At 41.1% G+C, this 72,089-nt stretch overlaps 1 protein-coding gene across 1 annotated transcript; it reads left to right on the plus strand.

The window, feature by feature from the left end:
* Positions 20,368 to 53,706, plus strand: TMEM170B (transmembrane protein 170B). Its single transcript, XM_018039302.1, has 3 exons — positions 20,368 to 20,560; positions 38,698 to 38,868; positions 52,064 to 53,706. Exons 1-3 carry the CDS (start codon positions 20,464 to 20,466, stop codon positions 52,192 to 52,194), a joined length of 399 nt encoding a protein of 132 aa, XP_017894791.1. The 5' UTR covers positions 20,368 to 20,463; the 3' UTR covers positions 52,195 to 53,706.

Here is a 72,089-nt window from a genome sequence, read left to right on the forward strand (position 1 = left end):
AGTGAACCTTACTAGCGTTGGAAGTCATAGGAAAGAGAACTGGGAGAGCATGATGGAAAAAAAAGAGAAGAATTTTAAACATGAAGAACATAGGGAAATGCTGAGAAGAGGGGTAACAGGACAAAAATTGCTTTGGGGGGATTAGCTGAGCATGGAGAAGGCAATGGCAACCCACTCCAGTACTCTTGCCTGGACAATCCTATGGACGGAGGAGCCTGCTAGGCTGCAGTCCATGGGGTCGCTAAGAGTCGGACACAACTGAGAATCTTCACTTTCACTTTGCAATTTCATGCATTGGAGAAGGAAATGGCAACCCACTCTAGTGTTCCTGCCTGGAGAACCCCAGGGACGGGGAAGCCTGGTGGGCTGCCGTCTATGGGGTCGCACAGAGTCAGTGCAACCGAAGCGACTGAAGCGACGTAGCAGCAGCAGCAGCAGCTGAGCAAGGTCATGAAAGGTGCTTGGGAAGGGTGAAGATTGGAGTCTGTCATGGTAACTAGGGCATTGCCATAGTGATCCTTCCACGAGGCGATGATGGCCGTGTTAAGGAGGACCAATGAGCGCTTTCCAAGAAAGAAAACTATCTGATCTTGAGCAACCTGAGTCAGAGGTGATAGTAGAAATTCTTGGTGAATGGAGTTGAGAGATATGAGGCTGGAGCTTAGGGAAGCAGACAGCTCGGAGAAGACTGACACAGATTTAGTAGTCAGTGACACAGAGGCAACAGCTGAAGCCAAGAGAACGAGGGAGGCTTCATCAAAGAAGGGATGTGAAGGAGAGAGCAGAGAAACAAAAGTTGGCAGGCACCCACACGGAGGGCCCAGGACAAGTAAAATGAGCCAATGAAGAGGAAACACATGATCTGAAGTGGAGGTGAGACTAAAAGATGGTGTTATCAGAGAACTGAAGCAGCAGGGTGCTTAAGGAGGAGGACTCTGTCACTGGTGCTGGCAGGGGGGTGAAGGAGCGAGAAGATGAGGACCTTAGGAGAAGAGTTAATAACCAATAGCCATCTGGGACTGGAGACCAGATCACGTAGACAAGGGAGGGAAGGAGCTGAGACAGTGAGCCAGAGGACAGGGCGGAATTATAAAGCAGCTGGGAGGACAGGCTCTGGGAGCAACTCCACCTGAATCCTGGCTCCACCCAGACCAGGCAACTTAACACAGAGACGCTGCCCTAAGTCTCCATGCACGGGATTGAACGGCGTCCTGCCAAATTCACATCCCTCCCAGAACCTCCGAATGTGACCTTATTTAGAGACAGGGTTCTCACAGATATAAACTGGTAAAGATGAGGTTATTCTACAGCAGGTGGGCCCTTAATCCAATATGACTGCTGGCCTCATAAGAAGAGGAAAGGACAGACAGAGACACACACACAGGGAAGACAACCCCTTGAGAATGAAGGCAGAGACTGGAGTTAACCTGTAGCTGCAAGCCAAGGAAAGCTGAGGACGGCTGACAACCCTGGAAGTTAGGAGAACGGCCCAGGACAGATTCTCTCCCAGGAACCTGAGAGGACACAGTCCTGCTGACTCCTTGATTTTGAACTTCTAGCCTCCTGAACTGTGAGAAAATACATTTCTGTTGCTTTAAGCCACCCATTTTGTGGTATTTTGTTATGGCAGCTCCAGTAAACCAATATTCTTGGTAACCGGAAGGTTGGAAATATAGTATTAAAAATGCTTAGCTCAGTGTCTGTCCCCTTGCAAGAGCTCAGTTACATGTTGTCATATATTTTTCTTTAAACAATTTGGTGTGGAAGAAAGGAAAAAGTGGTCCTAGATAAGCCATACATGTGGTAAAGTAAATGTTGTTATTGTTTCTTTTTAAACAGCACTTAGGCTTGCATATTGAAACAGAAAATAAAGAAAGTCTCCAGAGAGAGGGATAGACTAAAGAATCTGGAGATAATACAATCTTTGTCAAAGACCAAATCCAGCGCAAATGAGAGATTTCAAGAGATGAGACTATAAAGTAATAGACAACATACTTTAATGACTTACTACCACTTACAGTCCCAGGACGATATTATCCTTCAGAGACGATGTTCTGGAGGGTAGACTGCTATTCTGATGGCATTGCCATTACCACAAATACCTTTTAACTTTCTTCCAAACCACATAGTTTCAAACCAAACAGACAAAGTTTTCACCAATTATAACACACCTCATTCTTTATCAAAATACATATCTTCCCAGGCTGTTTACTCAACTGACGTGACACCAAGCAACTTCTATTTCCAAGTGCCAAGTCCACCCTGGAATTATAAACATTAGCACCACTGAGGGTTGAGGGCATTTTAAAAAAGTGTACCAAATATTTATCAAAGTAGTCTTAAATACCAAAATTTGGAAGAAAACATTATGATTTCAAATAAAATATCAAACTTGTTGGCATCAAACCCTGATGACTTCAAACTAGACACGTGTTTTGACAAAAGTTTTTTAAAACAAATATATATCAATTTTCCCCCAGATATGTTAACACTTAAGGCCTAACTGGCTACTCATGGAAGCAATGATGGAATTTTTACTGGTAAATTTCCAACTGAAATCCACTCAGCTATTTCTAAGTAAGCCATTTAAGTACATGGCTTTATTTTTTTCCTCCTTATATCTCATACCTCAGGATACACAAGAAAGAAACGGCTTTGTTTTCCAAAGGCTTACAAAGAACAGGAAGGAATAAACAATGATTTTAAAATGCTTAATAAACTATTCACATCATGTTCAGATTTTCAGAGAGGAAGGACAAGCAAAGGGGGAAAGGGTCATCTTTAATTTGTTCCCATTTTAACTTTCCCGGAGTTTCCATCCAAACAAACAAACAAAAAAGACCATTAACAAAAAAGTCACTTTGCTTAAAACGAGATCTTTTAAAATGGGCTTTTTAGTACATAAGAATCACGAATTTTTTTGCTGTTTAACCTTCACCATGGAGTAAATTAAAGTCTTTATCCATCCTTCTATTGCATTCTATACACCATATTTCACAGCGAAACACTAACCTGCACTTTATTTGAGCTTGGAAATCCAGGATAAATAGAAGGAGGTTGCAATAAAAGAGGAGGCTCCCCCAGAGCCCAGATTCTGAGAAGCAAAAAATGTGCCCTGCCTGGCTGCAGAACGGAAGTTGCATTTGGTTGTGCAACTCATTGGTTACACAGAACTCTTGGCCTGATTCTGAGAGATGACATCTGTTCAACCATTGCCCAACTCACTCCTTTCTCAATCAGGATGTGTTAGCTTGATTTGAAGACACAGTCTCCCATTCCTTTGATCATCAGGAGAGATGGGGGAACTGAGAGAGGAAGTAGAGTGCCCTACATAATACGACCTTCTCTCAAACTTGCAACTGGGTCACATGGCTGTGATTTATCCTGTCCTATTCTTATAAAACCATCAGCATTTATGGAATATATATATGTATGGTGTATATATATATATATATATATGTCTGTAACTGAGTACACACTTGCATTGTATGCACATATAAAAGGGCATACATATATGTAATATATTTCCTAAGTACACTAAAATATGCAACATATAAAATATATATAATATACTATTCTTATAATACATAAGACATATATTATATACATGTTACACAGAATACATACTAAAATTGTACATTATATACATTGTACATTATACACATGTATAACAGATAGTGTGTATTATATTATGTATCATATTATATACGCATACATAATACAGTCACATATATCCGCTCAGTTCACTCATTCAGTCACGTCTATTTGTGACCCCGTGGACTGCGGCATGCCAGGCGTCCCTGTCCATCACCAACCCCCACAGCTTATTCAAACTCACGTCCATTGCATCAGTGATGCCACCAAACCATCTCATCCTCTGTCATCCCCTTCTCCTCCTGCCCTCAATCTTTCCCAGCATCAGGGTCTTTTCCAATGAGTCAGTTCTTCACATCAGGTGGCCAAAGTACTGGAGTTTCAGCTTCAGCACCAGTCCTTCCAATGAACACCCAGGACTGATCTTTAGGATGGACTGGTTGGATCTCCTTGCAGTCCAAGGGACTCTCAAGAGTCTTCTTCAACACCACAGTTCAAAAGCATCAATTCTTCGGTGCTCAGCTTTCTTCGTATTTCAACTCTCACATCCATACATGACCACTGGAAAAACCATAGCCTTGACTAGATGGACCTTTGTTGGCAAAATAATGTCTCTGCTTTTTAATATGCTGTCTAGGTTGGTCATAGCTTTTCTTCCAAGGAGAAAGCATCTTTTAATTTCATGGCTACAGTCACTGTCTACAGTGATTTTGGAGCCCCCCCCCCCAAAATAAAGTCTCTTACTGTTTCCATTGTTTCCCCATTGATTTGCCATGAAATGATGGGACCGGATGCCATGATCTTAGTTTTCTGAATGTTGCCTTTAAGCCAACTTTTTCACTCTCCTCTTTCACTTTCATCAAGAGGCTCTTTAGTTCTTCTTCGCTTTCTGCCATAAGGGTGGTGTCATCTGCATATCTGAGGTGATTGATATTTCTCCCAGCAATCTTGATTTCAGTTTGTGTTTCATCCAGCCTGAAACACATCATTTTGCAAGATGTACTCTGCATATAAGTTAAATAAGCAGGGTGACAATATACAGCCTTGACGTACTCCTTTCCTGATTTGAAACCAGCCTGCTGTCCCGTGTCCGGTTCTAACTGCTGCTGCCTGACCTGCATCCGGGTTTCTCACGTCTGTGTACATAACTATGTAATGCTGGTGTATACTCAGTCACAGGTTGTTACCTGTCTTCTTACTGTTTCTAATGTGTGTTTCATTCTCTTAAACCAGTGCTAAAGTCTTCAATGGTAGGGACACTATTGAGATATCATGGAAGATTTATACTGCGGGTTGGCATTGGGTAGATTTCTTTAAGAGCAGTTTAGTGAGGAGCAAGCTGTGCAGACCTTTGGGGTGGGGTGTTTCAGGCAGAGAGGTCAGTGACTACAAGGACCTTGAGATGGAGTGTGTTCGAGAGTGGAAGGAAGAGCAAGGAAGGTCAGGGTTGCTAAAATGCAGCAGACAAAGAGCAGAAGGCAAAGAGTTCAGAGAGAAAGAAAAAGGGTGACTAGCTGACATATGGTCTTCCAGGCCTTAGTAATGCTGAACTGGACTCTAAAAAGCTGATGAAACATAGAGCTTGAAGTTGAGAAATAAGAGCTTGGAGAATATCTGTCAATACAACAGAACGAGAGGACACAAGAACTGGCAGACCTTGGAAAGAAGAGAAATCCAGAGTGAAGGTACAGCAGAAGTGGCCTGAAACATAACGAACCCTTCTGCAGACACAGTGAAGGGAAGAATAATGTCCTTTAATTAATCAGTGAGCACAATGAGAGTGAAATGAACAGCCCAAAAGGACCAAAAAAGAAATGACAGCTAAGGAAGACAGACAAATAAGATCTCTTCTAAGAAGAGACCAAAACAAATGGAAGAGGAGAAATATTCAAAAAAGATCATTTGAAACTGCACTTCAGAGGAATAAGCAAAGACTTAAACCTATAATATGTCTTAGGAAAACACTGATTCAAAATGATTAACTCTGAGATTGCTGTTGTTCAGTCACTAAGTGGTGTCTGACTCTGTGACCCCACAAACTGCAGCACTCCAGGCTTCCCTCACTCATATCCATGAGTCAGTGATGCCATTCAACCATCTCATCCTCTGTCACCCCCTTCTCCTCCTGCCTTCAATCTTTCCCAGCATCAGAGTCTTTTCCAATGAGTCAGCTTAGCATCAAATGGCCAATGTATTGGAACTTCAGTTTCAACATCAGCCCTTCCAATGAATATTCAGGGTTGATTTCCTTTAGGATTGACTGGTTTGATCGCCTCACTGTCCAAGGGACTCTCAAGAGTCTTCTCCAGTACCACAACTCAAAAGAATCAGTTCTTCAGTGCTCAGCCTTCTTTATGGTCCAACTCTCACATCTGTACATGACTACTGGAAAACTGTAGCTTTGACTGTACAGGGCTTTGTCAGCAAAGTGATGTCTCTGCTTTTGAATACACTGTTTGTCATAGCTTTTCTTCCAAGGAGCAAGCATCTTAATGTCATGGTTGAAGTCACTATTCAAAGTGATTTTGGAGCCCCCCAAAATAAAATGTGTCACTGTTTCCACTTTTCCTCCATCTATTTGCCATGAAGTAATGGGGCTGGATGCCATGATCTTAGTTTTTTGAATGTTGAGTTTTAAGCCAGCCTTTTCACTCTCCTCTTTCACTCTCATCAAGAGACTCTCTAGTTGCCCTTCACTTTCTGCCATTAAAGTGTTACCATCTGTGTCTCTGAGGTTGTTGACATTTCTCCTGGCAATCTTGATTCCAGCTTGTGAGTTCTCCAGCCCAGCGTTTTGCATGATGCCCTCTGCATATAAACGAAATAAGCAGGGTGACAGTATATGTACTCCTTTGACAACTGACGTACTCCTTTCCCAATTTTGAACCAGCCTGTTGTTCCAAGCCTGGTTCTAACTGTTGCTTCTTGTCTGAGACGTCTGGGATGCTTCCTGGTAAAATTACTGGACTTCCCAGATAAGAAAATAATTCTGTGGGCACCCAAGCAAAAATATCAGGTACCTATGAAAACAAGAAAGTTAGCTTCTCTTAGCCACAGTCCATTCCAGGACAATAGATAAAAAAACTGAAACTCCTCAGTGAAGAAAATGTGGCGCACTGATTTTGTAAAAAAATTGTATTTTAAGATGCACTCAAATTGAACTTTTTGATACATTTTATGCATTTTAATGTATTTTATGCATTAATTCATGTGAGCACCATCACAATGAAAATACAGAATAATTCTATCACCTCCCCAAATTCCCTGTGTTATCCCCTTTTACTCAAAGCTATCCTTCACCCCAGTTGCTGAGAACAAATCAGTTTTCTGTCACTATAGTTTGGTCTTCAGTTTCCTGGGGCTCCCCTTTTTGGGCTTCTGACCAAAACATGGGGCTCTGGAACCAGAAAATAAGCAATCTTTTGAGACTGGCTTTCCCCGCCCCCCTCACATAATGCCTTTAAGCTTCATTCAAGTTGTGTGAGTGTACCAGTAGTTTTGTTATTACTTTGTATTACTGAGTAGTATTTGATTGTATAGTTTGCACATATTGTGCGGTGCAACTCACTCATCCATTCACCTATTGAAGGACATTTGTATGAGGTTGTTGATATTTCTCCTGGCGATCTTGTGTGCTTATGGATAGATATGCTGTAAACTTTCTGCTATTGAACCCATCCAATAAGTTCTTAATTTTGGTTATTATATTTTTTGGATATGTATTTTTTGAACTTTATTTTGTATTGGACTGTAGCCTATAAATAAATAATGTTGTGATAGTTTCCAGTGAACAGCAAAGGGACTCAGCTACACATATACATGTATTCATTCTCCCTCAAATACCCCTCCCTTCCAATCTGCCACATAACACTGAACAGAATTCTATGTGCTATACACTAGGTCTCTGTTGGTTATCCATTTTAAATATGGCAGTGTGTACATGTCCATCCCAAACTCCCTAACTATCTTTTTTCCCCATCCTTCCCCTGGCCACAATATGCTCAGTTCTCTAAGTCTGTGGGTCTCTTTCTGTTTTGTAAGTTCATTTGTATCATCTCTTTATGATTGTATCATCTCTTTATGATTGTATCATCATCTCAGTATGACGATAGGTCCATCCACGTTGCTCCAAATGGAATTATTTCATTCTTTTTAATGGCTGAGTAATGTTGCATCATATATATATATACGCACCATATCTTCTTTATCCATTCCTCTGTCGAGGGACATTTAGGTTGCGTCTATGCTTTGGCTACTATAAGCAGTGCTGCCGTGAACACTGGGGTGTATGTATCCTTTCAGATCATGTTTTTCTCTGAGGATATGTATTTTCAATAGATTTTATCTTTTTGGAGCAGTTTTAAGTTCATGGCAAAATTAAGCACTGAGTATGGAGTTCCTATATGTTTCTTTCCCCCCAACACCATAGACTTCCCCACTATCAACATCTCATACCAGAGTGGAATCTTTGTTGCAACCAATGAATGTTAAAGTGTTCTTCAGTTTAGAAATTTCCACTTCACTCTTTTTTATAGTTTCCATTTCTTTGTTGAGATTGTCTTTAATTCCTTACTTAAGCATTTTTGTAAGAGTTGCTTTAAAACCTTTGTCAGATAATTACAACATATGTGTCATCTTGGAGTTGACAGCTGTTGATTGTCTTCTTTCCTGTGAAAACTGAAATTTTCCTGGCTTTTGATATGTCCAGGAATATCAGATTATTTCCTGGGCATTTAAAATATTGCAAAACTGCATTTTGTTTAAAATTTTATGGATAATAATGACTTTTTAAAAAATTTTTACTTTTACTTTATTTTACTTTACAATACTATATTGGTTTTGCCATACATTGACATGAATCCACCACGGGTGTACATGAGTTCCCAAACATGAACCCCCTTCCCACCTTCCACCCCATATCATCTCTCTGGATCATCCCCGTGCACCAGCCCCAAGCATCCTGTATCCTGCATCAAACACAGACTGGTGATTAGTTTCTTACATGATAGTATACATGTTTCAATGCCATTCTCCCAAATGATCCCACCCTCTCCCTCTCCCTCAGAGTCCAAAGTCTGCGTGAGCAATCCCTGTGGTCTAGTTCAGGGCACAAAGTTCAGATCATTCTTCTGAGGGTTGTAGTTCAAGTCCTTCATAGTGGTTCTTGGAGCTTTCCAACACGCACACCACCTAGGTGTCACTCTGGCATCTGGATGGTGGTCAACTTTAGTTAGCAAGGGCTGCTATGATAAGTGTCATAGATTGGGTAACTTAAACAACAATGTTTGTTGGTGTTTTGGAGACCATGAAGTCCAAGTTCAAGGTGGAAGCAAGATTCCATGTTTGCTGAAGGGCTTCTTCATGGTTTGTAGATGGCCACCTTCCAGTCATAGCCTCACACGCCTGAAGGAAATCATTTGCCTTGTGCCTCTTCTTATAAGGGCACTAATTCCATTCATGCAGTCTCCACCCTCACAACCTAATTACCTCCCAAAGGCCCAATCTCTAGATACCATCCCATTGGGGTTTAGAGGGTAAAGAGTAGAAAACATATCATAACCTGATGGAGAAGAGGAGGAAGAATTTGATGGAGAAAGTCAAGGTATATAATATTAGGGTTGCTTAGAGTGGATCAATAGATATATTGTAAACAGATGAACTGTTTAGCAATGTTGGTGATAGAGATTACCATGAAAAATAAAAACAGAACCAACTGTTTCAAATTATATGGGACACCTAAAAAAAGCAAAGGAAACAAACCATGCCAATTACTATTTTAAAAGAAGCAACAAAAATATAAATAATAATACAACTTTGATACAACTGCTACCATATACCTATTAAATCAACAAACAGAAATTGTCTAAATTCTCCTATTAAAATAAGAATCTCAAATTGGATCAAATAGTTAAATTCAGCAAGAGAATCCCTAAAACAAAATGATTCATAAAGGTCGAAAAGAAAGAACCAAGATATACTTAAAGGGGCTTTCCAGGTGACACAGTGGTAAAGAATCCACCTGCCAAGACAGAAGACACAGGAGACGTGGGTTTGATCCCTGGGTCGGGAAGATTCCCTGGAGGAGGAAATGGCAGCCCACTCTAGTATTCTTGCCTGGAAAATCCCATGGACAGAGGAGCCTGGTGGGCTATATAGCCCACGGGGTCACAAAGTAGGACATGACTCAGCATGCACGCAAGATATACTTGGCAAATACAAACAACAAAGAAGTTAACATTTCTACTAAAGTCATGACCTTTACATTCAGCTCAGTTCAGTTCCGTCACTCAGCTGTGTCCGACTCTTTGCAACCCCATGGACTGCAGCATGCCAGGCTTCCCTGTCCATCACTTAATAATACATATTAAGACATTTTAAATTAAAAAGTAGAATCATAATTAAAATCCAGCATACTTCAATATCTATTCATCAAAAAAATAGAATCAAAGCTCATAAAGCCCAAACTGGAAAAAAAAAGGAGAGAAATAGGCACAAATATATCACTAGTAGGAGATAGATCTCACTCCACCTGTGCTAAACTGTGTTATGTGTTCAAATCATCTGTTGCCTCCACCCACCTCTCCTTTGTCATTGTTTTCTTTAGGCAGAATACCTCTTATCCTGTTCACTTTCATTTTGACCACACAACCCACTCTGTCCAAAAGAGTGTGAGTATATGTGATATGGGCTTCCCTTGTCGCTTAGACGGTAAAGAATCTGCCTGCAATGCGGTGGACCCAGGTTTGATCCCTAGGTTGGGAAGACCCCTTGGAGAATGGCAACCCACTCCAGTATTCTTGCCTGGAGAATGCCATGGACAGAGGAGCCTGGCAAGCTACAGTCTATGGGGTTGCAAAGAGTCAGACACAACTGAGGGACTAACACACACACACACACACACACACACACACACACACACACCCATGACAGGGACCATCTGAGCATAAACTTTAAATGCACTTGCACGGTTTGACCCTGCAACTCTTGTTCTACCAGGACCAGGGGGAGGGTGGGGTGGGTAAAGCAGGATAATGCAAGCGCAGAGTCATATTCTATTTTTATTAAAAAATTTTTATATTTGTTCATCATGGATTTTTGTATTAATTTTAATTTTTTAAAACATTGCATTAGAAAATTCATTTATCCTGATCACTGAGGTTTTTTTTTTTTTTAAGTCCTCTTAAATTTTGTACACAAGGCAAGTTTCCTGCTGGTGGCCCTGCTTCCTGCCCTGAACCATGATGACAGTATGAACCCAGAGAGTAGCTACTCGTTCAGCCCTGTATCTGGAGTGAGAAGACTGTGGAGCTGGGCCGGGCTGAACCAGGCAGATCCCAGGGGAACCACAGTAGGGATGCAGTGCTCATGCAATACCAGCAAGAAAGAAGATTTGTTTTTTAAACCAACGAGATTTGAAGTTTCTTTGTTATGCAGCATGGTCTAGTGAAACCTAATGTATAGACTATGGCTGATCTAGTTCCACAGGACTGGAAAAAGTCAGCTTTCATCCCAATCCCAAAGAAAGGCAATGCCAAAGAATGCTCAAACTACCACAGAATTATATTCATCTCACACATTAGCAAAGTTATGCTCAAAATTCTCCAAGGCAGGCTTTAACAATATGTGAACCATGAACTTCCAGATGTTCAAGCTGGATTTAGAAAAGACAGAGGAACCAAAGATCAAATTGCCAACATCCACTGGATCATCGAAAAAGCAAGCTGCTGATGCTGCTAAGTTGCTTCAGTTGTGTCCAACTCTGTGCGACCTCAGAGATGGCAGCCCATCAGGCTCCCCTGTCCCTGGGATTCTCCAGGCAAGAATACTGGAGTGGGTTGTCATTTCCTTCTCCAGTGTTCCAGAAAAACATCTACATTTGTTTTATCAACTATGCCAAAGCTTTTGACTGTGTGGATCACAACAAACTGTGAAAAATTTTTTCAAGAGATGGGACTACTAGACCACCTGACCTGCCTCCTGAGAAATCTGTATGCAGGTCAGGAAGCAACAGTTAAAACTGGACATGGAACAACAGACTGGTTCCAAATTGGAAAAGGAGTATGTAAAGGCTTTGTATCGTCACTCTGCTTACTTAACTTATATGCAGAGTACATCATGCGAAATGCCAGGCTGGATGAAGCACAAGCTGGGATCAAGATTGCTGGGAGAAACATCAATAATCTCAGATAAGCAGATGACACCACTCTTATGGCAGAAAGTGAAGAAGAACTAAAGAGCCTCTTAACGAAAATGAAAGAGGAGAGTAAAAAACTGGGCTTAAAACTCAATATTCAGAAATCTAAGATCATGGCATCTGGTCCTATCACTTCATGGGAAATAGATGGGGAAACAGTGGAAACAGTGAGAGACTTTATTTTGGGGGGCTCCAAAAATCACTGCAGATGGTGACCGCAGCCATGAAATTAAAAGACACTTGCTCCTTGGAAGGAAAACTATGACCAACATAGACAGCATGCTAGAAAGCAGAGACATTACTTTGCCAACAAAGGTATATCTAGTCAAAGCTATGGTTTTTCCAGCGGTCACGTATGGATGTGACAGTTGGACTATAAAGAAAGCTGAGTGCTGAAGAATTGATGCGTTTGAACTGCGGCGGTAGAGAAAACTCTTGAGAGTCCCTTGGACTGCAAGGAGATCCAACCAGTCTATCCTAAAGGAGATCAGTCCTGAATATTCATTGGAAGGACTCATGCTGAAGCTGAAATTCCAATACTTTGGCTACTTGGTGTGAAGAACTGACTCGTTTGAAAAGACCCTGATTCTGGGAAAGAGTGAAGGCAGGAGGAGAAGGGGACGACAGAGGATGAGATGGTTGGATGGCATCACCAACTCAATGGGCATGGGTTTGTGCAAGCTTCAGGAGTTGGTGATGCACAGGGAAGCCTGGCATGCTGCAGTCCACGGGGTCGCAAATAGACATGACTGAGTGACTGGACTGAACTGAGCTGATCTAGTGGACAAAATGTCAGATTATAGATGACCTTTAGTAATGTAATAAATATGTTAGATCTTACTCATGCAGACCACACTATTCCCTAAAAACAGAGAAAAGTGAAAAAAGTAAAAGTGTTAGTCCTTCAGTTGTGTCTGACTCTTTGTGATTCCATGGACTGCAACCTGCCAGGCTCCTCTGCCCACGGAATTCTCAAGGTAAGAATACCGGAGTGGATAGCTAATCCCTTCTTTAGGGGATCTTCCCCATCCAGGGATCAAATCCAGTTCTTCTGCATTGCAGATTCTTTACTGCCTGAGCCACCAGGGAAGCCCCAAAACAGAGAATACACCTTCTTGTACTGCGTACTAACTTACCAAAATTAACCATATACTAGGCTACAAAGAAAACATCAGTATATCCTTCAAAGTGGAAATGGTATAGATAACAGTCTTTGACTACACTGTAATTAAACTATGAAATGCTAACAAATATAGAACTACCTCCCTTTGAAAGTTGAAAGTTATAAAAAGAATCTCTCTTTTACATGACTTCAAAATAGAAATCAAAGGTAAACTGGCAGGATTTCTAGAAGATAACAATAGAAAATGTTAATAGAACATTATGCATCAAAAGCTACAGGGTACAACCTAAGCAGTGCTCACGGCAAATTCAAAGTTACATACTTACATTAAGAAACAAGAAGAGGGTTTCCCAGGTGCCTCAGTGGTAAAGAAGCTGCCTGTCAATGCAGAAGAAGCAAGAAGAAATACAAGTGAATGAACCAAGGCGCTAGCATAAAATTTACAGAAAATAACAAAACAACGCAAGGAAAAGCAGAATAACGGATAATGATAAAAGAAAAAAGTGAATTAATATAAAGAAACACAGGGGACGGATAAATACATCGAATAGCTTGTTAATTGGGAAAAATAAAGAATGATTAGCAAATACAATTAAGATAAGACAAGTGAATTCACAAAATAAGCAATGTGTTGGAGAAGTGAAAAGATTTACAAAAGAGGTATTGATTAACACTGCAAATTATTTTTTAAGATTGTATCAGATGAAAACAAGCCAAGTAAAAGAATTACAGAAAGAAATCAGGGAGAGAAAAAAATGTCTAAATGGACCAATTGCCATAGAAAAAAACACACTGCATAGAAGAAAATGGACAAAGAGCTGCTTTCCTAAAGCACTGACAGCAGCTTTACAGTTGAATTTCACCAAAAAGCTGAAGGAAAAGAAAAATCCAAATAAGACAGCTCCTAAATATTTTTATAAAGCCAACACAACATTAATTAGCAAAAAATAAATAAAACCCACAAAACTAAGTTAAGCACAGCTCTAAAGGGAAAAGCACAAATCAATTTCACTCACAATATTGATGACATAATTCTAGTAAAAGATTAAGACATGGAATTAAGTAGCATATTAAAAAAATGAGAGATCATAACTAAGTGCCATTAACTCCAGAAAGTCAAAGAAAATGTGTTAGGAAATATTTGAATATAATCCTCATGTATTCAGAATCAAAGGAATCACATGCATATCCATAGATGCTAAAAAAGACATATTACACATCTTTTTCAAAATCAAATTTCTTAGTAAAAGAAAACATTAAGATCTCTCGATATCCCCTAAATTTGTTTATAAATGTAACATTATTTAAATGAAAACAGAACCAGTAATATTTTTAGAACTAGGAAGCTGATTTTAAAGTTCTTCTGGAATAACACACATTCAGGATTAATCAGGAAAAAAACTGAAAATGAGTAAAAAACAAAGACCTATCTTAGCAGAACCTGAAGCATACTGTAGAGAAAGAAAATAAAAATAGTGTGGTGCTGACACATGAACAGATAGATGGAACAAAAATGAAAGTCTAGAAATAAATCCAAGTATATATAGAAATTTTGTACATGATAAAGCTAGTATTTTAGGTCAGTGGGAAAAGGATGGATTTTTCAATAAATGTTTTGGGACAACTCAGTTGCCATCTGGAAAAACAAAATTAGATCTGTACTAACACAATTCCAAGTGAGCCAAAGGTGTAAACAAAGACACCCATAAAGTTTAAAAGATATGAGACTTAACAAAATAAAATAAAATCTGAGACAGGGAAAAGACATTTTAAAGCAGAAAACTCAGATACCATAAAAGAAAAAGCTGACAACATAGTATATCAGAAATTTCTACAAGACCAAAGAGTTAAAGCTAAAAGGTTACTCACAAATGGAAACAGATTCATACAATACATATCACATATCCTACTTAAGGTGTGAAACGTGTAGCAAGATGAGATTAGGTTGCCTCTGTAATGTGACTCTATGATGTAGTACCTTACAATAGGAAAGAGAGATAATAAAGGGGAGAAAAAGATGTCCTCAGTAGTTAATATTTTTCTCAAAGGATCAATATCATTTTATATTCTAATTGATTTTAAAAGCTTTCTTCTGGGCCCTCTCCAGACAATTAATAACATGCTAAGACTTATGGGTGTTCCCTTACTGGTGGGTAAGAAACAAACCAGGAACTCTTTGTGAATTGCTATCTATTTCACATTCAAGGCCACAGGGCTAAAGGAGACCTCCAGGATTTACTTGGGGGTGTTCCCTGATTTCTGGCAGGAATGTAACTGAGCCATTCCTTGATTGGTACATTAATTCAATATCAAAAATCTGCAAGAAATCATACAACTTCCACCTGCATTAATTCAGTTTGGGTTTCATAACCCTAGCCATTGGAAAATTGTCAATTCACTTAAAAATATAGGCTTTCAACATAGTGAGTACCATTAGCTTTATCAAGGCAAACACAAGTTAAATGCGAGGTATTAACCTAGAGAACTGTGACCTTATGATCTTCAAATCTTACAGATAACTCTTAGCATAGAATGTTATTTCAGATAAGAGATGCCAAAGAAATGCTGATTGAATTGAACTGAAAAGCAGGGGAAAAGTTGTCTGGCTATCAAAGTACATTAACGCCTTGGGGCTTCCTTGCTGTGTCTTACTTTCTCATTTCCAGAAATCAACACTTAGGTTCCATTTTTAAAAATTACAAGAAACAAGAAAAATGCTAACTTTTCTATGAAGCTTATCCAGTTGTTCATTCAACAAATATTTGATGAATACCTTTTGTTAGACACTGTCCCATGTTCTGAATATTTTAAATGCATGCTACCATGTTTTAAACAATAGTGTGTAATGATAAGAACCTCAGTGGTTCCATGAAAGCTAAACATTCCTGATGTGAGTTTGACGAGCTGCTGTTTAGAAAGTTTACCATTAACCTGACATGGAAGGTAGTCACATTCTCCAATATCACTAATTATATAATGTCAACTCTCTTATTGGTAACCATTAGGTAACTTGCATCTTCTCACCCAGAACCTTAACAGAATGCAGTTGACAGTGAGTTAAGGAATTCAGAAACTGGACTGCAAAGCGGTGTCACCTCGGTCAAGTCAACTCTGCAAAATAAGTTTCCCCTATCTGCAAAATAAAGTGAATTTTAAAAAATGGTAAAGCCTCTTTTGTCTGATATTTTAAAATCTTACACTAAGATCTAATTAATTCTAAGTCCTCAGAAGAAAATCACTCCACATTATGAGTTTTGGCTCAGTTCCTATTCAGTTCAGTCACTCAGCAGTGTCCGACTCTTTGCGACCCCATGAATCCCAGTACGCCAGGCCTCCCTGTCCATCACCAACTCCCGGAGTTCACTCAGACTCACGTCCATTGAGTCAATGATGCCATCCAGCCATCCTTGGTCGTCCCCTTCTCCTCCTGCCCCCAATCCCTCCCAGCATCAGAGTCTTTTCCAAAGCGTCAACTCTTCACATGAGGTGGCCAAAGTATTGGAGTTTCAGCTTTAACATCATTCCTTCCAAAGAACACCCAGGGCTGATCTCCTTTAGAATGGACTGGTTGGATCTCCTTGCAGTCCAAGGAACTCTCAAGAGTCTTCTCCAAAACCACAATTCAAAAGCATCAATTCTTCGGTGCTCAGCCTTCTTCACAGTCCAACACTCACATCCATGCATGACCACTGGAAAAACCATAGCCTTGACAAGACGGACCTTTGTTGGCAAAGTAATGTTGCTGCTTTTGAATATGCTATCTAGGTTGGTCATAACTTTCCTTCCAAGAGGTAAGTGTCTTTTAATTTCATGGCTGCAATCACCATCTGCAGTGATTTTGGAGTCCAAAAAATAAAGTCTGACACTGTTTCCAATGTTTCCCCATCCATTTCCCATGAAGTGATGGGACCAGATGCCATGATCTTCATTTTCTGAATGTTGAGCTTTAAGCCAACTTTTTCACTCTCCACTTTCACTTTCACCAAGAGGCTTTTTGGTTCTTCTTCACTTTCTGCCATAAGGCTGGTGTCATCTGCATATCTGAGGTTATTGATATTTCTCCTGGCAATCTGGATTCCAGCTTGTGCTTCTTCCAGCCCAGCGTTCTCATGATGTACTCTGCATATAAGTTAAATAAGCAGGGTGACAATATACAGCCTTGACGCACTCCTTTTCCTATTTGGAACCAGTCTGTTGTTCCATGTCCAGTCCTTTTTTTTTTTAAAGGTGTTTTTTTTTGTTGTTGTTTTTGTTTGTTTTTTTTTTTTTTTGATGTGGACCATTTTTAAAAGTCTTTATTGAATCTGTTACAAGATTGCTTCTGTTTTGTGTTTTAGTTTTTTGGCCCTGAGGCATGTAGGATCTTAACTCCCTGCCAGGGGTTGAACCCTCACCCCCTGCCTTGGAAGGTAAAGTCTTAACCACTGGACTGCCAGAGAAGTCCCCCATGTCCAGTTCTAACTGTTGCTTCCTGACCTGCATATAGGTTTCTCAAGAGGCAGGTCAGGTGGTCTGGTATTCCCATCTCTTTCAGAATTTTCCACAGTTTATTGTGATCCAAATAGTCAAAGGCTTTGGCACAGTCAATAAAGCAGAAATAGATGTTTCTCTGGAACTCTGTTGCTTTTTCCATGATCCAGCAGATGTTGGCAATTTGATCTCTGGTTCCTCTGCCTTTTCTAAAACCAGCTTGAACATCAGGAAGTTCATGGTTCACGTATTGCTGAAGTCTGGCTTGGAGAATTTTAAGCATTATTTTACTAGCATGTGAGATGAGTGCAACTGTGCAGTAGTTTGAGCATTCTTTGGCATTGCCTTTCTTTGGGATTGGAATGAAAACCGATCTTTTCCAGTCCTGTGGCCACTGCTGAGTTTTCCAAATTTGCTGGCATATTGAGTGAAGCACTTTCACAGCATCATCTTTCAGGATTTGAAATAGCTCCACTGGAATTCCATCACCTCCACTAGCTTTGTTCGTAGTGATGCTTTCTAAGGCCGACTTGACTTCACATTCCAGGATGTCTGGCTCTAGGTGAGTGATCACACCATGGTGATTATCTTGGTTGTGAAGATCCTTTTTGTACAGTTCTTCTGTGTATTCTTGCCACCTCTTCTTAATATCTTCTGCTTCTGTTAGGTCCATACCATTTCTGTCCTTTTTTGTGCCCATCTTTGCATGAAATGTTCCCTTGGTATCTCTAATTTTCTTGAAGAAATCTCTAGTCTTTCCCATTCTGTTGTTTTCCTCTATTTCTTTGCATTGATTGCTGAGGAAGGCTTTCTTATCTGTCCTTGCTATTCTTTGGAACTCTGCATTCAGATGCTTATATCTTTCCTTTTGTCCTTGGCTTTTCACTCCTCTTCTTTTCACAGCTATTTGTACGGCCTCCCCCCGACAGCCATTTTGCTTTTTTGGATTTCTTTTCCATGGGGATGGTCTTGATCCCTGTCTCCTGTACAATGGATGCCTGAAAGGAGATAAGGGAAGAGATCACGAATGAAGCACTCTAATCTCCAGGAAAAACTAGCAGAACAGGTCTTCAGATAGTTAGAGCCTTTCAGAAGACTTTATGAGCCCAGTTTCTTGTACATCTTCACCTATCTAGAAAAGCACTAAAATCGTTAATGGAGATATCTGCTCCTTGTGACTAGCAGTAACTGTCTGCCAAAATGTGTGCTTAAGTGCAAGCATCCTCTTCATGGAAATCACATACAGTGACCTTCCCCCACCTCTTCAGAGCAGTTCCTCACAGTTATCTGAGAAGCTGTCTCCCGGGCTATAGTCTTCATTCTGCCCCAGATGAAACTTAACTCACCATTCTTGGGCTGTACATTTTTTTTTTTCACATAAACACAAATACATAACTATACATACATATATATATATTTTTAAAGCAGTCACCAAAGAACACTCTTTTACAGGTGATTCACCCTTTCTGCGTTTTGCTCAGCAAAGAGCTTTGGTGTCCTTGGCAGATTTTCTTTCGCAAAAGGACGTGGAGCGGTGGCTGCCTAGTGCATATGTTTTTATTACCCAAACTTAATAGTTTTCAAAATAAATGGTTTCAAACTTGAAGGAGTTTAGTTTGTTGTAGCTGAACTTTAGACAGTTCCTCCGCCTCCCATGGACATGAAGATAGGCAGCTAACCATAGGAAGTGAGATCTAGTTTAAGTCCTGGATGGGGAAGGGGGTGGAAATAATAGAGACGTTTATAATTTACATACAAAGAATACTGTTACGGAAAAAACAGAGCTAGCCCGCTTCTTGAGGTGTGGGAAACCTGCCCAGCCCCGGGCACCGTCGGTGATTTCAGATGGGAGGAACCACGCGAGGCCCAGGGTCTTCCTGTAGGAAGAATCCACTGGATGAATCGTTAAGTGGGTCTGTTTCAATGGCCTTCAAATATATTCTGCAGGTCATCTGATGCTCTCAAAAAAAAAAAAAAAACTCGCAAACTGACATATTTCAAATCTTTTGAGGTATTTACAGTTAAAAAAAAGTTGTACTCAAACCTTTTTATTCAAAGCATTTCATTCGAAACCAAAGACGTGAACTGTTACTGAATCCACCTGTGGCAGCTGGACACTGAGCTTCCCGCAGCGTTGAATCCCTTCCGCAGCCCCAGGCCTAGCGCTCCGGGTACCACGGGGCGGGGGAGTCTCCCAGGGCGCGCGCCCGCGGCCGGAGGGCGGGGCGGGAGGCGGAGGGAGGGAGGGAGGGCGTAGAGGCGGTTCCCTCGGAGCGTCCAATCAGCAGCGAGGGCCGGCGGTGGCGCTAGTGACGTAGGCCGCGCTTCCCCCCGCCCCACTGCGGGGCCGGCTCGGCCCCGCTAGCCACGCGAGCTCGCGCGCGCGAGACGTTGCAGGGGGCGGGGTGGGGAGGAGGAGGAGGAGGGCTTCGGGGCCGGCCGGCTGTCGGAGGGCGGCGGGTCGCGGGAGTGAGCATGCGCGGTGGCTGCGGCGAGGGCGGGGCGGGCGGGCGGCGAGGGTGCCCGTGTGCGCGCGCACGAGCGGCCCGCCGGCGGCCGCGGGTGGAGGGGGCGGGTCCTCGAGTGTCGGCGGCAGGAGGGTGGGCAGGCGGCCGGCAGGAGGGGCCGCGGCCGCCGGCGCCGCCGGCTCGTCCGCGTCGCGGTTCTCGTCGTCCTCGCGCGGTGATGCCTGGGCCCCGTCGGGGGCTGCACCTGCCGGCTGCCCGTCACCCCGGCCCTCGCGGCGTGACCTCGGCCTCCTCACGCGCGCTGCGCGGCCCCTGACAGGCCGCGGCCTCCACAGCGCCCCGAGTCCTCCTCGCTCGCGGGCCGCGCGGGGAGAGCGCCCGGCCCCCGCCCCTCGCCGGCCGGCCGTCCTCAATGTCTCCCCGGCGGGGAGGGGGCTGCCTGGGAGACGCGCTGATCGGTCCCCCGGCGGAGGCCCGGCGGCGGCAGCAGCGACCAGCCCAGCGCCCCGAAGCCTCCCCCGGCGGCGGCGGCGTTGGCGGCGGCCTGGAGGAGCCGCGCACCCGCCGCCGCCCCCGGAGCCCGAGGAGAGGGCGGCGGGCGACCCCCGGGGAAGATGAAGGCGGAGGGGGGCGACTCCTCCATGATCAACCTGTCGGTGCAGCAGGTCCTGAGCCTCTGGGCCCACGGGACGGTGCTGAGGAACCTCACGGGTAATTGATGCGCCCTGTGGGGAGCGGGACGCGGCGCCGCCCCTCGCCTTCGGGATCCCCGCGCCGCCCTGGCTCCGGAGCTCGCGGCCCCCGGTCCCGGCGTGGAGGATGGGAATGGGACCCGGTCTGTGCCCGTTCTGGGGGCGCCGACTCCGGCCCCACTAGCGCCCCCCGCCCCGGGGCTCCAGAGTGGCTGCAGACAGTCCACGACCCCCGCCTCGCTCCCTCCCGCCCTGCCTCTGTAGTACGCGCGGCACTGCTTTAGCGCCGAGTCTTAGTACACTTAGCCTTTATTTATGCCCCCCCTCACCTGCATACAGACACACGCGCGCGCGCACACACACACACTTCCCCACCTGCATACACACACGCACACACACGCGCTTCTTGCTCTTGCGATCTTTTTCTGATTTAGCTCTTTCTAGCAAATCTCAAGTCGAATGCAGGACTTAAATTACCAGCTCGCATTGATCAGTTTGGTTCAGTTGTTAATTTTTTTTGGCGATATAAATGACTCCTTAAGTAGATTATATTAGGTCACCAAGGTCTAGCTTGTTCTAAGCACTTTTTGCTTTTACCGTATATCTTCTATCTCCTTTTGTCTCTTCCCCTCTGCCCATACTGCCCCTGTGACATTTGATAATTTTGTGTATTTCCCTTCACAAGTCAAGGCTATCAGGAGGGAATTGAACTTAAAATGTTATAATAATTAACATCAATTTCTGGTTGTAAAAGTGAGCCATAATACTCAGACTTTAAAAATCGAATTTGTAGGTCTGCTTTGTGAAGAAACTTCTGGCTTGGTTACTATAGAAATGCTTGTCTTATACCCTGAATTTAAAACATACCCTCTAAAGACAAGTGTTTACAGGAAAGTGATTTCAGTTGCGGTTTGATGACCCCTCAGTGCCTGCTTCTCAGTGAAAAATCTTACAGACATACTCAGGATTGAATTCTTGTATAAGACAGCTAATTTTGATAGAGCATTAGTATTTCAAAATGCATTATGTTAAACTGGTTAAGAGGATGACTTTTATAAATATAACCTGTCTTGATAGGATACATGATATTATAAAATCTGGAATATATGGAATTCAGATATTCATAGAGAAAAATTGAGGGCTGACTTTAAAGGCATTGTGTGTCGCAGGTCAGGAACATGTTTTTAGTCCTGGAAAACCTAAATTGACAGAAAACCATTTTATAATTCAGTTGAATTTTGAGATAGACCGCTTTATCTTACTTAGGGCTTTCCTTGTATTTATCCACTGTTAATATTTCAAATGTTGTAAAATGAAAAACAAGGATTTGAGTATATGTATTTATATCTGTTAATGACTGTCTTAGCTCATCAGGGGATATTTAGAGAAAAGTAACTTTGGGAACCATAGAGTAAATGTAACTTAACCTCCTGGCCAGAGTTAACAATATTTTGAAATACTTACTTTTAAGATTCTGAATCATTATAGTGGCTTACAGTTCCCATAGGTCAACCATTAGGTTAACAATAGTAGTCTCAACCCATGGTTAGCTCTAATTATCTCCTTATGTAATCTTAGTAATCATCAGTTTCTCATTGGACTTTGCCATTTTATAAAGGATATGGGATATGCTGAATATCCAAAACCAGGACTCAGGTGGGACTGAGGAGCATGGGAACCTCTTCTAGGAAATAAATACAATCTCGAGTATGCAAAATTCTGTGAAAATGGAGAAAACAGATTAGAAATAGGCTTCACCACCAGGTGAATGTACCACATGCTAGGAACGGCATCACTGCTAAAAAACGGACTCTGCAGGTGGTGACATTCTGATGTGGCTCCTTGTGGCCTTCTCCATGCTGGTGACCTTCCTGATCCCATATGCAGCTTGATCTTTAGTTAAGAGATGTTACCTGCAGTGCCATTTAGAACTCAGTCTATTGAAAAGAAGTAGTCAAACCCGACTTGTGAAACAAGATAACTCCTGTTTCTTCAATGCGTGCTATGTATCAGGCACTTTACAAATAATTACTTCTAATCATCAGAATACAGTAGATTTACAAAGAAGCTCAGGGTGGTAAATTAAGTTGACCCACATCATATAGCTCTAAATGGTTAAGCGGGTCTGAAGCCCTGGTCTCTGCCTGCAGAACCACTCCTTCTCCCTTTCCAAGCTGCTTTAGCTACTTCTCTGTCCTCAAACAAGGTGAATTACTCGCTTCATCCTGGTACTTCTGCTCCTTGTACATGCTTTTGTTGTTATGGTTTTCAGTTACATTTTCTGTTTTATTCGTGTCTTCGAGACTGAGCTTTCTGAAGGTTGGGTCCTTGCCGTAATTACGGAATTCTGGAATCCTAGCGTGTTATATCTGGCACATAGTATATGCTCAATGCATGTGTTTGAGCTTTTAAAACAATACTTCACAGATGCATGATTAAAACATTCTGGTTGCCTTATTTTTCAGCTACATCTGTTGGAGTGAATGTGCTTTTAAGGAGGACATAAGGTGTTTAAGCAATTTATAGAGATAATTGTCATACCTTTAATACATACAAATGCTATTTTTGCTGCTAGTTGCCATTCTTTCATGTGTTTTATTTCATCTTTTCAACCATTTTGAGAGAGGTTAGTGTTTGTCCTTTTATAGATTCAGACATAGAAGCGTAGAGTGCCTTGCTTGGATCAGGTAGCTCATAAGTGAAAACTGCTACTTTTTCAGATTGTGATGACTCATATTAAGTCAGAAGGCATTTTTGTCATCATCATAAACTTGGAAATGAAACTAGAAAGGAGCATAGTGTAGAACCAGGCTGATGTAGATTTTAGATCTAAAGACCAGCTTTTAGAAACTAGTCTTGTGAATGTATTGCTTTGATAGAAATACATGTTTAAAAAGTGATAGGAACTAGAAATTAGAACTAGATTAGCATTTTAGAGATAGAAGTTATAAAGTTTGGTTACTTCATTTTAGAATTACTGAAATACACACTGCTGGGACCAAACAGTCCTTTAATGACCAGGGACAGGACTAGAAGTGATGTTCACTGACTCTCAGTTCTGTACCTTTTGCTTTTATTCCACATCCGTTCTTAACTCAGGCAGGTCTGACAGATGACAAGTCTTAAGGCACGTAAAAGTCGCTGTGTAAGTATTCACCCCAAATGAGCCCAAGAATGGGTGAATGGGACTAATTTTTTCCAGAAATAAAAGATACTGGACATTGTAAGATATTGACTAGTGATAATAATAGTAATCTTTCTAAAATGTTAAGTTGCCATAGTCTCTGTAAAAGTCAGTGACCTATATATATTATATATCTAGTTTTAGAAATTATACCAGTTTCTGTCTGTGTTTTTCTCCTTGAAGGAAGACAGTAGTATGGGGATTCCGTATAGAGATTAACCCCTAGAGACCCCATCTTTGTCACTTAGCAACTGTTGCCAGGGTTCTCTTCTGTGTTTGCCACTTCCCAGTGTGTGTGATCCTCAGGATTCCCAAATTGTTTGTTAACTGTATGTAGGTTATATGCTTATTCAGCTCACTCAAGTAGAGAGATACGTGGTTTCCTTCCTTCTCAAGAATTTTTTTCTTTCTCTGAATACGTCCTGAAGCCCTCCTCCTTGCCACAACTTAAAATTAGAGTCAGTATGTATATACTGTTTCAGTTTCATGGTTAACCTGACTTAAAAAATGATCTACAGTGAAATGTATCCTTTTGCTTTATGTTTATTTTCTTCCCAACCTTGTGTTCCCACCCAAGTTTGGTTGCTAAGAGTTTAGAGAATTTTTTTACTTAAAAAGAGGCAGGATCCTTAGACCCCTGGATAAACACAGCCCAGTTGGTGTTGGAAAAGGAATAATTGATCCCCAGGAAAAAAAGCGAAGGTAGGCTGCACCCCTCTCAGTGTCAGCAGCAAATGTGGGAGCTGGTGCTCTCTCCTCTATTGATACAAACACCGAGAGACTGGGAATTAAAACTGGAATGAAGGTCAGAGGTCTGTATGTATGTTTATAAAATATACGTGTGCTTATGTTCACTGTATACATACACACTATTATAGTCCCCCTTTAGACTTTGTAGTTGCTAAGCCACTTTAGTGTTAATCGGATTATCAGAAAAAAAGAGGGAAAACAACTTGGTATGTGTTGTGCATATTTGTAATTGTTCACATCTCATACTGGGCTTCCCAGGTGGCTTAGTGGCAATCTGCCTGCCAAGCAGGAGACTGGGGCTTCGATCCCTGAGTCAAGAAGATCCCCTGGGGCAGGAAAAGGGCAACCCACCCCAGTATTGTTGCCAAGGAGATCCAATGAACAGAGGAGCCTGGTGGGCGCTACAGTTTGAGGTGGTCACAAAGAATTGGACAGGACTCGATGACTCAACAGCAGCAGCACCTTGGGCTTGTGCAGCCGGCACCTTTCTTTGGCGGTGCTCCCAAACAGGTTTGCGTCCCTCGGTGTTACCCTGTATTGTAATGTCCCATTCCTAAATGATCTATGACAGCCGGTGAGTTGATGTAGGTAAAATGATCTCAGATGTCCACTTACAGATATGTTTTGAAACTGTAGTGTTTTTAAAAATTATTTATTTTAATTGGAGGGTAACTGCTTTACAGTATTGTAGTTGTTTTTGCCATACATGAATGGGATGCATCAGCCACAGGTGTACATGTGTCCCCGATCCTGAACCCCCTGCCCACCTCCCTCCCCATCCCATCCCTCAGGGTTGTCCAGTGCACCAGCCTTGAGTGCCCTGTCTCACGCATTGAACTTGCACTGGTGATCTGTTTCACGTATGGTGATACACATGTTTCAGTGTAAATGTAGTCTTAAAGACAGTGTGCTACTTTTCAGTATTTGTGCCCGATCCCCAAATTCACTTTTTCTGAAAACATGAACAATCCCTTATTCTTTTGTGGTGCTGAGCCAATTAATAAGTGACTTTTTTACTCTATAGGGTTTTGTCATTTGGAAGACCTAGCTGTATATCTTGATCAAGAATGAAGCCACTATCATTTTTCAAAACTTAGAATTGTCATCTTCAGGTTTTTACTTTCTTAATTCCCACCTCATTATCTTTGAATGATGCATCTATATCTTCTGGCAATACCATGTCCGAGGTCCAGATATTTCTTAAACCTAAAGCAATTTCCAGATAAGTCTTGAGACTATGTAGGCTATGAGTTTGATTCTTGAATAGTTAACTATCAGAATATAAATGCGTTTCTCTTTTCTTGCATAGTGATTGGAAGGAATGACCAGAAAAGTAAGATAATTCACAAAGAGGACTTGGAATAGCTGGAGACGTTTTTCCTGTAGAAAAGAATCCTGAACAGAAGAGGAAGGTTGAGGTAGAGATGGGGAAGAGGAATTGGAATCAGGGTAGGAAACTGGTATTCAGAATGGTCAGAGGTAAGAGGAGAGCCCAGAGAATTCAGAACCACTGAACTTACCTTAGAATCAGATGAATAATTCTAATGAGGCCCTGTTTACTGAACACCTACTGCATGTCAGGTCCTGTGCAAGACATTTCGCATGCATTTCACTTCCTATAATCAAAGTGGCCCTATAATGTATTGTTTCATTAAATGTATGTAGAGGATTTATACTAAAAAGCAGCATCTAGCATTTTCAAGGGTCAGTCTTGTTGGGTATTTCTTGATCTTGAATGATTTGCCAGTCTCTGTGGTAAACACTGATAAACAAAAATGAAAATGTCAGTCATCCATAAGTTGTTCATAGTGTAGAAATGCTAACTAACCTTCAGGTTAATAGTACTCTGGTGGTTTGTAGAGTTCAGAGAGAACCAAATGATGGGACTTGGAAGTCAACAGAAGAGGTAGAGAGTAGAGAAAGAACATGTTTAAGGAATGATGGAGATGGAGGAGAGGATGTTACCTGCTTTTAGGATGGTTCAGGATACTACCAGGTATTGATTAAATTTAAAAGTATAATATTACTCTTGGGTATTATGTATAGTGAGTCAGTTTTCACTTTAAAATTCTCTCCCTGTCCCTCCCCTTCCATGAATGACGGTAATCCAGCATGGCTTCTAAATCTTGCTACATGTCATAGTTACTTTGGGCTGGTTAAGGGTACAGTCCATAGCCCCAGTCCACTGCTATGATTCGAATTAGGACCCTTGAGAACATAGTCTAGGAAGGTACATTTTTAACTAGCTCTTGAGGTGATTTTTTGGGGGGCTTCCATGGTGGTTCAGATGGTAAAGCGCCTGTCTGCAATGAGGGAGACCCGGGTTCGATCCCTGGGTTGGGAAGATCCCCTGGAGAAGGAAATGGCAGCCCACTCCAGTAGTCTTGCCTGGAAAATCCCATGGACGGAGGAGCCCGGTAGGCTACAGTCCATGGGGTCTCAAAGAGTCGGACACAATTGAGTGACTCCACTTTGTAAGGTGATTTTAGTATTGAGAGCTCAAGGATTGGGAACGCCAACTTTTTAAAAATTAAGCTTTTTTGTGATATTTTAACTGTCTTGTGATATATAATGCAATCTAAATTTGGAGTGTGTAGTATAGCTAAAGATTTATTAAAATTTCAACATAAGTGACTCATTTCCAGGAGGATGCTATAACCCAGTTTTTAAAAAAGTGACTGCCTTTTAACATTAGAGGATAATATTGTGTGTTTAGTCACTCAGTTGTGTCCAACATTTTGTGACACCATGGGCTGTAGTCCGCCAGGCTCCTCTTTCCAAGGGGATTCTCCAGGCAAGAATATTGGAGTGGGTTGTCATGCCCTCCTTCAGGGGATCTTCCCAACCCAGAGGTTGAACTCAGGTCTCCCGCATTGCAGGTGGATTCTTTACCATCTGAGCCACCAGGAAAACCCGGAGGGTAATATTAGAATTTATCTTAAAAAAAATGTTTTATTTATATGAGCTATTAGCAACAGAGAAAAATTCTTATTAAATGGTATTTTAAAAGAAATCCTAAGTACTCTAGTTATATTTAATCTGAAGTTATATTTAATCTGAAGTTTATATATATGGGAGAACTAAACATTAACAATGTTTATGTAAATACTTAGATGATGTGCAGGTATCAGAACTTGCCCCCTACTAGGGTGAATTGGATCCTGCTAGACTTTTGTATGCAAATGAAGGGTCTAAAGAAGTGATAGGATCCTTGAGTTTATGAGTCAATAAACTGAGTTTTATCCTTGAATGCTATTAATTTGCTCTTATACTTGAAAAACCACATATTTAACCAGGCCTCTGTTTCCTCATTTATAAGACCATCCAGTGACAACACTTTTCATGTTGATGTTAAAGGAAAAATGATCTAAAAATATTAATGAGTTAAGAAAAAAGTTGAGAGATTTTATTGTGAGTTAAGGAAAACATTTACCCATTTGCATATAAATTTGTTTTTTTAATCTTTAAAATTAAGCTTTCTTTTTGAAGTGGGGCTTCAGACCTTTAATATTGCTAATTTGTAGAGTGAGGTTTGTTTTTGTTTTAGTTGCTCCATGGACTGTAGCCCACCAGGCTCCTTTGTCCATTGGAATTCTCAGGCAAGAATACTGGAGTGGGCTCTCATTTCCTTCTCCAGGGGATCTTCCCAACCCAGGGATCAGACCTACGTCTTCTTCATTGCAGGCGAGGATTAAGACCTAGAAAACTCTTGGTGCTCTAAACACCATTTAATAATTGGTTTTTAGGATTGGGCTTTCTTAAAACTTGATTTAGGAAACTCTGGATTCAGTATCTGAAGATCCTTTCCAGTTCTGAGATTATCGTCTTTGTTTTTTAACCTCAGTGGAGCATGACTGCTTCCTCAGCACTGCTATCATCCTGTCAAAGGTGTGACTCTTCTTACCAGGCCTGTGCATTATTTGTTTTCCCCATTGTGCTTTCATTAATATCTTCTGATCTGTCCTTCATTTGGACTCTTATTTAGATTTAACTTTAGAAATTTGTTACATTGAGAGTTTCATTAGAAGATATGCTCATTGATGTAAAGAATTCCTATTGCAGTCTTCAGTGTAAATATCCCTTGGAAATACTGTATCATGAAGTTGTAAAACATTTTATCAATCCCTGAAAAGATGTTTTTTTTTAGTTCAGTGACTAACTCAAACAAATACATTGTTACTGATCTATTTTTGTAGGATGTATAATTTAAGATGCTTAAAGGTGTATAAATAATAACAATAGAAACTATTGTATATTGTTCTAATTTCATAATAGACTCAGATTTTGACATTTGATCCTATACATTTATAACTATGTAACTAATCAGTTATGAAAAGAGCAAATTGGCATTTTTTAGGAAGATAGTGCTATTTTGGAACTATTTTAAATAGCCTTAAACTGATTTTTTAAATAAAAAATGATATTCTGTTTTAAAAACTTGTTTTTCTAAGAATATTCTTTTTCTGTTCAATGATGAGTACTGTAATTTACAGTTTAAAATTATATAATTAGTCGATAAAAAGGTAATTTAGTTTAAGTAGGTAATAAACAGTATTGTGATAAGCTCTGAGAGAGGCAGTATACTAAAGTAGCTTTTGAAGGTGTCACAATTAAAATTTCAAACTAATGTGTTTGCCCCTTTTTAAGAAGTAGAAGCAGACAGCTATTAAATATCTATCATAGCTTTAACTTCTGCGTTAAATGAGGCTTCAAGTGAACAAATGCAGCAGCTTATTTTTAAATCAAGTTAAAATATTAGAGTGATTAAAAATAAGAAACAATATATTTTAACTTTCTTTGTTGCTCATTGCTTTGTGGAGAGTTAGGTTCTCATTTCATGTTACCCTGCTGTCTGAAGAGCTTCCTTTAATATGCCATGTAGCACAAATCTGCTGGCAGTTAATTCTCCCAGTTTTGTTTTGTTTTGTTTTCTGGAAGAAAACTTCATTTCACCTTCAGTTTTGAAAACTATTTCTCTTGAATATAGGTCCTGGCTTTGCAGTTTTTTTTCCCTTTTAGTCTTTTGAAGTGTTGCTCTAGTTTGTCTTCTGATTTGATGGTTTCTGATGAGAAGCTTGTGGTACTTCTTAATCTTTGTCCCTTGGTAATATGTCTCTTTCCTCTCTTTCTTTTTTCCCTATTTATTCTTCAGTATTTCCCTTTATCTTTGGTTTTAGGTCGTGTTATGGTGGTGTATCTAGGTATGATGCTTGTGCAGTTTGTTTTTGCTTTATTGTTTTTTACTTCTTTTGGGTGGTCTTACCTTGCTTGGGGTTCTCTGGGAGTGTTAGATTTGTGGTTTGATATCTTTCATCATTTTTAGGCTTTTCAGCCAGTATCTATTTAAGTATTTTTCTTCTGCGTGATCTCTTCCTTCTCCATCTGGGTCTCCAGTTACATGTATGTTAAAACCATTTGAATTGTTGCATAGCTCTTGTATGGTTCCTCTTTTCCCTCCTCCTCCTTCCTTTTTCTCATTGTATTTCAATCTGAGTAATTTCTGTTGGTCAGCCTTTATGTTCGCTGATAGTTTATTTTTTACTGAAATATAGTTGATGTACAGTGTTGTGTTAGTTTCAGGTTTATACCGCAAAAGGATTCAGTTATACAGATACGTTGTTTTTTAGATTATTTTCCATTATAAGGTACTAGAAGATACTGAGTACATCCCTGTGTTATATAGTAGGTCCTTGTTGGTTATCAGTTTTGTATATAGTAGTGTATATATTTCAATCCCAGACTCCTAATTTATCCTTCCCTCTCTTTCCTTTTGGTAACCGTAAGTTTGCTGTGTCTATGAGTCTATTTCTGTTTCGTAAATAAGCTCATTGGTATCATTTTTTGTTAGATTCCATATATAAGCAATATCATATGACATTTGTCCTTCTCTGTCTGGCTTAGTTTCCTTAATGTGATGATCTCTAACATTATTTCATTCACTTTATGGGTGAGTGATATTCCATCGTGTATATACACTTCATCTTTTGTATCCATTCATCTGTGAATTGAAGCTTAGGTTGCTTCCATGTCTTGACTCTTGCAAATAGTGCTGCAGTGACGAGCTCAGCTATTTTTAGCTCAGCTGTGTCGAGTTTACTGGTGAGCCCACTGAAGGAAGTCTTCATCTTTGGTATCACGTGTTTTTGTTTGTTTTTTGTGTTGTTGAGGATTTTTTTTTTCTTGAGGATATTCATTTGGCTTTTTCTTGGACTTTCTGTCTCTCTGCTGAACCACCCCCATCTGTTCATTTGAGTTGTTCACCTGTTCCATGACTGTCTTTGACATATTGGTTATAGTTAAAGTCCCTGTCTGCTCATCTGAGTCTGATCACTTAATTTTTTGATGATGAATTGTTTTTCTTATTTTTGAGAGTGTCTTACACTTTTTATTGAATTCAGGCCTTCACATGTATAGTGACTGAGGTGAATCACAATTGTGCCTGGAAATGGGCCTCCTCAGCTAGCCGGGTGGGGTTCAGGTTCATTTAACTGACTCAGGAGTGCTCCGAGTTTGAGCTTTCTTGTTAGTGGTTAGGCTTCCAGTTCTCTAGAAGGTGGTGGTGCGCATTGTGCGTGGGGCACGGGCCAGTGCTGTGGGATCGTTGCGGTGTTAGTGCTGTGTTGCCAGCGTTTAGCCATCTCTGCAGGCCCACGAGCTACCTGGGAGAGATTTTCCCACACACGTTCCCCCAGTCACAGCCTTGCTGCTCATTACTTGGTGTCAAGTTCTCGTCAGTCTCCTGCCTGAGATCCTGAATTTCCAGGGAATGCTTGGTAGAGGCCAGTGGAAGAGAGCTTACAGGGACCCTGTGCTTTCCCGTGTCACTTACTCCAGGCTAACAGGTTAACCACACACCTGAACTTCAACTTTCAGTTAGAATTTCAGCTGATCTTCTTTCCCGCTCACATGGTACCTGTTTGTTGCTCCTGTGCTTTGCCACAGGAGACCCTTTCCTTGGAGGGTCCCTCTTTGGAATTCATGTTACTGTGTTATCTTGCAGGGTCACCTGACTGGTAGGCTTAAAAAAGCTGTAATTTTGTAGTTTATCTTCTTCTCATTGTTAGGGTAACAATGACATTCCTTATAGTAAGTTTGATTCAAACTTGTATCTAATAATAGAATTGTTTTAGTAATCATAAATTTAAAATTTGACAAGTCACACAGTTAGGAAGATTAGAGATACTAAAAATTTGAGATTTACTCTTTTTTAAAAACACGTCCCATAATATAAATGTATAGGTGATCTTCATATTTTTCTACTTGACATTTTCTTGCCTTTAGCTTCTTTACTGTTTGCTGCTCATCAACATTTGAATATATTGCAGATGTACCGAATATATTTCCCATGTTGCCATACCTGATGGCCTGTGCTCTATTCAACTGTGTCTGTAGCAGGAATCGGAGAAGCCAGACATCGCATCTCCTCTCCTCCATCATCCAGACTGTCAGCCAGTCCAGATATTTCACATTCTTTTCAACTCTCGGCCATTGCCTAAATCCAGGCCTCAGTTTCTCTTTGGATTCTTGAAACATTCTGATATTCTCTCATCTCCTTCTAGTCCCCCTCTCCCATATCTGCCAGGATATTCAATTTGTTTTAAAAGATAAATGTGATTGTATCACTTCCTTGTTTAAAGTCTTTCATTGGCTCATTATTACCTTCAGCCTTTGTGATGAAGTCTAAATCTTTAGGGTCTATAAGCAGCCTCCCCTCCGCAACAAAAGCCTCTCTGGTCCCAGCCCACGTTGTAATCCAGAGCATCTTCTCTTGGTATTTCTTGGCAGTAGCCAAACCAGAGGTTGTTGGGCCTGAGTACCAGCCAGGCCTGAGAACCATGAGCCATTCTCCATCCCCCACCCTCATCCATCTCCAGTATGTTTTATCATTCAGTTCAGTGGTTCAGTCCTGTTTATTAACAATTCAGGTGGTAACAGATTCTCTTGGGATCTTTCTTGATATTTCTTCCTCTGGTTCTTTGTCCCTGTGGTAATATGTGCCCCGTAGTCAGATGGTTGTTGGGACTCATGGATCATACTCAGCCAATCCCTACTCTAGGTGATTCTCAGATTATAAAGGCATCATCTCCCTGAAATTCAGTGAGCCGCCAGTGTGGGACACATCCCCAAGACAGAGAGGTCTCATGTCAGAAACTAAGGGGGGCATTTGCCACACCTTAGATTTGCTGGAAGCTTGAGATAACTCAATTTGAACACAGTTAAATGTACAGTGAGGACCATTTCTGTTAAGAGAGAAACTATGAGCAGCCCCCAAGTTTAGTCTTACTGGTGTATTATAGTCACCTCGAGACTTAGAGTATGTTGAGTACATGAAGTGTTCAGTATGATTTTGTTAGAAGGGTTAGATCCACTATAGAGGATTAAAGATTATATTTAGTGTTTGTCTAGAAAGATATGTTTTTGTTGTTTTTATGCCTTTGGGATTTTTTTTTATAGGTACCTCATGTGTAACCTTAGCCTAGAGCAGTGATTTCTATCTTTATCTCATGTCATGATTGATAAAGGCATTGAAAACAGAGTTGTTTAGGTCCCCCATCTAGAGATAGTTTTAGCTGCTCTGTGGGTAATTCTTGTGAGCAGCCTGGGTTGAGAAGCACTGGCCTCACAGAGCATCTTCTCCTTTGATGAATTCTAGAATGAAAAACTATTTTTAAAAGACAGTGTATCTGCAGTAAAACAAATAGAACTTCAGGCTGGTTGCTAAAACATAGTCAGTGGAGAGTAAAATAATATCGTGCATATCCTCTCTTATTTTTAGAAGATAGCCATTATTTTCTGTTTTTCTCTGTACCTATTATTTTTAACAAATATGGGGTCATACAATATGTACCATTCTTTGCATTGTTTTTACTTGGTTAAATATACTCTAGAGAAATTCATTTCCCAGAAATAATTTTGTCCAAGGATTAAAAACAAAAGCACAGAAGATAATTTCTAGTGACTTGGCAACCAGGGCTGATGAGAGATCCAGACTGGGAGCGAGGCTATTTCTAGTATTGCTTGAAGGCTAAAACAGATCACAGCTCCCCTGCTTCTGATCCTGCTGAAGGTAAACACACACACACACACACACACACACACACACACACACACACACACACACACACAGACGAACAAACACACACACGACAAGAACGAACACACTCATACACACTGGAACAGATCACAGCTCCCCTGCCTCTGATCCCACTGAAGGTAAACACATACAGACACGCGTGCACACACACACACACGCACGCACGCGCCTGAACAGATCACAGCACACACACTCGAACAGATCACAGCACGCACACACACACACACACACACACACACACACTGGAACAGATAACAGCTCCCCTGCCTCTGATCCCACTGAAGGTAAACACATACAGACACGCGTGCACACACACACACACACATGCACGCACGCACCTGAACAGATCACAGCACACACACACGAACAGATCACAGCACACACACACACACACACACACACACACACACACACACACACACACTGGAACAGATCATAGCTCCCCTGCCTCTGATCCCACTGAAGGTAAACACATACAGACACGCGTGCACACACACACACACACACGCGCCTGAACAGATCACAGCACACACACTCGAACAGATCACAGCACACACACACACACACACACACACACACACACAGGAACAGATAACAGCTCCCCTGCCTCTGATCCCACTGAAGGTAACGCACACACACACACACACGCTCGTGAACAGATCACAGCACACACACACACACACACTGGAACAGATCACAGCTCCCCTGCCTCTGATCCCACTGAAGGTAAACATACACACACACACACACACACAGACATACACAGTTTTACTGCAGATACACTGTGTTTTAAAAATAGTTTTTCATTCTAGAATTCATCAAAGGAGAAGATGCTCTGTGAGGCCAGTGCTTCTCAACCCAGGCTGCTCACAAGAATTACCCACAGAGCAGCTGAAACTATCTCTAGATGACAGACCTAAACAACTCTGTTTTCATTCCCTTTATCGAGGCCGTGATTGAAGGGATGGCATGCTTCTGTTTTGTAGAGTGTTTTTTGATTTTTTTTGTTTTGTATTTTGTTTAGCACCAGCAGAAGCCTCCCTCTGGCTTCCTCCTTTCCTTGTTGCTCAGTTGCTGGAAGTGCAGGTTAGGTGGGGCATGAGTGGCAAGAGAAGACTGGGCCTCGGGGTTGTTCGTGTGAGCCGTGCAGTGCACACCGATTGAAAAAAGGTGGTCCCCCTCCTCTCCTGGTCTCGGCACCTCTTCCTTCTCTGGGGCTCTGGGGTGTCTGTCTTTGCCTGCAGTTAGTTCTCCAGGTGTCCTGCATTTGCAGAAGTCAGGCCTTAGACAGACTTGTTTATCCAGGTCTTCAGAGGCCCTCCCTGTTCACTGATGGGGTGGTTGGTATTGATCTATCAGGTAATTTAAAATAGTAGTAACAACATGCAACCTAAATTAATTCTAGATATTCTGAGCAGCATTCAGGGGTTTTTTTTCTGTGATAAATAGTGTGATTAAAAAAAATAAACATAAAAATAAATTTGAGTTTAGGTAGTTTGTGCTCTGGAGAAGGCAATGGCACCCCACTCCAGCCTGGAAAATCCCATGGACGGAGGAGCCTGGTGGGCTGCAGTCCATGGGGTCGCTAAGAGTCGGACATGACTGAGCGACTTCACTTTCACTTTTCACTTTCCTGCATTGGAGAAGGAAATGGCAACCCACTCCAGTGTTCTTGCCTGGAGAATCCTAGGGGCGGGGGAGCCTGGTGGGCTGCTGTCTGTGGGGTCGCATAGAGTTGACACCATTGAAGCGACTCAGCAGCAGCAGCAGCAGCAGCTTGTGCTCTGTCTGCTTGAGGGGTAATCCTGGCCTGATCCTTACAGGACTGTTTGAGATTCTGCCTTTTGGTTATATCATTCTTTGATATCTGGGGATTTTATAAGACATTAGACTTAAAAATTTACTTTTCCTAATTACTAGGCAAATTTATTGTTGAGGTCAATAGCTGTATAGTCAGTAGGCAGACAACATTACTTAATAATGTCAAATAATTCCTGTTCATAGTGTTACATACAGTCAAGAAAATTTTTCACCCCACCTGCGTGACAAGGACAACAAAGAAAAGTGCTTTGGGGGCTCAGTCTGGTAAGAAGCAGGCTTGGGGATCAAGGCAAATGCCTGATGCCCGCCTTCTCTTATTAAGAGCGGGCGCCTGCTGCAGATTCTTCCCTCATCTCAAAGCTCCCTTGATGAAAACCTCCCCATCCCCTATTTTTGTTCTCTTATATTCTCACTTTGTTAGATTCACTCTGAAAAGTTATATCTTTTAAAATACAAATATCATCTGGGCAAGTTAAGCGCTTTTGTCTTTAATGCATTTATTATAAATTGAAGCTGTTTGTTTGGGAGTGACAGCATGAAAGCATTGTTTCCCTGAAAGCTGAGAGAGAAGCCTCTGAAAGGCAAGCTTTGTCTGTTTTTCCTTAATCATCAGCGTCTCTCTCTTCTGCCATAGAGAAGCATGTGTAGTACTTTAACACAGAGATTTATCAGATTTCTCTTCCTTGAAATTATCAATCCATTCTAAGTGTCAATTCTTACGAATTTGGCAGGGTGAAACTGATTTTTCTTTTCTTTTTTTTAATAAAATCTGTTTGCTATATATCCTCCCTTTTAAAAATTCAACCTTTAATTTGGAGATAATTGTAGATTCCCATGCAGTTGTGAGAAATAATACAAAGAGAACCCAAGTGGCCTTTACCCCAGTTGAAAAGTGAAAGTGAAAGTTGCTCAGTTGAATCTTGACTGTTTGCGACCCCGTGGACTCTACAGTCCAGGGAATTCTCCAGGCCAGAATACTAGAGTGGGTAGCCATTCCCTTCTCCAGGGGATCTTCCCATCCCAGGGCTCGAGCCCAGGTCTCCCTCATTGCAGGCAGATTCTTTACCCGTTGAGCCACAGGGGAGGCACAAGAACGCTGGAGTGCGTAGCTTGTCCCTTCTCCAGGGGATCTTCCTGACCTAGAAATTGAACTGGGGTCAAATGGCAATCCACTCCAGCACTCTTGCCTGGAAAATCCCATGGAGGGAGGAGCTTGATAGGCTACAGTCCATGGGGTCGAAAGAGTTGGACACAACTGAGTGACTTCACTCCTGCATTGCAGACGGCTTCCTTACCAACTGAGCTATACCCCAGTTACCCAATGGGAACATCTTGGAAAAACCACTGTGTAATATCAAAACAAGGATGTTGACCTTGATAAAATCCACCAACCTTTTACAGATTTACACCTGTACTCGTGTGTGTTTATATTTAGTTCTTTACAGTTTTAGCTTGTGTATACCACCACAATCAAAATACAGAACAGCTCCATTGCTGCAGTGATCCCCTGTGTTTGTACCCACTTTAAGACGAGAAGTCCCCCATTTCCTCTGCCCCAAGTCCCTGGCACCCACCACCCTATTTTCTGTTTCTGTTTGCTTGACTACTTTAGATACCTCATAGAAGTGGAATTTACCAGTATTTGTCCTCTTGTGCCTGGTTTATTTTACTTAGCATAATGTCCAGAAGATTCATACATGCTGTAGCATGTGACAGAATTTTCTCCCAATGAATAATATTCCATTGTATATATAAGCCTTATTGTTCATTACTTCATCCATCGATGAACACTTAAGTTGCTCCCACCTCTTGGCAGTGGCGAATAATGTTCCTGTAAGCAGAGTTGTGCATCTGTCTCTTCGTGATCTTGCTTTAATTCTTTTGGATCTATACCCAGAAATGGAATTGCCGGATCAAATGGTCATTTGTTTTTAAATTTTGGAGGAACTACCACACTGTTCCCATAGCTGATGCCCTGTTTTACATTCCCACCAGCAGTGTATATCTGTACTCCAGTGATGTTTGAGTAAATAAGTTTCAATTAATCCATTTTTGTTCTCTTTATTCATGACTTTTTTATTGCCCTTCTTTTTCACTTGATAGAGAGTGAACAAATAGCGCAAATAGCAGATGAGATATTTTGCACTGCAGAATGTTTGCATACCAAGGCGGATCCTCAAGGTGACATCTAAATATTTTGGAGTCAGTTCTTTCAGCTATAAATAACAGAAACCTTACATGGGCCAATTAAAAAGGATTGCATTACAAGGAGATTTTATCACATTGAATCTAAGGGTATTACCATGGCAGGGCTGTATGTAGTACTGGAATAAGGGATTTGGTTGTCTCTTGCCTTTGATGCTTCTGTTTTTATTTTATCCTGTTATCATGGGTTTGATCACGTGATGATGAGATGCCTGTTCACAAAGCCTAAGCCCTTCGGGTTCAGCCTGAAGGATAAAGACTGAGGTGCTCTGTTTGGTCCCAGCTCAGAGTTCCCAGGGGAAGGGGCTGATGGACCCAGTTTGGATCAGTGGCCTGTCCAGATGTTCCTCCCCGCAGGCACGGTCAGGGGGGGTGGAGTCAGCATGAGGACAGGCCATCTCCGCAGGAACTGTGTGCACGATGGAGGGACAGGTAGCCAGAAAGAAAGGGAGTAGGTGCTAGAGAGAGACCGAAGGGCATGCCCGTCGGGTGACTGTAGCCGGCTTCAGTTGAAAGCAGTTGAGGCCACATTGATGAGTTCTGGGAAAGGACCACTATATGACCTGAGACAAAGCACATAAAAAATTCTGACGATTCTTTAGTATACAAAGTTGAGAGCCAAGAGGGAAAGGACCTGCACTTCTTCAAATCGTAAAAGACAAAAATCATTGACTCACATCTGGAATTATTTGAATTAAGGGGTAGTTTTTTTTTTTTAAGGTCTAGACACTTAGTGTAGAAAATTATATAGCAGACAGCAATTAATTAACTTCTATAATTTATTCCAGGAGATTTGCAAACAAGAGGGTATATCAGAGAAAATAATAGAGCATAGCTGTGTCATGGGGACATTTAGAGGAAACTGGAGTGTGGCTTTGACCTGGTGAAGTCATGGAGGTTGATTTCCCCATCAAGCAGTAGTAATGATGATAATTATTAAAATTTATTTAGTACTCCTATGTATCAAGTATTGTACTGGGCATGTTTGTATCTATGATCGCTTTTAACCTTCATCCAGACCATGGGTGCTCATGCTTTGTTACACTGGATTTTTCCAAGATGTTTTCCAGCACAGTTTTCAATGCCTTGCCTTCCCTTTCAGAGATGTGGTACTGGGTCTTCCTCTGGGCCCTCTTCTCCTCTCTGTTCGTCCATGGTGCTGCCGGAGTGCTGATGTTTGTGATGCTGCAGAGGCATCGGCAAGGGAGAGTCATCTCCGTCATCGCCGTCAGCATCGGGTTTCTGGCTTCCGTGACTGGAGCGATGATCACTAGTAAGTGGATGCTGTTTTAAGAATGTCATTTTATATGCAGGTACAGTTGGGGGCTTTTTCATTATAGGTTATTCTGCGTGTGTGTGTGGGTGCACGTGTGCATGCTTAGTCAATCAGTCATGTCCAACTCTTGGCGACCCTATGCGCTGTAGCTTGCCAGGCTCCTTTGTCCATGGGATTTTTTTTTTATAGGTTGTTACAAGATATTAAATGTAGTTCCTAGTGCTACACAGTAGGTCCTTGTTACCTGTTTTTCCTAGAGTAGTCTGTTAATTCCAGGTTTATTGCTCCCCCTGCTTTCCGATTTGGTAAACAGCACTTTGCTGTCTGTGTCTGTGAGTCTGTTTCTGTTTTGTAAATAAAGTTTATTTGTACCATATTTTAGATTCCACATCCAAGTGATGATATATGATATTTGTCTTCCTCTGTCCGACTTCACTTAGTACATTGATCTCTAGTTCCATCCATGTTGCTGCAAATGGCATTATTTCATTCTTTTTTAATTGCTGAATAATATTCCACTGTGTATGTATACCATATCTTTATCCATTCGTCTATCAGTGGACATTTAGGTTGCTTCTATGTCCTGGCTATTTTAGATAGTGCTGCGATGAACACTGGGGTACATGCATCTTTTTTTAATTAGAGTTTTCTCCAGTTATATCACCAGGAGTAGAATTGCTGAATCATGTGGGGCCTTCCTGGTGGCTCATATGGTTAAGAATCTGTCTGCAGTGTGGGAGACCTGGGTTCGATTCCTGGGTCAGGAAGATCCCCTGGGGAAGGGAATGGTAATCCACTCCAGTATTCCATTATTCCCGAGAATCCAGAATTCTGGAGAATTCCATGGACAGAGGAACCTGGAAGCCTACAGTCCATGGGGTCGCAGAGTCAGACACTGCTGAGCAATTAGCACACACACACAAGCTGTATTTTTAGTTTTTTAAAGAACTTCTATGCTGTTCTCCGTGGAGAAGGCAGTAGTGACCCACTCCAGTACTGTTGCCTGGCAAATCCCATGGACGGAGGAGCCTGGTGGGCTGCAGTCCATGGGTTCGCTAGGAGTCAGACATGACTGAGCGACTTCACTTTCACTTTCCACTTTCATTCATTGGAGAAGGAAATGGCAACCCACTCCAGTGTTCTTGCCTGGAGAATCCCAGGGACGGGGGAGCCTGGTGGGCTGCCGTCTATGGTGTCGCACAGAGTCGGACACGACTGACGCGACTTAGCAGCAGCAGCAGCAGCATGCTGTTCTCCATAGTGGCTGTCCCAGTTTATATTCCCAACAGTGTAGTAGGTTTTCCTTTTCTCCACACTCTCTCGAGCATTTATTATTTATAGACTTTGTAATAATGACCATTCTAACTGGTGTGAAGTGATATCTTATTGTAGTTTTGATTTGCATTTCTCTAATAATTAGTGATGTTGAGCATCTTTTCCTGTGCCTGTTGGCCATCTGTATGTCGTCTTTGGAAAAATATCCATTTAGGTCTTTTGTCCATTTATTGATAGGGTCGTTGGTTTTTTTTAATATTGAGCTTTATGAGCAGCTGGTATATTTTGGAAATCATTAGCAAATGTTGGTCCCATCATTAGCAAATATTTTCTCCTGGTCCATAGGTTGTGTTTTTCATTTTGTGTGTGTTTCCTTTGCTATGCAAAAAGCTTTTAAGTTTAATTAGGTGCCATTTATTTATTTTTGCTTTTGCTTCCATTTCTCTGGGAGATGGATCGAAAAAAAAAGATTGCTGCAATTTATTTCAAAGAATGTCCTGCCTATGTTTTCCTCTAAGCATTTTATAGTATCCAGTGTTACATTTAGGTCTTCAATCCATTTTTAGTTAATTTTTGTTTGTGATATTAGAGAAGGTTCTAATTTCATTCTTTTATATGTAGCTTCTCAATTTTCCCAGAACCACTTATTGAAGAGACTGTCTCTTCTCCACTTTATATTCTTGCCTCCTTTGTCAGAGATTAACTGACTATAATCGTGCACTTCCTTCTTAAACACGAGTTGTTACGACATGAATCTCCCTTGGCCTGCTAGGAACTGTTAGCCACTTTATGGTGTCTTCCAGTTGTCTGGAGGTTTTTTACTTCCCTGCCTCATGTGTGTGTCCTGCAGGCCCCAGGTTCATGCCCTCTGACCTTCACCTCTTACCATAGCATTGAGGCCCCAGCTCTAGCCTTAGGTTCTGCTGTGCTAGTTAAGCCAGGACTTTGATGTGTCCTGTTGAGCCTGAAGGGGCCTCAGCCGCTTCCTTAGCGTGGTTCTGCTCGACACTGGGTGCTGCCGTCTGCTGCCGTGGTCTCACCACCACCAGCAAACAGTAGTGCTTCTGTTGCTGGTCACTTGCCCTGCTTCCGTGAGGTCAGGGCAGCTGCCTGCCACCACTGGATGTGTGCAAGACCCTCCTTAGCTCAGAGATGAGAGGAAATCTCCTACCATAGCTCTGTGGCCTCCCTGCTCTTGTGGCACAGTCACCTTTCCATGGAGTGATCAGTGTGCCTTGCCTGAGAACAAAGCCCTGTGCCCGGGGCTCTGGGTCTGCCCTGGGCACAGCTGTGGGAAGCAGTGAGCAGTCTATTTTCTCTTCCTTTCTTCATTTACCATTCTTGTGTGTCATCTTGTGTTAGGTTTTTTGTTGTTGTTGTTGCTGTATTCACCTGTAACTTTCTCGTATGCTACTTCATTCCCTTTGCCATAGGGTTTAAAACAAGCAATCAGGTTTAGCTGAAACACCAAGTGTACAGAGTGGAGTAATGGGAAATTCAGCTGTGACAAGCCAGATCCTCAAAGATCCTGGAAGGTCAGCCAGAGTTTGGGCTTTATTCTGCAGGCCACAGAAAGCAAGTTGATATTTTAGAAAGGGATTGGCAAGGGGCAGAGCAGTTCACTAGGAAAATTTGTTTTGTGGCTGAATGTAGAATAAATATATGTGAAGAAAGAACCAAAAGGAAACTCTGAGAGAGCAGGGACCTTGCCTGTCTTCATCACTGCTGAATCTCCAGCGATAAAACAGCACCCGGAATGTAACAGATACTCAGGAAATACTGGTTGGTTGGATAGATGGACATAGTGAGGGAGGAAGCATAGAGGCAGGAAGAAGAAAGTGGAGGAGGGAAGAGGGGGCGGGGGGAGAGGGAGAAAAAAAGAGTTGAGGCTTTAATTTTTGGTCTGAATTTGAGGCTGGATCTGGAATAGGCTGTGGCAGTGAGATGGAGGAGTTGCTGTAAGGACTGTCACAAAGGGGAGAGTCCAGATGAGTCGTTGCTCGCTGTGGAGACGTATGAGGAGACCTGAAACGGGACGGCTCGTGTTTTTGATGTGGCCGCTGCTGTAACTGTGGAACTGTGAGCAGAGGCGGAAGGACGAGGGAACAGCTTGTTCAGAAGCCGAAAATAGTGTGTGTATTACACGTGTGTTTACTGATGTAAGTCACTGTGAACGTTTAAAGAGAACATTATTCTACTTCCGTGTATCTCTAATGATGGGTGTGTGCATTACTTTCAACTCAGTCAAGAATAAAACATACTAATGATTTTAGAAACTGATGATTTTAGAATTCCTTACAGATATGTCTGGCCTCCCTTGGTGGTTCAAACTGTAAAAATTTGCCTGCAATGCAGGAGACCGGCGTTTGATCCCTGGGTTGGGAAGAGCCCCTGGAGAAGGGAATGGCAGCCCACTCCAGTATTTGCCTGGAGAATTCCATGGATAGAAGAGCCTGCAGGCTACACAGTCCATAGGGTCACAAAGAGTCGGACATGACTGAGTGACTATCACAAATATGTCTGACACAATTTCGAGTAAAAACTTGTATCCAGGTTAACGATAAAACATACAAATTTCTTCTGGTTGATTTTCTGACCTGCAAACACTTGAATTAAGAAAACTATCCAATGTGAATATTTACCTGCATTTATTTTCTTAAGTGCATTTTGTGAGCGATTGCACAGTCACAGCTATATATTCTATTCAGCAAAATGATGACCGACTGAATATAGATACATAACTATTAAATTTTACTACCTCTTAGATTTTTATTTCCAGGATAGGGTGACTTTTCATTTTAATTAGTACTGATAGTTAATACCAGAATTGGGAGGAAATGGTTTTCTATATAATGCCACTGCTTGGCATTGTGTTGCTGTCTAATTTTAGCAACTCTGAGGGCTCAATTAGTGACATCTCTTTGTTGGTTTGATTTGCATTTCTCTGATTACTAATGTATTTGAACATCTCTTTCTATTCTTATTAGATATTTAGGCTTTTTTTTCTGCAAATTGCTACGTTTAATTCTGTGCTTTTCTTTTGGGGTCCTTGTTCCTTATTAAATGATAGATGTTTCTTAGATACATTGGCGTCTTGTTGGTTTTGTACTTCTCAAATAACTTCTTTGTCTTTTAGCAGTACCTTTATTCATGATATGGTTCATTGAGCAGAAATTCTTATTCTCTGTAACCAGCTTAAAGAGTTTTTTGCCTGTGGTTTATAATTTATAATTTTATTTATGTTCTCTCCCACACTAAGGTCAAAAGATATTCTTATATATTCTGTTTTGTCAATTTTATAGTTTTACCTTTGTAGTAAAGTCTTTATCTAGAGCAGGACTGAGCAAAAATTTTCTTGAGAGGCCAGATAATAACTGTTTTAAATGTTGCAGGCTAGATGGTCTCTGTCACAACTCTCCAGCTCTGCCATTAGGACTTAAAAACAGCCATCAGTTCAGTTCAGTTCAGTCACTCAGTCACGTCCGACTCTTTGTGACCCCATGAATCGCAGCACGCCAGGCCTCCCTGTCCATCACCAACTCCCAGAGTTCACTCAGACTCACGTCCATCAAGTCGGTGATGCCATCCAGCCATCTCATCTTCTGTCGTCCCCTTTTCCTCCTGCCCCCAATCCCTCCCAGCATCAGAGTCTTTTCCAATGAGTCAACTGTTCGCATGAGGTGGCCAAAGTACTGGAGTTTCAGCTTTAGCATCATTCCTTCCAAAGAACACCCAAGACTGATCTCCTTTAGAATGGACTGGTTGGATCTCCTTACAGTCCAAGGGACTCTCAAGAATCTTCTCCAACACCACAGTTCAAAAGCATTAGTTCTTTGCTGCTCAGCTTTCTTCACAGTCCAACTCTCACATCCATACATGACCACAGGAAAAACCATAGCCTTAACTAGACGGACTTTTGTTGGCAATGTCTCTGCTTTTCAATATGCTGTCTAGGTTGGCCTTCCAAGGAGTAAGCGTCTTTTAATTTCATGGCTGCAGTCACCTTCTGCAGTGATTTTGGAGCCCAAAAAGATAAAGTCTGACACTGTTTCCAATGTTTCCCCATCTATTTGCCATGAAGTGATGGGACCAGATGCCATGATCTTCATTTTCTGAATGTTGAGCTTTAAGCCAACTTTTTCAGTCTCCACTTTCACTTTCATCAAGAGGCTTTTTGATTCCTCTTCACTTTCTGCCATAAGGGTGGTGGTGATTGAGATTTCTCCCGGCAGTCTTGATTCCAGCTTGTGCTTCTTCCAGCCCAGTGTTTCTCATGATGTACTCTGCATATAAGTTAAATAAGCAGGGTGACAGTATACAGCCTTGACGTACTCCTTTTCCTATTTGGAACCAGTCTGTTGTTCCATGTCCAGTTCTAACTTTTGCTTCTTGACCTGCATATAGGTTTCTCAAGAGGCAGGTCAGGTGGTCTGGTATTCCCATCTCTTGAAGAATTTCCCACAGTTTTTTGTGATCCACACAGTCAAAGGCTTTGGCATAGTCATTAAAGCAGAAATAGATGTTTTTCTGGAACTCTCTTGCTTTTTCGATGATCCAGCGGATGTTGGCAATTTAATCTCTGGTTCCTCTGCCTTTTCTAAAACCAGCTTGAACATCTGGAAGTTCATGGTTCACATATTGCTGAAGCCCGGCTTGGAAAATTTTGAGCATTACTTTGCTAGTGTGTGAGATGAGTGCAATTGTCATAGATACCGGTAAATGAATGGGCATGGTTTCTTCCAATAAAACTTTATTTGCAAAGGCAGATGTTGAACATTCAGGTCATAATCTGCCTTCTGGTCTAGAGTCTGTCTTCATTTTTGGAATTAGATAGGATTTCAGGTGTTTTTTTTTTTTTTTTCCTTCCACAGAGTAAGTCAGTTTTTACCACATCCTAAAAAAAAATCCATCCATTGATCCATCTTTGGTTGTATACTGTGTTTTCAAGGTACATGGATCCGTCTCTCAACTCTGTTCTGATTTTTTTAGTCTTTTTAGCTGTTGTTTCAGCAAGGCCTCATTTTTTATCTCTCCTGTTTTGTACTCTTTCTTAATATCTGGTAGAGCTGGTCCCTCATTTTCTTCTTTATCAAAGTTCACATAACTATTCGTGGACCTTTATTCTTTCATATAAATTTTAGAATATGTCTACTGAATTCCTCAAAAAGTATAGCTGTGATTTTTATGGGGATTTAAAACAAGGTAAGAGGTTAATTTGGGAAGAATTGACATATTAAATTATTCCATGCAAGAACATGTAATGTATCTCCAGTTGTTAGGTCATTTTTTGGTTCTTTTGTTAGAGTTTAAAAGTTTTTTTTTCTTCCAATAGGAGTTATACATTTTGATTAAGTTAATTCCTAAACCCTTATTACGTTATGGTTGTTGTACATGGTATGTTGTTTAGTTTTATTAGTATAAAGAATTGCTGTTTTTTTAAGTAAAGTTTATGAAAGATTAATAACAAAGCAAAAAACTGATTTTCTAGAGAGATAATAAGGCGAATATATTGCTGCCTTAGCTCTAAAATAGTTAAGACAGAGAAATAAAATGTGGGATAAAATAGAAGAAATAACTACAGGCTTGACAGTAAAGGTAAAATAAAAAATTATAAAAATAGCAGTTTTATACACAGCTATATATTCCTAAGTATAAATTGTCAAAATTGGCATAAGAAGAAATAGAAAATATGAGTAGTGCAATAAATATTGTTAAACAGTTGAAATATTGAAGATCCCTCTTCCCTGAAAGAAGTCCAACCTCAAATGAGGTTTACAGATGAGTTCTACCAGATTTTCCGGGAACAGTTCCTATTTATCCAGATTATTGCAGAAAATGGAAAGGTTAAAAGCTGTGCACAGCATGTTTGCTGAATCAGTATAATCTTCTTGCTAAACAAGATGCAGACTACAGAAAAATGGAAAAGTATAGGTTCATTTGCTTCGGGAATATTATCCTACCAACCAGGGCTTCCTGTACAGCATGCGGATCTCTACTCAATGTTATGTGGCAGCCTGGATGGGAGGGGAGTTTGGGGAAGAATGGATGCACGCATATGTATTGTTCACTGGTCACCTGAAACGACCACAACATTGCTAATCCCCTCCGCTCTAATACAAAACAAGACGTTTAAAGTTTGAAAAAAAAAAATGTTATCCTGGAAATGCAAAGATAGTTCAGTATCAGAAATGACTGTGGCTATATGCCAGTGCAACTTTGTTTATGGACATTAAAAGTTGAATTTCATAAAATTTTCATGTATTGTGAAATAATACTCTTCTTTTGATTTTTTTAAACCATTTAAAAAATTCAGCAGAATTCTTTTCCCCACTTCATCTTTGCTATGCCAGTCTTCTCTAGCTCCCTAATGCTTTGGGGAATATTTACTTATTTCTAGCTGATACCTTCTGCCATCGTTCACAGTGGCCATTCCAAACATGTTTCATTTATTTCATGCAGCCTATTACACTTCTACCCTCTTCGTTCTTGCATACATTTCACCAAGAAAATAAGGATCACAATATTTGTACTTTTTAGCTGGCTATTGTTCAGCAAAATATACCTTAACAAGAGTGAAAACTAAAGCACAAGTTGGGGTAAGACATTTGTTAGCTTATATAAATGTCAATAGATTAATATCCAAACTATGTTTTTTAAAACCCTATGAATCAAAGAAGAAAGTGACAGTCCAGTAGAAAAATGCACAAAAGATTTGTCAAGCATTTCGTAAAAGTAGAAACCCTAGTGGTCAGATTTTAATATGTGAGGAAAAGCTCTGTGACATTAAATATCAGGGGAACACAAATTAATTGCAGAGATAACATCTCTTACCCAGATTGACAAAAAAAAAAAAGTGTTTTTAAAGGTATCAGCTGCTCCTGAGGATATGGAGTAACTGGAATATAAATTGGTTCAAATACTTTGGAAACAAATTGGCATTACCTAGTAAAGTTGAAAGTGCCGTAACAGGCATACCCACATGTTGTAGGGAAACTCGGTTTAGTATGTGTGCTGGGGGTCATATTACAAGGATGTTCACAGAAGCAGGGTTTGTCATTGTTAAGAATTAAAAACAGTGTCATCCACATTAGAAAGGACAAATAGGTTGTGGTATATTCATACTAAGAATTCTGCACAACAGTGGAAATGTATGAATTACAGCTCTATATTATACAACAGCCTGGATAATTTCCTGACATATGTGCTGTGCTTAGTCATTCAGTCGTGTCCAACTCTTTGCGATCCTATGGACTGTAGCCCACCAGGCTACAGGCTCTGTCCGTGGGATTCTCCAGGCAAGAATACTGGCGTGAGTTGCCATGCCCTCCTCCAGGGGATCTTCCCAACCCAGGGACTGAACCTAGGTCTCCCACATTGCAGGTGGATTCATTACCATCTGAGCCACAAACAGCCAAAAATTCCAAAATACTTACAGTATCAAATTATGTAAAATTTGCTTATTAAAAAAATTAATATCTGAGGATATAGGCGGGTGGTAATGCTGAAGAAAAAGGAATGATGAAAACCAAACTTGGGAGGAAATGGGGTGTGACAGGGAGTCCATGGGAACCTCACATAAAACAGTAATGTTCCTGTGAACATTTGGATGATGGTACTTGGGCATCTGTTGGTTTTAATTTTATAATCTACATATATTTTGTAAATACTGCTTCCTGTCTGCTCAGTATTTAATAGCAGTGTTTCCAAAATCATTTAATAGGCACACAAAACTGTCTTCTTTCCCATCTTTTTGCTGAAGAGTTCCTCTGGAACAGTCTTCTCTAGCTAGTGCCTCCGGGTTGTGCAATGATATGATGCAGTGGGGACTACCGTGAAGTGCTTCTTTCAGAGGGAAGCTATGACTTACGCATTGGTTCCCGATTATCCACAGGGAGGAAGATGGCAGTTCATTTTATTTTCTGTATAACACTACAGTGTCTCCCTTGATTTTGGAAACTGGAGTTTTACACTGGGTTTTCTACCCTTGACGTCATGGGCTTGAAGATCTTACCCTCTGTTTCTTGAAAGAATATAAAGAAAAGTGGATTATTTATGGTTGTGTAAGTACAACCTTCCAAGGAAAATTCATTTTATTTGTTTGTTTTTAGCATCTAGTTTTTTAATCCATCTGAAATTTACTTTGGGGAGTGGTGTGAAATAGGGACCTAAATTTATTTCTTCCAGATGACTATCAATTGTTCCGTACAACATTCGTCTTACATGCTAGCAAAGATATGCTCAAAATTCTCCAAGCCAGACTTCAATAGTACATGAGCCATGAACTTCCAGATGTTCAAGCTGGATTTAGAAATGGCAGAGGAACCAGAGATCAAATTGCCAGCATCTGCTGGATCATCAAAAAAGCAAGAGAGTTCCAGAAAAACATCTACTTTTGCTCTATTGACTATGCCAAAGCCTTTGACTGTGAATCACAACAAACTGTGGAAAATTCTTCAAGAGATGGGAATGTCAGACCACCTGACCTGCCTCTTGAGAAATCTGGATGCAGGTCAGGAAGCAATAGTTAGAACTGGACGTGGAACAACAGACTGGTTCCAAATAGGGAAAGGAGTACATCATTGCTGTATATTGTCACCCTGCTTATTTAACTGATATGCAGAATATATCATGTGAAATGCCAAGCTGGATGAAGCACAAGCTGGGATCAAGGTTGCTGGAAGAAATATCAATAACCTCAGATATGCAGATGACACCACCCTTATGGCAAAAAGCAAAAAAGAACTAAAGAGCCTCTTGATGAAAATGAAAGAGGAGGGTGAAAATGTTGACTTAAAACTCAACATTCAGAAAACTAAGATCATGGCATCTGGTCCCATCACTTCATGGCAAATAGATGGGGAAACAGTGAGAAACTGTATTTTGGGGCTCCAAAATCACTGCAGATGGTGACTGCAGCCATGAAATTAAACGATGCTTGCTCCTTGGAAGAAAAGCTATGACCAAATCTAGACAGCATATTAAAATGGAGAGATATTACTTTAACAACAAAAGTCCGTCTAGTCAAAGCTATGGTTTTTCCAGTGGTCATGTATGGATGTGAGAATTGGACTATGAAGAAAGCTGAGTGCTGAAGAATTGATGCTTTTGAATTGTGGCGTTGGAGAAGACTCTTGAGAGTCCCTTGGACTGCAAGGAGATCCAACCAATCCATCCTAAAGGAAATCAGTCCTGAATATTCATTGGAAGGACTAATGCTGCAGCTGAAACTCCAATCCTTTGGCTACCTGATGTGAAGAACTGACTCATTGGAAAAGCCCCTGATGCTGGGAAGGATTGATGGTGGGAGGAGAAGGGGACAACAGAGGATAAGATGGTTGTATGGCATCACTGATTCGATGGACATGAGTTTGGGTAAGCTCCGGGAGTTGATGATGGACATGGAGGCCTGGCGTGCTGCAATTCATGGGGTCACAAAGAGTCTCGGACAGGACTGAGCGACTGAACTGAACTGAACTTACTGAATGATGAATCACTGATTGGAAATTCATTTATCATGTACTACTGAGACAACTACTAATCAAAAGTTGGAGTGCATAGTAGGACCAGACACCGTTCTAAATACTTTCCAAATATCTCTTACTCTTCAAACCCACACATTTACATTTGAGGGAATAAGGCACAGGGAGGTTAGGTGCTTGCTCATTGTCACACAGCTACTAATAAGTGAGCTCGGATTTTAACCCACAAGTCTAACTCCAAAATCCATGTTCCTAACCTTATATAAGCATGAGTTGTTGGAATTAACATATTTGGTACTTCCCAGGCAGCCTGAGCTTATGTTTTTCACCTCTTAGATCATTTTTGAAATTTTTTTTCTTTTTAGTTGCTCAGTCTCTTTGTGACCCCATGGACTGTAGCCTGCCAAGCTCCTCTGTGTGTGGGGCTTCTCCAGGCAAGAATACTGGAATGGGTTACCATTCCCTCCTCCAGGGGATCTTCCCAACCCAAGGATCAAACATATTTTCTGATAACAGAGAAGCCTAAGATATTTAAATTTTTTTCAGGTTGTTATCCAGTTCTAAAATTTGAGGATAGGGCTTCCCTGGTGGTCCAGTGGTTAAGACTCCCACTTCCGTTGCAGGGGGTTTGAGTTTGATCCCTGGTTAGGGAACTGAATTCCCGCGTGCTGCATTGTGTAGCCAAAAAAAAAAAAAAAAAAATTAAAATTCAAGGATATGACCAATTATACTAGTGAAGTTTTCTACTTGACTGAATAAATGTTGGTGCTCCTAGGAATTTTATTTAATATTGATGTAATTATCAGTTACTGAATTTCTTATTCTATTTTGTCACTTGGTGTAAATGTAAAATGATAGAATGATTTGGAGATTTATAGCCAGACTAATCTGGATTGAAATTCCAGCTCTGTACTTAACTGTGTTTTCTTGGACTAGTAACTGAAAATCTCTGAACCTCTCTTTTTTTCATCTTTAAATTAAGTAATAATACTCAGGAGTGGTATGATATTTAACATAATATTTGTAAATTTTCTGACAAGTTACATACTATAAATATACTATACATTTTAATTTCTTTCTTTAAAATATGTATATGAAAGCCCTTGGCTTAAATTAATAATTTGCTTTTCCTATTTGTATCTTCTATAGAGGAGAATAATGATTTTTATTTGGAATTTTAGATGAACTATGGAATTAATTCTTAGCTAATTTTTGTGAGTAGATTTCTATCTCAAATGACTGTAATTCAAGTGTCTTCAAATAACATTATTGTTCTTTTTTCCTTTTGTTTGACCATTCTAGGAATATATAGACAGTTTTTTCTAGACAAAAGTTTTAAGGCCTTTTCAACCTGTTAAATGCTGTAACCGTAGTTTAAATGTTTCCTCCTTTTATGATTTGAGTGTACTTTTAAAGTCAGACTCTTAGATCCCACTATATATATATATATAGCAATAAGATAAAAGTGTTGAACCAGAGCCTCAGGGTGCTAAGGTGCCTGAGATTCTCTCATTCTCAGAAGTGCCTGATACCTAAAAAATTTTCCTGGAACAGATGTCAGGTTCATCTTCCACTTTTATTAGATGTCAAAATACTAGTCTCCAGATAACTTTACAGTTTTATTCAAATACTTAAACCAGTAGATTGTAAAGTACATTATTCAAAATTCTGATATTATTTATGAGATGTAAGAATTCATTTTACTGAAAGAAATAAAAGTTTATTTAATATTAACTTTTTCTTGAATAATTTAGAAATTATATTAAATTGTGTAGTTTTTCTATATTATTATTTCTAATTATCAATATATTGTGTCATATGTTTTTAAAAATACTGATGGGATCTGGCCGAGTCAACACCCAGCTGAGAGATTACCGTAATGAATGATTCATTTTTTATGAACATACCTTGTGTCAGTTAAGCAGTGTATACCATAAATAATGTATTTTGCAGTCGAATTGAAAAGCCTGTTATTCGGTTTTGTGGGTGAGTGTGGTATGGTAGGGTGTAACTGGTAACCAGTCACATGGAAACTCTTTCCTGCTGCTGCTGTTAAGTCGCTTCAGTCGTGTCAGACTCTGCCACCCCATAGACGGCAGCCCACCAGGCTCCCCCGTCCCTGGGATTCTCCAGGCAAGAACACTGGAGTGGGTTGCCATTTCCTTCTCCAATGCATGAAAGTGAAAAGTGAAAGTGAAGTCACTCAGTCGTGTCAGACTCTTCGCGACCCCATGGACTGCAGCCCACCAGGCCCCTCTGTCCATGGGATTCGCCAGGCAAGAGTACTGGAGTGGGGTGCCATTGCCTTCTCCGAACTCTTTCCTAGAAAACTGTAAAATGAGAATGCCTGGTGACTTGCTGTTTGGCTCACGGGGAAAGCGAGCCCAGCCGTGCAGCGTGCCTCGGGAGTGAACGTGTTGTCTCTCCTCTCTCGCCAGGTGCAGCCGTGGCCGGCATTTACCGAGTGGCCGGGAAGAACATGGCCCCCTTGGAAGCCCTGGTGTGGGGCGTTGGACAGACAGTACTGACGCTCATCATCTCCTTCTCAAGGATCCTCGCCACACTCTGAGGTTTCTGTGAGAATGTCTTTACTTCACATAAGGAAACAGACGTACAGATTCTCTGAAAACGGCGTCGTTAGCGAGTGGGCGTGAGATCGTACAAGGACGTGGAAGGAGCAGGTCGAAACCCAAGGCCTTGGGCCGTGTGGGAAGATCGCCCTCTGGTGTTCAATGATTGCACTACCGCACCGCACCTTACGTGCCTCCGTCCCGGGCAAGGCGCACCGCTGCGTGAAGCTACAAGAAAAAGCACCTTGTTTAGCTGCCAATCAGGTTAACACTGGTGTTGAATCATCATTCTTAACAGTGTTGTGTTAAGTTACAGGGACGTTTTGAAGAACTGATACATGTGCCAAACTCTTTTTTTTTTTTTTAACATTGATCATGTGAAATTTGCAAGTGTAGCTGTAGATGAGTGCTGTGAACATATTTGACATGAATTCAGGTGATGTAGTGAGAAATTTTGTTTTGTAATGCTAAATCCTGTATGAGTGCTGAATATCAAATCATTTATGAGACAAATTACCTGATTTTTAATGTTGAACGTTTCTGGGATTTAGGGCTTTCATATAAACTAGGTATTTATTGTTATTTACTTTACATGGAAAATGATACTGAACGGAAAACTGCTAGACTCTTTTAAGGTTCAAAGTAGATCTGTAGGGTGCATCCTTTTCACTCACTCAAATAACACTCTTTAATAGTTTCCCTCATACATAAACATTCTGTTGCTATGAATTTAAAAACTTTTGGGGTCACACATATTGATTGTAGTTTGTGTGTCATGAAAATTTAATTTGAAAATTTTCTTATAAATTTTGTAAGAAAAGTCTGAAATGCACATCCTATTCTTGATCCTTCTGAAGAAAGTTTCTGCCATGTATCTCATGGAGAAAACATCTTTACAGCTAGTATCTCAGTGGGATTATATTACTTATTGCATATATCTTATTTTTGACAAAACGTAAGCAGTCTCTCATCCTGGAGTATCAAATATATATAAAGAGTGGCCTAAATTAGGCTGTGAAAACAAGAAGCCTCACTTGTAAGGAACAAGTTAAGAAACAAGTCATATAGGAAGAATAATAAATGATCTTATTTTGCGTATGGTAGCATCATAATTTCTCTAAGTAAAAATTGGGGAATATAGTAAATAATTTTAAAATTTGGCAGTTACTCTCAGCATATCAGTATAGTGTTGAACATATATTTAAGTGATTCATTTCAGTTTTTCAACTCTTGTTTTATTTTGTTATTTAAATTTACTAGCATCTACAATGACATTTATTAGAATGAAAAAGTTACTAGTATAAAACAGTTTAAGAGGTTTTGGCAATATGTAATTGTATTTGAGAGTATAAGAAGTAAGGGAAGCATAGAAACTGGTTGAATTCATCTCCTGCTGAGACTTTTTGAGTACTAGATACAATTATACATTGTGGTTTAGTTGCTGTTCATGTCTGACTCTTTGCAACCCCATAGACTGCAGCCCCTCTCAAGCTCCTCTGTCCATGGGATTCTCCAGGCAAGAATACTGGAGTGGGTAGCCACTTCCTCCTCCAGGGGTTCTTCCTGACCCAGGGATTGAACCCGCATCTCCTACATTGGCAGGCAGATTCTTGACCACTGCGCCACCTGAGAAGCCCATGATTATATATATGTTAATTCAAAAGAAGAGCCAGTTGCAGAAAATAGGAAGTTATGGACAATCCAAAAGATAATCTCCATACTCTAGCCTCACTCTTTTAAAATCTAACTTGGTAACAAGTAAGTTTCTACTAGGTCCCAATCAAATTTAAGACCTTTGTTACCCACAACACCTTTTCTCTACCAAAAAGCAGAATATATCAGTAACTCAATGATGTGTTGGGGATATTTTTCCAGTATGAAGCCAGTTTGGGGCAGGGTAGTTTTAATGACACTGTGGTTTGGAAATCTGTTTTAAAAGAAGCCAGGAAGCAATTATGCATTCTTAGAGATCTTTAAAGAAAATCTTAAGATGGATTATTTTCATTATGTTCAGCCTGAAATTAGTTCCACATGTTCTTTATATTCCTGATGTTTTCTTAAATTTAGGTCTAAATCTCTCAAGTCAACTTGACTTTTCCTTTTCTGTTAGATTTGAATCACTTTCTTCCTTTACTTTGGTTATTCTGTCAGTAATTTAAAGTGTTCATATTCCTGGGGAGAAATTATCAATAATGTGTTGAAATTGAGATTCTACAGAAATGAATATTTATTTTAACACAATTAGTTTATGTTTTCAGAAAGTTATCATGGTAAGGTAACTGGGGCACGTGGTTCAGAATCTGAAATTAGAAAATAACTCGGACATGTTAAATGTATGGCTGCATGGACCAAAGAGATTTAAACTCCTGTTTTGCTCTCGGGTAGAGGTGTAAGAAGGTGGATCAGTTTGTAGAGTGCCCTGCAATTATCTCATTACCAAGTTGCTTTATATTATGAGCTGTGTGTGTGTGTATGCCTGCACCTATGCTTTTAACTTTGGGGGAATTTTTGGTTTCTTCCATTGTTTTTAGTTACTTTCATTGGGATTTTGTGCAACTGTTACTCTTCTGATGTTGTGAAATGCAGCTGATAGTGTGAATGGATGAAATGTTTTAATAGCTGTTTCTGAGATTTTTTTTTAAAAGGTCAATGGTTTTCTTATAGAGGCAAAGAAAACATTGAATGATATATATCTACACATATATATGTTATTACACACACACACATATTTATGTAAAGCTGCTGTATATGAATAGAGTCTAATTGGAAAGCTTTTGTTCAGTGAACACTTTGATGTAATGGAGAATTTAATGTATTTGCTCAGCTGAATGATCTTTTAAACAGATTTGAGGAAGTTTGAGATTTTTGAATTGGGGGAAATTTTTCTTGCTTTCTTAGTGCTAGATATCCTTGTTTGTGATATAACAGTAGTCCATGTTGATATATTTGGGTTATTCTTAAAATTCATGTGTGATTTAGCAGTAAACTTTTTTGTGTGTGTGGTAAATGCAAGAGGGAAGGGGGCTGAGAGCCTCAGCAGTTTATACATCTTTATCTTAAGAAATGCTAATAAAATATGGCCGACAGTGAAATCAGTTCCTCGAGAAAGAGACTCCTGTCTGCCCAAACTAGTCATTAATTACTTAACACACTGGTTAGAAATGTCCATAGATCAGAGTTAGGGGCCTCATCTGAGCTACAAGTGATGCTTAAAACCTTTAAATGAAGAAGGTGCCAGCAGTCCCCCCTGGACAGTTGCACTGGTTGTCTGGAATAACGTGAGTCCTAAGTTTTGTCCATATTCTGTGCTCACACAAGTCAGCTACTCTTCCTTCAGACCTTCGTGTTTACCCAGCAGCTTTACAGCTTGCAGCCCGGTGTGCTTTCTTGGTATTTGCAGCGTGTGTTTCCACCATCCTCCCAAAATGTGAAGATTTTGTTTGTACTTTGAGTGAGAAACAAAGAAATGAGCTACCCTGTATATCCTATTTGTGGTATAAGGAACAAGAACAAGTTTAAAAAAAATGTTCTTGGAAAACGTCTTTAGAGAACCTGTAATAAAGATCGGGAGAATGGAGCTGCCAAGTCAGTGTGCCCAGGCTGGCACTTACATACCAACTAATTCAATTTTGTAAGCATTTTTGGTGGATCTAATATATACAAAGTGCTGAGCCTAGTATTTTCTGTAGTAAGCACAAGGATGCCCCCAAATGGGATCTCCCTGCGCTTGAGTCCACCGAGAGCTACTGAGATGATTTAAATCTTAAAACAGTTGGGAGAACATCCTGCTTCTAGTTGAGAGTTTAAGTCCTTTTCCCCCAGCCCGCCGCCTCCCCCAGTTCTGACTTTTCTCATTCACCAAATGGAATTTTAGAAACTGAGATCCCACTGCTGTGGCACAGCAACGAGAACGCTGGAATGCACACCAGTGACACAGATTTGAATCCAGGACCTCTCACTTGTTGACCTTTTGTTTATGGTGGAAATGTATAGTTTGCCCTCCATATCTGTGGTTCCACATTCAGGGATTCAGCCAACCTTGGATGGAAATATTTGGAAAGAAAATCCAGAAAGCTCCAAAAAGCAAAATGCCCCACACAGGCAACAGTTCACAGAACATTTTCATAGTGTTTACACCATTTACACAGCATTTACATTGTGTAAGGTAGTATAAGTAATCAAGAGATGACTTAAAGTATATGGGAGGGTCTGTGTGGGTTAAATGCAAGTACTGCACCATTTTCCATAAGGACCTTGAACATCCTCAAAGTTGGTACCCACAGGGGTCCTGGAATCAGTCCCCTGTAGATACTAAGAAAATTCTCAGTATTTAATAGGAAATGATCAATAGATAGTCATTTTAATTTTTTAAATTAAACTTTGCAATACCAAGTAAATACATTGTTTTGTAAGATTCATCTATTGTCTTTCATTTCCACATTTTCCCCACATGTATTTTAAGAAGGAAACTTAAAAAAAAAAAAATTCTCTTTTGTTGCTTTCTTTGCCTGCTTTCAACCTTTTTTTTTTTTTTTTAAAATCAGCAGATATTTTTCCAAGAGCGCTTCTGGGGGCTGGTGGTGATAGAAATGGCCAGGGCAAGCAGGAATCAGTATCAGGCTGTGTGTATTACTAGTTACAGCAGGAAAATTGAGAAGTGGCCAGGACTTACCCCTCATTTTCTCCAGCCTGCGTAATACCCATTAAATCTCCACTGCATGCAGCTTACTCTGCCGATAGGGGTTGGGAAGTTACCCCCCTGCCCCCACATCCACCTCTCTCCTGCCACCCCAGCCTGTGGGAGAACAGAACTGGAGCAAAGGTGCTTAAGCCCTACTTGTTATTTGTTTGTTTTTAACTTAAAAGGTGATACTTTTATTTTAAATTTGTGTCCATTTTATAATTCAAGAAATAAGATGTTGAGGACTTTCTGAAATATTCTCAAGCCACTTGACTCTTGTAACAAACGTTCCTCTCCAAAAGTCTTAGAATTCTTCAAAGAGTCACTATTTGTTTTTAAGATGTGAAGACTGTAGAAAGTTACTGAAAAAATTCTAGTGACCTAGATTGCAGAGAAGTTTGGCAACACTTGGGTAACTGGGTAAATGGTTTCAAGGCTGAGAATCTCAGTGGTTGAAACTGACTAGCAATTTCCCTTTTCCTGTCCTTTTTATAACATTGTGAAGGAAGACTCTACAGCATAAAAAGGACATTAATTGATTAAAAAATGAAAAAAATTTTCAAACATGTAGGCATATTTATAGCAGGGGGAAGTTTAAAGATGGGAAGAAAGGTTGGAAGGGTAATGCACAAAAACAGACACATTTGACGGAACACCCTGCATTATGTGAACACAGGTTCCCCTTCTGTTAAGACTACAGATGACACTGTGTGAGTATATTTACTGCATGTTGGCAAAATGTGTTTCTTTATATGTGAGACTAAACTTAGCACAAAGCATCTGAAATTGTTCTGCGGTTTCGTGCGTGTGGCGGTCGGTTTGTCCCACTCACTCAGAGATCTCTGTTCAGTGTAGGCAACACAGTGTTTTTAAGGAGGTTGCTGAAGCTGTTGTCTAAAAATTTATTTATGAATTTGTTTAGAGAAAGTAATGCTTAATATATACAGTATTTTCCGTAAATGTGGAGATAAACTGGTTGATATGTTATTAGATTATTGGCAACACCCAAATTTCTCAGTGCACTGAGCTGTAACCATCTCCTCCCCTGAGCACAGGGGCCTTGTTTTCACGTTCTTTATGTTCATTGCACGTATGTTGAGGTTTCATAATAACCCTGTCTTGATTTTTGAGAACTAATTTAGCAGTTAAAAAAAAAAATTCCTCCCTCTTCTATACAAATCTCATATGGGATAGTTTAAACATATGTACATTTTGTTGATAGAATCAGAAGTACTGGTTAGGAAGAGAATGTTAATATTCTCAACACCTTACGGTTATGCAGCTGTAATCTTGCTGAAAATTAAATACTATAAGCAAGTCAAGAGAGCATGGACCTCCTACGTGTTTTCTTTTTTTTTTAGGATTGTGTCCTGTACCAATATATATCTCTGCTCAGTGGTGACGTGACTGTCCTCTTTTGGGGACTGCATTTAAGTGTGTAACTGAAACTGGGAAGCAGTGTAACATAAATACATAGGAAGAGGAGCTATATTGTATAATCACCATAACTATGACACTGTTTCTTCTGAACATATTGCATATAGGTAATTTCTAAAGCTCATCACTTTTTTGTAGCCCTGTATGAATGAATGGTAACTTGATAGTACTAATGGCGGTGAGAAGTTTCCTTTGTCTTTACCGTATTTATACATCATCACTAAGTATCTTTGGGTAGGGACATTTTAAAGTTTTCTCCATAGAAGGCAAAAGAGAGGCACCTGTTTGACTTACAATAAAAAATTATTTACTTTCAATATTGGATGAGTTGATAGTCTGATTGTTAACACTTTCTTAGTATTTGTGGCATCACATGCATTTACACTGGAGGAATTTTAAAAGTTCTGGCTGTCTCCCAAACACACACATACACATGAGCTCTGCATATTTAGATGAACAGTATACAATTCTGCAGTATTTTTCATTTTAGTCATTTAATTAACTAGGTTAAAATTCATAGGATTCTACCATGAAGTATTAACTCCTGACTCTCGTCATTCTAGAACAAGGGGATTAACTGTATCTCAGTCAGCTAAAACATTCTTATTTACGTAGCAAAAATATAGTTTGCCTGATAGGTATTACAAACTCACTTACAAACTGTGTTAACACTCAGACCACTGATGAATCATTTAGTAAACCACAGTGCAGTTTTTAAAAGCTAAATGATGCCTTAGTGCCTTGGAAGTTAAGATACTTTCGCAAAGTGAATTTAGCAGAATTCAGGATTGGTATGCCTGTTGCTGGGAATTCAGAGCTGAGGAAGGATGTAATTGAATTAACTCCTTGTGGTTTAGTAAAAAGTCAGTTATTTCATCCTTGACAGATGACATCTGCTTTCATTACATTATCATGATGTGTGGTGTTTTTTTTTTTTTTCCTCTTTCCAAGTAAGTTTGAAATGGGAGAAAATGTAGTCAAGACAGTTAAATGTGGAATGTTAAAACTTGGTTTTGTTGTGAACTAGAGATGCTAGCGTGAACAGTGTCAGCTTCGTATTGTAGTTCAAGCGCAGACGCTTCATGTCACTTTTAGGAATATGTTTACCATCAGGGACTTTTTGTTTTTTACTCTAGAAATACTTAACGTACTGTGAAACTTAAAGACAGGAAGAAGAGACCTTCGAGGGGTAATGCACAGAACAAAGGGGTATGTGATGAAGTAACCTGCATTATGTGAACACAGTTTTCCCCCTTCTGTTAAGACTGTAACCTACACTGTATGAGTATGTGTACTGCATGTTTACATAATACCGTTTAATTTTGAAGGGTTATTTAAAAAGTATGTTTATTTATAATACCTAACAAGCTGTAAATATTGTATACTATTGATTTTTAATTTTCTATAAGCAATTTTTTATTTCCAACTCATGTACAAATCTCATGGTGTATATAGTCTACTTTCCCGGAGAACACAAACTTTGCGGTGAATTTTTAATTGTAGTAAGCATCAGGTTTAATTGTGGTAAGCATAGAAATGTTGATCTTTATTTTTAAATTATTTTCCACCACTCATTTTCTTCAAAGGGCAGCAATAAATATATGCAAGTTATTTTTGATTTATAGAACGTTGGTCTGCAAAGACAAGGTCTAGGTTCCAATTCATTGCTTTAAAGAAAAGATGCACAATTAACATCATACACTGTCTAATCTCAGGACCGTTTCTGAGGTCCGTATGTGTCTCTCCTCTTTGTAATAGACAGGGTGAGCTCTTTACTGATACACACAGAACAACTGTTAAAAGTGAGTCCAGCACTGAAGTGTCATTACACAGAATTTATTGGGTTAAAATTTGTAATATACAGTATTTTAATAAAGTTTCTGTATTCAATTTCATGCACTTATATATAAATAAACCTGTCTTTAAAAGCTTTATGGGGTGCGTGTGACTCTTTATGACATACATTATCAACTCATTCCTTGCGGACTCAAACCTGACACAAGGCTAAGTGTCTCCTCTTACCCTGTGGTCAGGTTTTCTGGGCCAGTTTTACACTGGGTTTGGAAGACGGCACTGACAAGCTAATCACATGTAAGAGACAAACCCGGCCTACTTCACAGTTTTATGGAGGACAGTGCCAGGCCACATAAGCATCTACTTCTAAGAATCACTGTTTCAAAGAGCCCATTGTCACTTTTGTTAATAAATGACTATCCTTTACTGAGTACTTAGTCTGTTAGAGGCTTCCCTGGTGGCTCAGAGGTTAAAGCATCTGCCTGCAATACAGGAGATCTAAGTTCAATCCCTGGGTAGGGAAGATCCCCTGGAGAAGGAAATGGCAACCCACTCCAGTATTCTTGCCTGAAGAATCCCATGGACACAGGATCCTGGTGGGCTACAGTCCACGGAGTTGCGAAGAGTCGGACATGACTGAGTGACTTCACTTTCAATAGGCATTCTTTAACACTTAGGTAGCCTTTCAGGCTAAGGGGATTACTAAGAATTCTGAAGGTAATCCTTCACTTTATGAGTGACTCATTTGAGGTTCAGAGAGGGTGAGCAGCTTCTCAAGGTCACACAGCTAATAATGCTGAGGTGGGCTTTTCTTTATTACCTATATTTTCCCCCCACTGTGCTGTGCTGGTTTCTGTGAAGTATCAGGGAGCCTGTAATGAGATCGGTCAGTCACTCAGTTGTGTCCGACTCTCTGCAGCCCCTTGGACTATACAGACCATGGAATTCTCCAGGCCAGAACACTGGAGTGGGTAGCCATTCCCTGCTCCAGGGGTCTTCCCGACACAGGGGTCAAACCGGGGTCTCCTGCATTGCAGGCAGATTCTTTACCAATTGAGCTACCAGGGAAGCCCTGTATTGAGATAAGACAAAGACCAGATGGCATTACAGGGATTTGAAAAATCGTCCTCAGGATTTGTATTGGCAAATCTAGGCATATTTTGAATTTTTGTTAGGGATTCCTAAGGCATGGTACTAGTTACCCAGTTGATGCTGCTGCTGCTGCTAAGTTGCTTCAGTCGTGTCCGACTCTGTGCGACCCGATAGACGGCAGCCCACCAGGCTCTCCCGTTCCTGGGATTCTCCAGGCAAGAACGCTGGAGTGGGTTGCCATTTCCTTCTCCATTGCATGAAAGTAAAAAGTGAAAGGGAATTTGCTCAGTCGTGTCCAACTTTTCGCAAACCCGTGGACTGCAGCCTACCAGGCTCCTCCATCCATGGGATTTTCCAGGCAAGAGTACTGGAGTGGGGTGCCATTGCCTTCTCCGACTTACCCAGTTAGGTTCCACTAATCTGCAGCCTAAGAAGAGATTGGGGCTGACAAAGCCAGTCACTGTAATTGTTAAACACTGCTAGTGTGAAAACTTGATTAACTTTAAAAATTGTGCAAAGAAAGTGTAAACTTTTTTTCCCGTATATACTGACTTATCGCTTCATTAAAATGTATTTTCTTATTTCTAGGTAACTTCTTCATTCAACCATAAGATTTATAAAATTATTAAATATATTTTCCTTCCTGACCATGAGTCTTAAAAATTCCTTAAAATAAAAATCTTGAGATTAAAATTTTCCCTTTTGATTTTATTCTTTTGGGCTCTTGAAGTAATATTTTTAAAGTATTTTTGTAAAAGGAAATCTGTCTTTGGGTATTTTGATAATTCACTGAGCATCGAAAGAAAGCATTGGATTTCGTATCTGTTGCCACCCGTTTAGAATAAGACCGGAGGGGAAAGTAATCTAGAAGAAAGATCCTCAGTTCTTAGACGGAGCTTGTTTTCTTTCTTCCTTTTTAAAAAAAGTTTATATTTTTGGCTGGGCCGGGTCCTCGGCGCTGCACGCAGGCTTTACTTTCTTTAGCTGCAATGAATCGGGGCCAATCCATTGCGGCCTCTCACTGCGGCGGCTTCTCTTGTGCAGACGGAGCGTGAGTGGTAGTGGCATCAGGCCTGCTCAGTGGTAGTGGCACGGGCTCAGTTGCCCTGTGGCTTGTGGCACCTTCCTGGACCAGGGGTTAGCACGTGTTCCCCTCATTGGCAGGCAGGATCTTAGCCACTGGAGCACCAGGGAAGTCCTGAGCTTGTTTTCCGATGGAGAATGAGTTCTTGGGGAGGAGGAATATCTCAGACTTATCAAGTGGACACTTAGGTCATCTTTGTTTTAAAGTTGTGTGTATGCTCAGTCGTGCCCGACTCTCTGCGACTCCATGGACTGTAGCCCGCCAGGCTCCTCTGTCCATGGGATTTTCCAGGCAAAAATGCTGGAATGGGTTGCCATTTCCTCCACCAGGCGATCGTCCCAACCAGGGACTGAACCTGCACCTCTTGCATCTCCTGCATTGGGAGGCAGATTCTTTACCACTAGAGCCACCTTTGAAGTTGAACATTTGCTAATTCCTAAAATAGTACCTAAAGTTTTAGGGTGTAAAGGAAAAGGTAAAAAGGACCTATGGCAGATTTGAGGAGTAGAACTGGAGTTTATATCCAGCTTCTAGCACAATCTTAACAGAATAATCTGTCCCATTTTACTGTTCCTGTTTATCTACTTTTAATTTTCTATATTCTTTGTTCTTGGGGCTTCCCTGATGGCTCAAGTGGTAAAGAATCCACTTGTCAATGCAGGAGATTCTGGCTTGATCCCTAGGTCCAGAAAATCCCCTGGAGAAGGAAATGGCAACCCACTGCAGTATTCTTGCCTGGAGAATCCCATGGACAGAGGAGCTGGCAGGATACAGTCCATGAGGCTGCAAAAGAGCCGGACACGACTTAGTAACTAAACAACAATTCATTGTTATCATTTTTCTTTAGGCCAATTTTATGAATATTCTTCAGGCTCAGAGTTCTGGGGATTGATTTGTGAAATGGAAATACATTAGTTGGTTTTCCTGCAAAGAGAGAGTTTTATCACTAGATGGTGTAAGAGTTCTATTTCATTTTATCCTGGCTTGTGGCCATTCTTATCTATGAACCGACCCTAATTAAATCAGCCTATACTTCTGGATTCATCTCTATAAGATATATTAATGTATGTTTTTCTGATAAAGATACATGTGAGGAAATGAAATAAAAGAAAAACCAAGAGTTTCCAGGTTATCACTAATTTTCCAAGGAAGGTTAAGATACAGTGTTCAGGGCTCACTTACAAACTGGAAAATCACATTAACTTTATGATTTTGGCAGGTCATTAATCTGGACCTTGATTTTTCTAGTTTTCATAAATTTGTGCTCCAGCTCATTGCGTAATGGTCTTTAAAAGTCTATACTTTAGTGATTTTTAATTGCAGAGTTGGTCAGCCTGTTGGGATGAAAGGAATATACCTGTGTATCACAACCAGTCTCATACTGTGAAACTTGGGTTTGAATTCCTGTTCTGCCATTTAGGATTTTAACTTGACCAGGTTGGTTCAATTCTGTGATCTTCAGTTACCTCACCAGTGAATGAGGTAATATCTCCTGTTGCAGGGGGCTCTCGGCAAACACCCTGTCCCGTGGGCTTCCTCCTCTCATGAATCCTGTGCACGAGGAAGGTTGATGTCCTCCTAGACTTTGCCGTGAGTTTTGATAGTAAGTCCAGGCACCTCTGTTTCAGAGTCTGTTTCCATACCGTGCGCGTTAGGATTTTAGAGAGGACTTGTCTCAGGTTTAAACCGTCCCACTGAACTGTGTGCTGCGTTGGCAGCAAAGTTTGCCGAGAATTTTTTAGAAACAGGCCTCAGTGGGAAACAGCCTGCTTAGAAAACAGTGGATAAACTTGCTCAGCTAGCAAATTCCTTGCGTTCTCAAAACCAAATATGTACAAGATAAGGACGCCAAAGCAGTCAGCATAAAACCCCTGAAAGATGCTCTTGACTTGCCTGTCGGCTACGTGCAGTCATTGACGACCGTGATCCTGCTGCAGGCGGGCTTCTTGGCTTTGCTTGTTGTTCCGCAGAGACGGTGTTGGTCTCTTCAGCTCCAGAGAGTCCGACCTGAAAAGCACAAGTCTCAGGACACAGCGTGGTCTGTAGTGGCCTCGGAGACACACGTGCATACCAGGTCATCAAGGAAATCAGGACGGTACTTAAGAGACCAGAGAGAGGACCGCACAGATTTTCATAAACTGACAGTGCTCCTGTCCCTTTCGCTTTTTCTTTTTTAGTGGGAATTAGTATCAGTGGGTAGGACTCTAGGATGTCTTACAAGAAGACACTTGTAATGTCTTTGTTGTTGTTTTAAGATTAAAATATATATATATATATATATATATATATGAGCCATTTTAAAAGTCTTTATTGAATTTGTTACAATATTGCTTCTGTTTTATGTCTTTGGTTTTTGGGCCTCGAGGCACGTGGGGTCTTAGCTCCCCGACCAGGGATCAAACCTGGGTTGCAGACATTGTAGAGCTGAGAAAACACCAATTTTGAGAGACTTCAGACTGTTGAAGGCCCTGTGTGTGTTCAGAGTGGGGGGGTATCAGACCTGGGACTTCTCCCTAGTTTTGACTTCTTGTGCACAGGGAACCTCATGTTAGACATAATCTATGACCACATCTTCTGTAGTAAACATAGAAACCAGTTAGCTTCTTCTGTCTTCCCTTAAATACAACTTTCAATGGGACACCATCAGTTTAGGTCTGTTATTCTCGGACACTTTAAAACCTGGACCAGTTTGACACCTTGAACTTGACATCTGCCATACCTGCTACAGTTTTAAGCTTTAGTGCATCTATAAATGTATTTGGAGCTTGCTAAACGGGAGACTTTTTGCCAGGTAAGTGAGAAGAGATGAACATTTCAAATAGAAAGTACAACTTCTGTTGGACTTTTTAACAAGTATTTGGAGGAGCTATACCAGGCCCATCTTATTGATAAGGTAGTCCTAATAATGTTGGTATTCAGCTTCCAAATCATTTTCACATCTCTCATTTTACTCTCACAGTTTGTCTTATTTGGGGGAAAGGGAAAAGTGCTTTAAAAAAAAGAATCAAAGCCATTTACCTGGCAAATCACAGGTCTTTCAGGAGACCTGGGCAGCTATCTGGACAAATGCCAATAAAAGGGCAGACTTGAAGTAGCCATAGCAACTCGGGAGCGTGAAAGGATCCTGGTGGAAACTGACCACTTTCTGGGTAACCCAGGACTGGCTCACTCTCCTGCCACAAGGCTTTGGCTTCAGACTTTCTGAGAAAGGATGCAGAAAGACTCCAGTGTGTTCACACAAGTTCTTCCTGGGGTATTAACCTGTTTTCTTCTATCAGATATCAGACACCTTCAGTCGTCAGCGTATACACTACAATGTCGACAGACGCTCGTTATCAGCAGAGGTGCCCCCACATTTCATCGCTTCCCAAGTTTTCACTTAACTAAGCAGATTATCCCTTTCATTGTTCAGACCTCTTGATCTTCAGAGACCCTTGTGTCACCTCAACTGGTTTATGCCCACCACCAATGATCTGGACAGGGAAAGCTGCCACGTCGAGGCAAAACGTGAATACTCTGAAACCAAAACGGACCAAGAGAAGAAAGGGTAGTTTTGGTATGACTGGAACGGGAGGCAGGATCTGAAGTCTGCAGGCGGGGGGCCTGCAGGGTGTCCTCAGCGGGTCTGTTGGCTAAGATGGAAAAAATGAACAGTGTGCCGGTTAATCTCAGAATCGGGATCAAGTGAAACAACGCGTCCACCCGAGACCTCAGAGATCTGTTTGTGGTGTTTGAAATTGCGCTGGGGAAAAGCTTGAACAGAAATTTAGGTGACAACAGTGCCCATAAATAAAAGACCAGCTCAACATTATGGAAGGACAAGAGGCAGAGATAAGCAACTGACAGGTAACCCTGAAAGAATTTGTTGTTGTTGATGAGACTTAGGGTTTCGTTGTTAGCTGCTCTGTCCTGTCTGACTCTTTACGACCCCATGGACTGTAGCCCAACAGTCTCCTCTGTCCATGGGATCTCCCAGGCAAGAGTACTGCAGTGGGTTGCCATTTCCTTCTCCAGGGGATCTTCCCGACCCAGGGATTGAACCCGCGTATCCTGCCTTACAGGCAGATTATTTGCCACTGAGCCACCAGGGAAGCCCCACTTTGCAAATATCTCTGTATTTTAAAGCGTTTCTTTCTCCAATATAAACCTGGTCTTCACTCACCATCTCCAGAAGGGGGCAGACATGGTCAAGAGTCAGAGGGTTTCTTTCCACGCAGAGCAGATGGAGAATTAAGATGAATCAAATGGACAAGATTTTTTCCGAAAGAAAGGCCCCCAAAGTTAACAAAATAAGCCCTTCAAGCCCTTCAAGATTCTGTCACTAGAGCTGGGCCTTTTCCATAAACTGAAATGGGGACAATCTAGCTAAAGATAAATTTGTTTCTCTTAAATATGCATGCAGTGTCTTTAATATTGGAACACATCAAATATCAACCTGAGAAATCTATCAGATCATTTGGTGAGGTTCCAGTTTTATGATGTAGACCTTGAAAAATTTGATGGTTATCTTGGCTGTTACTAATCCAGTCTGGGCTCATCCTTTTGTCTAAAGCTGATAAATAAATGTGCTGGCTTTTTATACGCTGATAAATTTGGTAAAATAAGGCCCACTCTCTTTACAGCTTCCCCGGCTTCTCTCTTTTTTAAGCCACAAGGAAACATGGATCAGACTAAATGTAAACAGCCTGTGTTAATTATGTGCTGACGAGCCCTCACCCGGGGCTTTTGAGGAAAAGAATCAGTTGGACAAGTAAGTCTGATCAGACTTACTTCCTATGCCCCCGTCTTGCTGCTGCTGCTGCTGCTGCTGCTGCTGCTGCTGCTAAGTCGCTTCAGTCGTGTCCGACTCTGTGCGACTCCATAGACGGCAGCCCACCAGGCTCCTCTGTCCCTGGGATTCTCCAGGCAAGAACGCTGGGGTGGGTTGCCATTTCCTTCACACAGACGTATTTAAAGACTGAAACGTTTTGAGTCAGGAAACCCTATTTGGCTTTGTTTCATTGCCATGAGTCCTCTGAAAAACGTCTATGGCAGTAAGAGAAATCTCGCTGGCTGACTCTGTGGGCTTCTAGAAAGCATTCCCAAGCATGTTTAGAAGTTCTACCTGGTGTCCCCAGGCAGATCTCTGGCTCAGTTACACCCAGTCTGAAGCAGGGTTTTCGTATCTGTTTTAATCTCCAGTGTTGTTCCTCTCGCCTCCCGTGTCCATTGATGTGAGGTCCCCATCCTTTGCTCGGCCCTGGGACTCTGGAACCTTCCCAGCCCTGTGTTTTCATGCGTGGCAGGTCTCTGCCAGGTTCCTCCTCATTTACATGTCCTTTAGGCGTTTCCTGGGCCCAGGCTTCCTGGATAACGTTTGCTACCTATGACCCCGGCTTTATGTTGGTCATATTAAGTGGGACCCTTCATAGGAAATCCAAGGTTGCATCTGACAAGTGTCCAGTGAGGGGTGCAGGCTAAATGTCTCAGCATTTCCCCCAAGGAAGAGGCCCTGGGGGCTGGGAAAGTCAAGGCAGCTTCACAGAATACTTGGCGACAGGTCGGACCCTGAAGGGTGTTTCTAAAGACAGAAGTGGTGCCCGCAGTGAAGAGGAAAAGGGCGGACATGGCCAGTTCAGGCGGGACAACGAGGGAAAGCCAGGCGGGGACTGGGACGTGTGAGGTGAGTCACGGACAGGTGAGGCTCGCGGGGGAGACGCTGGAAGGCAAGACGGAAAGGAAACCGCAGGCCAGGCATCAGCGCCCTGAGCCAGGCTCGTGAACTTGACTTTCTCCCGCAGGCAGAGGAAAACCACTGAGACGGTGTCAGAAGCAGAGGTGCTCTCCTCGGGAAACGAGCTTCGCAAGGCGAGTGGGGAGCCCTGTCGGTGCTTTTACATCATCCGTGTGTCCGCCTCCGCGGTATGGATGGGAAAGAACAGGGGCTTCTGAGTCGGAATCCTTGATCGGTTCCCACCTATTATGGCCATGTATAAGCCTGAGAAAGTTTCTTAATCTCTCAGAGCCTCAGATTCCTCGTGTATGAAATGATTTAAGAAGCGACCTCAGGGTGTTGTGAGACTTCAACAGTGTGTACTGCGGACTGAGTCACTTCAGTCGTGTCCGACGCTTTGCAACCCCATGGACTGTAGCCTGCCAGGCTCCTCTGGGCATTCTCCAGGCAGGAGTACTGGAGTGGGTTGCCGTGCCCGCCTCCAGGGGATCTTCCTGACCCAGGGATTGAACCCGTGTCTCTTACATCTCCTACACTGGGATGGTGGTTTTGGAATAAATCCCGGCTTGCAGACATGCTTCATAAAGTCGTGCACGTGGAGATCATTCTGACCTGCATTTTCTAGCAACACGACCGGCGTCCTCCCCAGTCGGCTGCTTGCACCTCGAAGGATGCGAGTCCGCACGGCCCTGACTGCCCATGACAGAGAGAACCTTGCTGCTACCGGTATTTTTCTTTCCTAACCTGAGTTGTTGTGTTATTTTGGTTGCTGTTGAGGCCCTTATCTCTCGTTCTCCCCATTAGCACTCGCGTCTGCTGTCAACAGACAGAAGCAGCCACCTGGACTGGCTCTGGGAGCCAGACTTCTTGAAACCCAATCTGCCCAGCTGCCTCCCAAGCAAAGAAGACGGTCAGAGGGAGGTGAAACCCGTTGACCCTAACCCGGCAGGTTTGCCTAGAGCTGGAGCCACCAATTCCCTTTGTGGCCTCTCCCTTTTTTCTTTTAAAGCTGGTTAATGGAGGGAAGGGACGCCTGATGGGAATTCTCTGTGACATCTCTTACCAGGACATGACCTGGATTCAAGGCACTGCACATTAGTTCACGCCAACTCGCATGCATGAGAGTTTATTTTATACCATAAGATACTTAGTGAATAGTTATTACCTGCCAGAGATGTATTTAGTCGTTTGATGTATTGTTTCGCTCCTTACCCTATCTCTGCACATTGGGATTTTATCAAGTTAATTTTAACTTCTTCCCATCAGCCCAGGCTCTCTCCTTCTGGACTGAAGGCTTTACTTTCTACTCACGTGGTAGCTCTTTACTCACATGTCCATTTGGTTCCTTGTCTCTGACCCCACACCTCCCAGTTCGACCTCCCCACAGGCACAACACCCACCATCTCAACCTGCTCTCTCAACCCCTCCAGGTGAGGGGTACGTGGACTTGGCTCTCTGGACAAGAGTTGAGTAGGCTCCAGGCCTTGGGGAAAAAGCCAGAGGAGAAGGAGGGCAAGCTGGGGGAGGAAGGGCGGGAAAGAGAGAGCTTGATGGATTCCTGGGGGAGCCTTGACCTGGTAAGACATTTCTGCAATGACATAGAAGAAAGGGAGGTAAGATTGTGGGTCTGAGGGTAAGTAGGTGGTATTGATGCAATTCCATGTTACGTTATTATGAAATGATTACACACACACACACACACACACACACACACACACACATTTCCAGTGGAAAATATCCCTCTCCCCTTCCTTTAAGAAGGATGAACACTGGAACAGGGGGTTCTGTACTTGGGTTACTGACTCTTGCTGTTGGCTTCTTGTGCAGCTCTTCACTGTGCATTTCCTCATCTTATAGGGACACGGGTAATTTTCATAAAGAATATTCCTCGTCCATGTTTGCATTTTTGTATGCTTCAGAAGCCCAAATGTTGCTAAAACGTTAAAGCTTATATTTTACCATTTAAAATTTCCTACCATTAATTGCATTTGTAATAATATATCACATCTTTCAAATCAACCTGATACCAGCAGGACTGTCAGAAGGTCTTCCTGGATTTATAAAGAGGTATTCAGATGCTTTCAGTGCTAGGGGATAAACAAGCTGAAAATAGATAGATCAGTAAATATTTTATGGAACTAATAATTTGTTTTTAATGTAAATTGGTGGGACGGTTGTCACGAATGATAACTGCAGTGAGTAAAACATTTTCCTTTATTAAAACATTAAATAGGTGCACTAAGACTTTTGGAATGCCTTATAGCTGTAATTTATGAACTGTAGATTAGATCACAGTATCACATCAGTGTTACATTTCTTGAATGTGAGAACTAATCTGTGTTCATGTGAGAAGATATCTTTGTTCTCAGGCAAACACTGGTATGTTCAGGGGTAAAGAGGAACAATGTTTGTAACTGACTCATATTAATATTAATTTGGGCTTCCCTGGTAGCTCAGACAGTAAAGAATCCGCCTGCAATGAGGAAGACCTGGGTTCGATCCCTGGGTTGGGAAGATGCCCTGGGGGAGGGCATGGCAATAGGCTCCTGAAGAATTTCTTCAGTAATTCTTGCCTGAAGAATCCCAAGGACAAAGGAGCCTGGCGGGCTACAGTCCATGGGGTTGCAAAGAGTTGGACACGACTGAGCGACTAAGCACAGCAATACTAACATTATGTATTATATTAATATTTATACATTATATTAATAATTACATATATAGGGAGAGTAAATGATAAAGCACACGTGGATCAATGTTAAAATCGGGTTTATCTGGATAAAGACAATATGAGGGTTCTTTGTATTAATTTAACAACTTTTCTGTAACTTTGAAATTATTTCAAATAAAGAGTTGAAAACATATATATATATGGTCATGTATTAGATACAGTTGTCCCCTGGACCCTTGGGGTCTGGCTCCAGAACTCCCATGGATACCAAAATCTGAGAAAGAAGTCCCTCATAGAAAACAACATGCTTCTGCTCAGTTGTTCAGTTGCGCCAGACTCTGCAGCCCCATGGACTGTAGCCCTCCAGGCTCCTCTGTGCGTGGGATTTTCCAGGCAAGAGTACTGGAGTGGGTTGCCATTTCCTTCTCCAGGGGATCTTCCCGAACCAGGGATCAAGCTCGGGTCTCCTGCCTTGTCAGGCGTGTTCTTTACCACTGAGCTTCCAGGGAAGCCCATAAAACAGCACAGCGTTTGCAAATAACCTATGCACATCCTTCTGTATATTTTAAATCATCTCCAGATTGCTCACAATACCTAATACAATGAAAATGCTATGTAAGTTGTTGCATATAGTTGTCCATGTGCAGCAAATTCAAGTTTTGCTTTCTGGAACTTCCTGGAATTTGTTTGATCCGCAGTTGGTTGGATCTCAGGATGCAGAGCCCGAGGACATAGGGGCCAACTGTATGTATCTGGATGTATAATCTATTCATGTTTTGAATTTAACCTTTAGACTGAGAAGGCTCCAGCTGATATTATCATGAAACAAGCTGAGTCAGGTGACTCGGGTATAGGGTGTATTTGCAACCCTCACTCTGTGCTGGGAGGCTGCCTCCCCACCAGGCATGCCCGTAAGTGCAGGAACCCTGAGAGTTCCCTGAGTTTCCTGTTGTGAGCTGACATTTGCTTTCCCTGACTCACTGTGTTCCCTCATTATCACAGAAAGAGAAGTAGCAGGAGCTCTTTCCCAGCAGCTATAAAACGCCAGCTAAGTGGCTTATTTGCAAATTGCCAAATACAACCATGAGGTTATTTCTACACAAAAATCCCTGTGTAAACAAGTCTCCAGGACCTCAGGATTCAAATGAGATGAACCTATGAAAAAACCTGGGATTGACAGATAAAACTACTGTATATAAAGTAGATTTACTGTTTAGCATAGGGCACTGTGTTCAACATCTTGTAATAATGTATAATATTAATTATTATACATTATTATTACACAATTACAGGAATATTATCTGAAAAAAATAGCTGAATCACTATGTTATACATCTGAAACTAACACAATATTATAAATCAACTACACTGCAATTTTTAAAAAAGTCCTTGGCATCCAGATGACCAAAAGCACGTGAAAAGATG

The sequence above is a fragment of the Capra hircus genome, chromosome 23, assembly GCF_001704415.2.
Source record: "Capra hircus breed San Clemente chromosome 23, ASM170441v1, whole genome shotgun sequence".
Taxonomy (NCBI): Eukaryota; Metazoa; Chordata; class Mammalia; order Artiodactyla; family Bovidae; genus Capra; species Capra hircus.

Bases quoted from the DNA above. Each gene is read 5' to 3' on its own strand.
- TMEM170B (XM_018039302.1), top strand. From the start codon at position 20,464: ATGAAGGCGGAGGGGGGCGACTCCTCCATGATCAACCTGTCGGTGCAG. The intron at 20,561-38,697 runs GTAATTGATGCG...CTTCCCTTTCAG, and splicing joins GGTGCTGAGGAACCTCACGG to AGATGTGGTACTGGGTCTTC. The intron at 38,869-52,063 runs GTAAGTGGATGC...CTCTCTCGCCAG, and splicing joins GACTGGAGCGATGATCACTA to GTGCAGCCGTGGCCGGCATT.